This window comes from Antechinus flavipes, chromosome 1, assembly GCF_016432865.1.
Source record: "Antechinus flavipes isolate AdamAnt ecotype Samford, QLD, Australia chromosome 1, AdamAnt_v2, whole genome shotgun sequence".
In the NCBI taxonomy this organism is placed as follows: Eukaryota; Metazoa; Chordata; class Mammalia; order Dasyuromorphia; family Dasyuridae; genus Antechinus; species Antechinus flavipes.
Window position 1 is genome coordinate 725,377,124 of NC_067398.1, and position 71,361 is coordinate 725,448,484.

The window sequence follows — 71,361 nt, forward strand, 5'->3', positions numbered from 1 at the left end:
TAACTAAAGTAATTTGTGAGGAGAGGACACAGCTGCCCAACTAAGGCTCATAGGGTATTTCCTTGATTCTAGTCTCAACAGGACATTTAATTTCTGCGTCTCCTCCTGCACTTCACATTGGATCCTGCAGACCCAATCCTGGCATCTTTTGTAGGTGGTACCCGACAGGTGTACCTCCAGCTACATATAAGGTAAGATTGTGTGGAATGCATGGTTTGCCTATTTGCTCATTTCTTGATGATTTCTGTGGCTAAGAGAGGTGGAGGCTGATTTCTCAGGTGCTGAGTGGGTAAAATGCAGACAGGACAGTAAGCATCATTGACTTACTGTTTCCCACCTTCCTGATAATCATTGACAATTTTTCTGGATTTGTTGCTTGATCACTTTGAAAATGATGTGAAGACTGTGTGAGAAGTCTTATTTCTAGGAATTTGGTCACATTGTACAGTACCCAGAAGCCTTCATCTGGATTGTTTCTGTGGCTGGCATTAATCCTCTTTCAATTTTTAAAAGGGAGATATTATAGCGGCAAATATCTAAATAAGTAGAAGTTGTTGGATTTGGGGTTCAAAGTTCTTTTGGGATATTGTTATTAAAAAGCTATTGTTGTGTTAATGTTCATAAAAGATATTGATCTATAGTTTTCTTTCTCTGCTTCACTTCTCCCCATTTTAGGTACAAAAATCATATTTTTATCGTAATCTAGTAGAGTCTCTGATTTTTGCTAACTGGTTATTTGATATTGGAATTATTCTTTCAATATTTATTGCAACTCACTTGTAAATCCATTTGATCCTAAAGTTTTTTCCTCTCCCTCATCCCTTTCAATTTTCTTTCTGAAATCAGATTATTTAAATTCTGTTGATCTGAAAAGTTTATATTTTGATAAAGTATTTAACTCTTTTCCTTAAAGTGTTTGTTTTGCTGGCATATAATTAGTCAAAATTGTTTCTGATGGCTTCTTCTATTTTCTCTCTACTTCTAGTAAATTCTCCTTTTTCAATGTGGATATGAGTAATTTGGTTTTTCTTGATTTTCATTCAAACTTGCTGTTTTTTATCTTTTAATCTTCTCATTTTAATTATCAAAATAATTTAACTATTAATATTTCTGTGATTTTCAGAATGACTCCTTTGATAATTTTTAGATTTACTGCTTTTCTATTTTTTGTTATTACATACTTAGATAATTTGCTCTTAGCTTTTTTTCCCTCTGAGGCAATTGGGGTTAAGTGATTTGCCCAGGGTCTCTTAAGTCACTTTTTGATGGAAGCTTTTAGAGCTGGGGTGATTAACCTGAGGTCTATAATTCCCTCAAGAATCTGTGGATATAGGGTGAACAGGGATGACAAAGGAAATTGGCACCTTTATTTTCCCTGATATCTATGGGAATTTTAGCATTTCTTTCACACCCATTAAAAACATAATATCCCATATCTATCTATCTATCTATCTATCTATCTATCTATCTTGTAAAGGGCTGAAACTCGTGAATTGATGCACTGGAATCAGTGCATCACCGAGCGCTTAAGGCTAATTACCAATTGGACAATATTAGCATGTTTGGGAAATGGCTCTTCCCACTATTCCCTTCTAGCTCAATCTTTTGGTGTATACAGAGAATTATAGGAGGAATTAGCGGGTGGAGTAAGATGAGCCAGAATCACTTTGGTGGTAGAGGAAGAGAAGGGAGGTCGTGGAGATCTTGCGTTCATCCCCTTCACTTCTACCCCTAAAGACCAAGAATAAAGCCCAAGGACTTTTGCTTATCCTGACTCCAGCTGATTTAAGGCATCCAGGGTGCTAATTCGGTCTTTACATTATCTATCTATATCCATTTTTATATCTATCCCCAGAACTTAGCACAGGATCTGGCACTTAGTAGGTATCTAATGTTGGTTGATTGACATACAGGTATCTGAGGCAATATTGAAATTTGTGAGCCCATGTATTTCCATGTCTCTGTCTGCCTCTTTCTCTGTCTCTTTCTGGATCTTAGCTGACTTGCTCCCCATCTGCTAAGAGAGCTAATACCATTTAATCTACCATTTGGCTTTTATGATCAAGTCACTGGCCCATGAAAAAATGGCATTTATGCCAGATCTGAGATCGTCAGCGTGACAAATGGTAGTCTTGAGAGCTTAGCCAGATTTCTGTTGCAACCAAGTAGATGGTATCCCCAGGGACCTGCACCCCAAGCTGCCTGTTATGGTGATAGTTCCTTTTTAAATCAGTCAGAGAAGGTTCCTGGGTCACCCCAACCCAAGTTCCTACCCCTGAAAACACAAGGACAGACAGATATTAGAAAAAGATACAAGGGCATCACCCCCAAGGTCCCTTGCTTCCTGCCCAGCTCTCCCCTAATTCTCCCCCAAGGGCCCAGGGAGCTTCTCCTCCCCAAGTTTGCAGAGAGTAAGCCACACGAGGAGAGGAGGCAAGGCCCTGAGGTAGATGCTCTACTTCCTGAGGCCCCAGAGCTAGAGCTGGGTTTCCACCAGTCCCTGGTCTCCCTCCCCCATCCTACCTCACTCTGGGAGGACGGAAGGTGCTCTCATATAGATATTTCTCTCAATTATAACTATCTGGCGTCTTGGCTCTTGCTGGATAAAAGCAGAGCTGTCAGGTTGTGTTGAGCTATTTGCAACCTTACATGGGAGCTCTCATTTGATCATGACGATGACCTTGGGAGATCCCCAGAAAGGGACTTTCTTTTTTTTTTATTATAATTTTAATCGGCAGAACATATGCCTGAGTAATTTTTACAACATTATCCCTTGCACTCACTTCTGTTCTGACTTTTCCCTTCCTTCCCTCCACCCCCTCCCCTAGATAGCAAGAAGTCTTATACATGTTAAATGTTATATCTTAGATATAATATATGTGTGCAGAACTGTACAGTTCTCTTGTTGCACAAAAGAAGAATTGGATTCAGAAGGTAAAAATAACCTGTGAAGAAAAACAAAAATGCAAACAGTTTATACTCATTTCCAAGTGTTCCTTTTCTGAGTGTAGATGATTCTGTCCATCATTGATCAATTGGAACTGAATTAGATCTTCTATTTGTCGAAGAAATCAGCTTCCATCAGAATACATCCTCATACAGTATTGTTGCTGAAGTGTATATTGATCTCCTGGTTCTGTTCATTTCACTCAGCATCAGTTCATGTAAGTCTCGCCAGTCCTCTCTGTATTCATCCTGCTGATCATTTCTTACAGAACAATAATATTTCATAACATTCATATACCACAATTTACCCAACCATTCTCCAATTGATGGGCATCCATTCATTTTCCAGTTTCTGGCCACTACAAACAGGGCTGCCACAAACATTTTGGCACATACAGGTCCCTTTCCCTTCTTTAGTATTTCTTTGGGATATAAGCCCAATAGAAGATCCACTGCTGGATCAAAGGGTATGCACAGTGTGATAACTTTTGGGGCATAATTCCAGATTGCTCTCCAGAATGGTTGGATTCGTTCACAATTCCACCAACAATGCATCAGTGTCCCAGTTTTCCCACATCCCCTCCAACATTCCGCATTATGTTTTTCTGTCATCTTAGCCAATCTGACAGGTGTGTCTCTGATCAATAATGATTTGGAACACTCTTTCATATGAGTGGTAATAGTTTCAATTTCATCATCTGAAAGTTGTCTGTTCATATCCTTTGACCATTTATCAATTGGAGAATGGCTTGATTTCTTATAAATTAGAATCAGTTCTCTATATATTTTGGAAATGAGGCCTTTATCAGAACCTTTAACTGTGAAGATGTTTTCCCAGTTTGTTGCTTCCCTTCTAATCTTGTCTGCATTCGTTCTGTTTGTACAAAGGCTTTTTAATTTGATATAATCAAAATTTTCTATTTTGTGATCAGTAATGGTCTCTAGTTCTTCTTTGGTCACAAATTCCTTCCTCCTCCACAAGTCTGAGAGATAAACAATCCTATGTTCTTCTAATTTATTTATAATCTCATTCTTTATGCCTAAGTCATGGACACATTTTGATCTTATCTTGGTGTATGGTGTTAAGTGTGGGTCCATGAGAAAGGGACTTTCAAGGAGGTGGGAAAGCCGGCAACAGGGCACAGCATCTCAGTGACTGTAGCTCTAGAAGGGTCTCCCACCTCCCATTCCTGATGAGGCTGCCTGAACAAAGTATATGAACCTGGGAACAGTGGGAACCTTGGGCGGCCGTGGGGCTGTTCCATGTGTCGGTTCTGGATCCATCAATTTGCGAAGAAAGGACGGAGAGCCAAGGAAGACTCCTTTGGAGGGTCTCAGAACTGGAATGTTTCCTTGTGTATTGTGTCCTGGTGCAATGGATGGGGGATGGGGTAGTGCTAACAAGGGTTGTGGGGGAAATGCTTGGTGGGCTCTGTGGATGCAATCTTCCTGTGGGTACCGTGGGGAGCCTGCTTCTGGAAGGGGAGGGAGCCAGGAAAGGGCCCTTCTCTCTGCTCCCAAACAACTAGTTCTGGTTACTCATCACACAGGGAGGAGCCTTCTCTGACCGTGATCCCAGGAGTCACTAATAAAGTGACCCAGGCAGTCTGCCACCCAGAGCCAAGTGCCCAGTGCCTCAGGGGGCATCTGGGAAGCACCTGCTGGGTGCCAGCTCTGTGAGAGTGTGAATGATGCAGACATAGGGCACCCCACTCCAAGGGAGCTTACGGCATTGCCAAAGCTCTCGAAAACAAGATCTTGGAGTGAAAACCGAACCTTCTACCAGCTGTTAAATTTGCTGAGCTCGTATCTGTTGAGGGCACCAGGATTCTAGGGATCATTTGGCTTCTTATACACAGGCTGCCAATGTAAACCCTCACAATGGCTGCCCCAGCGGGCAGGGACCCGCTGCTGCCTCTGATGTAGCCAATGGTAGCAGCAAAGGGACCTCACAGGGCTTGAGTGTAGAAAGATTCCATGTCAAAGTCTCTAAGCTGGGAAGCAGAGCCCTCAGGGAGCCTGTGCAGCTGGGAGCAGGCTGGCCTGGGAAGGTTTTTGTCTCAGTTCTCTACCAGAGTCTCTCACTGTGCTAAGCATTGCTATACCACAAGACACAGTAATAGTGAGCCTCATCCTCAGGCTGGGCCCCCTTGATGGTGAGGGCAGCTTTGTCCCCAAGGAGGGACCCTGAGAACCGGGCAGGAACACCTGGTACAAGATTGTTGGTGCTATAAATGAGCCCCCTGAGGGACTGGCCAGATTTCTGCTGGATCCAGTTGGGATAGAGCCCAGAAGTGACCGCCCCTGTGCTGGAGCTGCAGGTCAGGGTGACTGTCCCTGCTGGGATCACGGTCAGAGAAGGCTCCTGAGTCACCACAGCCTGGGCACTGCTCCCTGAAACCAACAGCACAGACACAAAAATCAGTAACAGAGAGAGGACCATCCCTGCCAAGGCAACTCATTTCCCGCCCGGCTCTCCCCTCATCCACCCCCATGAGCGCCGGGATTCTCTCTTCCCAACCTTTGCAGACACTGAGCAGCATGAGAAAGAAAGGGGTCAGGTCCATGGTGTAGCTCTGCTTCCTGAGGCTCGAAGACCTAGGGCTGGGCTCCCACCAGGGCTTCTTATCCCCCACTTCACCCCACCCTGGGAGGATGGAAGTTATGTCATGCAAATGTGTCTCCCAGCTACAGAGATTTGTACCAAGTGTCTGGGGTCCTTATTGGTAAATGAGTGTAGACAGTGTGTGGCTTGTCCGTGTGGTTCCTCCACTGGGCAGAGCCAGGAAACAGCTGTCAAAATGGCAGCCATCCCTGAGGGCACAGAGACACCTGCCAGTTCTGGGCATGGGCTGCCAGGTGTCTGAGCTGTGAGCAGTCAACATGACTCAAATATGGTGGTCCCACAGCGCCCCCAAGTGCCAGAGCCTTCCAAAGGCAATCAGGACCCACCAAGGACACAGCCAGAACGTCAATGGATTGGCCATTTGTCTGCTCTCCGGCCCCCGGCCCCTTAAGCTGTGTCCTTGGAGCTCCTGGGTCCTCTTCTATGCAAAGGAACTAAGAAAAGACACTCATCCCTCTCTGCTGGGAGTCACTACATTAATGGCTTCAGCATTGGCCACGAAAGACACAGGAGCCCGACCTATTAGACATGGAAGGTGTCCAGATGCTCCCACAGGTGAGAAGGTGGGAAAGTTGATCTGAAGAAGCTGCTTCCAGTCAGTCTGGGGAGACCACCAGCTTCTCCCCAAGGTGAGGGTTCCTTGAGGCAGCACAGAGAAGTACAGTGAGATCCCCTTTGGGGTCACTTCCCAGCTCCCTCTCCCGGTGTGGACTGGGCTTAAGTGACACATGGAAGCCTCTCCAGGTTTTGTGGTTTGCACAAAGTTCCTGCCCAAATAAATCAAGGATGCTGCTGAGTCACCTTCTGACTCCTGAGGCTGCTGCTACCAGCTCTGGTAGACTCACTTACTGCCCCAGTCATTGGTGGGACTTCTGATGAGATCCCAGTACCTCCTCAACTCACATGGTCTCCGGTCCACTCCTGTCTCAGAATCCTCGTGCATCTAAGGAGGACAAAATACTAAATAACAAGGGAGACACCCTGATCTGAGGGACGTATGGCTCCTGGGAAGGAGATTTTGTCGAGTAGACCCCCTCTGATGCAATCGCAAATCTTCCATTTGGAATTAGAAGCCCTTCATAATTAGCTCCCCCCTGTTCCACATTCTTCCTCCTTACGCCATCCCACTCCCTCCACATTGTAGATGCCTTCAGTCAGGAGGCGCTGGCCTCCATGTTCTTCCTTGAACTGAACAATCCAGGTCCCAGCTCTAGGACTTTTCACTGGCTGTCTCCCCGGCCTGAAACTCTTTCTCATGTCGTGTCTGCCTTCTGGTTTTCCATTCTCCTTCAAATCCAGTAAAAACCCCATCTCCAAAGGCCACCTTCCTGACCCCTTTGCTCCTGGGCTCTTCCTTCTGCTAATCAGCTTCACATGACTCTGTGAGGGAGTTTGTTTGTCTCTGATGATTTTTTAGGTTGCTTCCCCCGGGGAAATTGTGAGCTCTGCGTGAGCAAGGATCTCCTTTCTTTGTGTCCTCCGTATGTAGGACAATGGCTCACACAAATTAGGCACTTGGGAAGTGTTTATTAACTGAACAAGTGCTGGAAAGTTGGGCAGCTCTTCCATATTTGTGCTCCTCCTGATGCAGCTCCCCAGTGGGACATCCATCAGTCCTTCTGTCTCTGTTCAGTGGGATGATTTTTCCTTCAGAATCCCTGTGCAGGCTCTGAAGGGGAGACCTTTGAGCTCCCATTGGCCAATCCTCTGGTACCCTGCTCTTTGTCTTGAGTTACAACTTATCCCCCCAAGTTCCTCTCCATCTAATGGCTTCCCGAGTGCCACAATATGCAGTCACTTCCTTCTCCTACTTGGCTCCCACTGCATGTGCTCCTGGCGTGTAACATCTCTTCCTTCTGTAAGCCTGGAAACACCCACAGTGTTCGGAGGTGGCCAGACCTGGGGGCCACCTTAGCCTCAGATTCTTATAAATGGAAATTTTTCAGAGAGGAGGGCAGAGCATGTGGATTTGGCAACAACTGATGCAGGAGGCAAATGAAAACCCTCCGGGGTCTTGGACAAATGGCCCTAATTATAATGATAATAAATCACATAAGCTAAGATTTATGTAGTTCTTTACACAAGCTTTACCCAAGTTAATTCATTTGGCTTTGACAGCAACCCTGCGAAGAAGAGGCTGTTAGGATCCCGTGTCCCAGATGAGTCAGAGAGAGGTTAAGTGACTTATGGTCCTACAGAGTGCACTCAGGCCTTCCAGACTCATGTCCCACACTCTGGCCACTTCTCCACCTCGTTGCCTCTAAAAAAAGATTGTGAGTCTGGGAAATGGTGGGACTGAGGAAACCTTTATCACCCTGAGGTGCTGTCGGAAAGCCCTGTTTGGGACACTGCAAGAGGAAGGATTCCCTGATATTCTTCACATGTATAAGAGTAACTGAAAGCGCCCAAAGCATGTTCCAGAGAGTGGAGATGAAATGGACCTGGGCGAGTGCCCTGATCAAGGACAACAGGGAACAGGAGGTGGGTGGCAAAGCTGGGACCAAGGAGCCAAGGCTAAGAGTCTTGGATATTGGCAAGGAGGACAGAGGTCCTCGGGAACAAATGAGACACCCAGACTGGCCTGTCCTGAAGCCGCTGCCCTCTTATCTGGCCTAATCCTCCTCCCCCATCATGTGTCCCCTGCAAGCAGTTCTTGTGTTTCTTGGATGAGAACATGTTGGTAAAGGGTTCGATAACCATCAATCCTCATTTTTATGATTTTTCTTCTTCACCATTTTATAGATTTACAATTCATAGAACCTCAGGTGCCAGGAAAGCCAACTCCTTCATTTGCAGAGGAGCAAACTGAGGTACAGCGAGCCTATGACAATTAAAATGTCACACAGATCAAGCATCAGAGGCAGGTTTGGAGCCAATTTATGATCTCCACAGCCAGTGCTGTGGAGCACTCTAATTCTTTGATTATAACTCTTGTTTTACCGTATTCTAATGGCTCTTAGCACAAAATCTATAGTGAGTCTTGGGCTATTCAGGATGGTGACTTCCACCATTTAGAATAAACTTTCTCAAGGAGTTTGTGATCTTCTGTTGCAAGAAACATCCTTTGTCTCCCACACAAATGGCCCCTTTAAATTTAAGATTGTCCACAGCAGATCCTCTCTTAGACACAAGATGAAAAATAGCAAGGAAGCTATTGGGAGGGTGTGGCAGCAGGAATATTTGGAGAAAATCTTATACACTGGGTTGTGTAGGAAGAGCACAAACGGTGTGGGGGATGGAAGGCTGCAGAAAGTCTCTGTCTTTTGAGACCCAATCCTAGTCCTGACTTAGAGAATATTTACTTGGAGGAAAGAGGACCTCAGGCTCAATGGGGAAACATTCTTTATCACTCCAAAAGCTGAGGATCTGATGGAAGTCAAGCAAGCTCTGAGGTTGGGTACAAGCAGGGCAAGAAGAAGTTTTTGTCTCACTTCTACATCTGTCTCTCTCACTGTGTCTTGCATCACTATAATGCAAGGCACAGTAATAGTGAGCCTCATCCTCAGGCTGGGCCCCCTTGATGGTGAGGGCAGCTTTATCCCCAAGGAGGGACCCTGAAAACCGAGCAGGGACACCTGCTGCAAGCTGACTAGTGTGGTAAATGAGCCCCCTGGGGGACTGGCCAGATTTCTGCTGGATCCACCAGGGATAGTTCCCAGAGGTGACCGCCCCTGTGCTGGAGCTGCAGGTCAGGGTGACTGTCCCTCCTGGGATCACGGTCAGAGAAGGCTCCTGAGTCACCACAGCCTGGGCACTGCTCCCTGAAACCAACAGCACAGACACATATATCAGGAACAGAGACAATCTACCCTCCTCACCCCCACCCCCGCTCATCCCTTCTCCCCCAAGAGCCCTCAGAGTCTCTCCCCAACCTGTGCAGAGAGCAAGCAGGATGAAGAGAAGACTCAAGGCCATGGTGTCGATGCTCTGCTTCCTCGGGCCCAGAGCTAGGGCCCGGCTCCCTCTTATCCCCCACCCCACCTCTTCCTGGGAGACTGGAACATTCCTTTATGCAAATAACTCTCTAAAGTGCCCTGGCTGGCACCCTGGGCTGGGACTCCTGCTGGCTCTCGAGTTCCTATAGAGACGGGTGGAGCAGACTGTGGTCTGGCCCTGAGGTTGCCCCCTGGCCCAGCCAGGACCCAGCTGCAGGGCAGAAGCTTCAGGAGCCTCAAAGACCACTCTGCCTGTGGTTTCCTGATTTCCTGCTGTGGTCAAGCCCTGCAACAATGTAGCCACGGTAGTCCCACAGCGACCCCTGCTGGAGCTAAGCCACCAAGCAGCCTTCTGTCAGTGAGAAAACATCACCTTAATATACTGTTAATAAGTACCTGAATGTACCATCATCTGGTTCCATGACGCCATGTCTTTGGGCTGTGACCCTCGGATCTCATCTTCTGAACTCAGTCCTTCAGATGAACCGAGCCAGCCAGCTGAGCCGAGGGACCCCCTCCATCTGGCCAGTGTTTAGAAAGCATCCCTGAGGTCACAGCCATGCTAGCAATAGGCGGCCTCCATATCCCCCTTTAAGGCTGGCAAAATCTTTCACTTCTAGGATCTCATGAGATCCTCACAGTGACCCTGGAAGGTAGAGGTCATAAGTGTTGGGGCACTTTGGTGCTGCCCTAATCAGGGATGAGGGAAAGGTGTTTTGAATACCATTATTTTCATGATTTTATAGGTCCTACTATTAGTAGCTGCTGCCAGAGCTATGGAAACCGTTCCAGACATGCGCCCATCACAAGGCTACCTGTCTATTTATTTATTTCTTTGTTTGTTCATTTGTTTATTCATTCATTCATTTATTTGTTTACTTCATTCACTCATCCATCTATCTATCTATCTATTACCATTTATTAATTTTGCTGAGGCAATTCGAGTCAAGTGACTTTCCAGGGTCACAAAGCTAGGAAGTGTTACTTGTTTAGACCAGATTTGAACTTGTGTCCTCCTGACTTTAGGGTGGGTACCCTATCCACTCCACCACCAAGCTACCCCCTGTATTTTTATTTTTTAAATATCAGTGCTGATACTGGTAGATAATAATTGTCATTCTCTTTGTCTTGGCCATCTAAATTTTTCAAGGCAGTTAACAAAGGCCAATATATATTTTTGGAACTTGGGTTTTGAAAAATATCTGACATCAATGCCATATGGTTGATGGGCACTTTCCCCTCATTCTATTAAGATTCCCCACATACTGTTTTAAAATACATCCTATCTTTCCACTCAGCAAAGTTTGACCTTCCTTTCCTCTCAATCCTCTATCTAGCCCCAACTTAGAAAAAAGAAGAAATGAAACCTTTCTTGCAAACAGATTGTTTAAGCTTTTCAGTTGTTTATTCTGCCAATAGTTTCTCATTCCATGCCCATGGATTTTCTTTCAACGGCACTGGAGGGATTTGAAGTTTTGTCCTCCAGTGAATTAAGACAAACAGAGTGACTTGGTGCTACATGGCTGGTGTCTGTGATTGGATTTGAACTCAATACACTTTCTGAGTCAGGTAAAGCCTTCTATTCACTGAGCCACCCAGCTGGAACATGTAGAGACTAGCAAAACAAATATCTTAAAGTGTATAAGTATTGAAATTCACATCTATGTATAAAAAGGGATTAGCATATAATAGATGCTAAAGAAATGCTTACTCCCTTCTCTGGGTGGATTGGGTATTTTGGAATTCCCTCTCTTGATCCATAGATGTCCCTAAAAGGCACTAGAGGCCAGCCTCGGAGGGATTATCATCTGTATTAACTTGTAGATGGTATTACAGAAGAAAGCAGGTTTGGGCCAATCATCCCTTCATATAGGAAAGGATGTCTTTTGCTCCATCAGCTCCCAGTCAGGCTTTCCCCCAGTCAGATCAGCCCTCTCCATTAACTGCTGAGCTCGTTAGCTGTGCTCAGCTCCAGGCAGCTTCCCAGCTTTAGTGACTTTCATCTCTGTTTTTGCTAGTGATTAAGCAATCTTCCCACAATCTTCAAACCATTCTTTTATTCCAAGTTCCATAATAATAAGCTATAAAATCATGACAATGATGATTTTCAGACTATTTTTTCCTAAATCAAGACACTGCAGGCATCTCAGCATTGTTCAGTGTCTTTATTTCTGTGTGGCTTCCATTCTGGTACCCTCAGGCCTCTTACCTGAGAGACTATTTTCTCTCAGGTCCTACAGAACTGTCTATATTTCTGCTCAGCCTGCTGCCGTCTATGTCTCGCACATGAATCTCCTTGCTCTGCCATATGTCAGTCATTAAAACATCCATGTAGGAAACGGCCTATGTAGATATAGTTATACATATGTCTATATGCATACTTATATAAATATGTTTACATGCATATAAACATGAACATATATAATGCTATCTGAGGGTATAAGGTAGAAATTACATGCTATTTCTTTCCATGTACATACATATTTGTCCATATATGTGTGTACATTGTATATAGTATATATGTATATTTAAATAGGTAAACTTGTATTTGTACATATATTTTTTAGTATATATTGAATGCAAAGTAAATGTCAGGGAATAGGACATGAGCAGCTGAAAGGTCCAGATAAGGATTCATGTAAAATCTCACTTGAGCTCAGGCTTGAAGGTATCATAAGAGACAGAGCCAGGTGGGAGCATGTTCCAACCAGAGGGAGAGCAATGCAAAATCTGGCAAGAGCAGTGGCTTCAGAGAGAGGAAAATGGATGAATATATGGGAAAGGTAAGTTGGGACTGGGTTGTAAAAGGCTTTGAATTTTTAAGAGAGATGCCTGAATTGTATCCATGAGAGATGACCAAGGCTGGGAGAGCCATGGTCAGTAGGAGGAAAATCAGTTTAGTAGCTGAATAGGAGATGATCAGAGAAAGAAGAGACTGGAGGCAGGGAGCAAGGAAGGAGCCATGGCAGGATTCTAGAGGTTCCAGATCTGATATGGGGGGTGTCCTGGTGAGTAGAGAAAAGGGGACGCCTGAGAGAGAAGTTGTGTAGCTAGAAACCACCAGAAAAGGCAGCTGAGGAGAATCTCTTCCTCCTTTGGAGGCCATAAAGATCTGTGTCATATGGATTACTTTGAAAATCAGAGACATTGAGAAAGGCTTCACTAAGTACTTGTTATGTGCCCAGCACTGTGCTGAGCTCCTGGCGTACAAATGAAGTAAGTCAGATAGTATCTCCTCTCAAAGAGTGTCCCTTTAAAGGACCATGCTTCTAGCTCTAAAAGGGACTCTAAAGGTTATAATTTCCTCATTTTACAGAGACTTCTTGGACAAGTCACTTCTCTGTTACTGACATACATCTCACGTTTGGAGTAGAGCTTGAACCCAATTTTTCAGAGTGAAAATCAGTCTTTTTGCCTTTCTTTGTATCCTCCATGTGTAGGACAGTAACTCACATAAATTAGGCCCTTGTGAAGTGTTTATTAGCTTTTTATTAACTGACCAAGTGCTGGAAATTTGAGCAGATCCTCCATTTTTGTGCTCCTCCTCATGCAGCTCCCTACCAGGAGAACCATCAGTCCTTCTGACTTTGTTCAGTGAGATGATTCTTTTCTTCAGAATCCCTGTGCAGGCTCTGAAGGGGAGACCTGGGAGCTCCCATTGGCCAATCTTCTGTTACCCTACTCTTTGCCTTGAGTTACAACTCAACCCCCCCAAGTTTCTCTCCATTTAATGGTATCTCGAGTGACAAGATTTACAATCACTTCCTTCTCCTACTTGGCTCCCACTGCATGTGCTCCTGGTGTATAACATGTCTTCACACTGTGAACCTGGAAACACCCACAATAATCAGATGTGGCCAGACATGGGGCCATCTTAGCCTCAGATTCTTATGACTTGAGATTTTTCAGAGAGGTGGTCAAAGCATATGGATGCATGCAAGCAGGGCAAGAAGAGGTTTTTGTCTCAGTTCTACATCTGTCTCTCTCACTGTGCCATCGACCACTATAATATAAGACACAGTAATAGTGAGCCTCATCCTCAGGCTGGGCCCCCTTGATGGTGAGGGCAGCTTTGTCCCCAAGGAGGGACCCTGAGAACCGAGCAGGGACACCTGGTACAAGACTGCTGGTGCCGTAAATGAGCCCCCTGGGGGACTGGCCAGATTTCTGCTGGATCCAGCAAGGATAGTTCCCAGAGGTGACCGCCCCTGTGCTGGAGCTGCAGGTCAGAGTGACTGTCCCTCCTGGGATCACGGTCAGAGAAGGCTCCTGAGTCACCACAGCCTGGGCACTGCTCCCTGAAACCAACAGCACAGACACATATATCAGGAACAGAGACAATCTACCTTCCTCACCCCCATCCCCGCTCATCCCTTCTCCCCCAAGAGCCCTCAGAGTCTCTCCCCAACCTGTGCAGAGAGCGAGCAGGATGAAGAGAAGACTCAAGGCCATGGTGTCGATGCTCTGCTTCCTCGGGCCCAGAGCTAGGGCCCGGCTCCCTCTTATCCCCCACCCCACCCCTTCCTGGGAGGCTGGAACATTCCTTTATGCAAATAACTCTCTAAAGTACCCTGGCTGGGACCCTGGGCTGGGACTCCTGCTGGCTCTCGAGTTCCTATAGAGACGGGTGGAGCAGACTGTGGTCTGGCCCTGAGGTTGCCCCTGGCCCAGCCAGGACCCAGCTGCAGGGCAGAAGCTTCAGGAGCCTCAAAGACCACTCTGCCTGTGGTTTCCTGATTTCCTGCTGTGGTCAAGCCCTGCAACAATGTAGCCACGGTAGTCCCACAGCGACCCCTGCTGGAGCTAAGCCACCAAGCTGCCTTCTGTCAGTGAGAAAACATCACCTTAATATACTGTTAATAAGTACCTGAATGTACCATCATCTGGTTCCATGACGCCATGTCTTTGGGCTGTGACCCTCGGATCTCATCTTCTGAACTCAGTCCTTCAGATGAACCGAGCCAGCCAACTGAGCTGAGGGACCCCCTCCATCTGGCCAGTGTTTAGAAAGCATCCCTGAGGTCACAGCCATGCTAGCAATAGGCGGCCTCCATATCCCCCTTTAAGGCTGGCAAAATCTTTCACTTCTAGGATCTCATGAGATCCTCACAGTGACGCTGGAAAGTAGAGGTCATAAGTGTTGGAGCACTTTGGTGCTGCCCTAATCAGGGATGAGGGAAAGGTGTTTTGAATATCATTATTTTCATGATTTTATAGGTCCCACTATTAGTAGCTGCTGCCAGAGCTATGGAAACTGTTCCAGACATGCGCCCATCACAAGGCTGCCTGTCTATTTACTTACTTACTTATTTATTTGTTTGTTTTAGTTATTTATTTCTTTGTTCATTTATTTATTTATTCATTCATTTATTTGTTTACTTCTTCATTCATTCACTCATCCATCCATCTATCTATCTATCTATCTATCTATCTATCTATCTATGTACCATCTATTAATTTTGCTGAGGCAATTCGAGTCAAGTGACTTTCCAGGGTCACAAAGCTAGGAAGTGTTACTTGTTTAGACCAGATTTGAACTTGTGTCCTCCTGACTTTAGGGTGGGTACCCTATCCACTCCACCACCAAGCTACCCCTTGTATTTTTATTTTTTAAATATCAGTGCTGATACTGGTAGATAATAATTGTTATTCTCTTTGTCTTGGCCATCTAAATTTTTCAAGGCAGTTAACAAAGGCCAATATATACTTCTGGAACTTGGGTTTTGAAAAATATCTGACATCAATGCCATATGGTTGATGGGCACTTTGCCCTCATTCTATTAAGATTCCCCACATACTGTTTTAAAATACATCCTATCTTTCCACTCAGCAAAGTTTGACCTTCCTTTCCTCTCAATCCTCGATCTAGCCCCAACTTAGAAAAAAGAAGAAATGAAACCTTTCTTGCAAACAGATTGTTTAAGCTTTTCAGTTGTTTATTCTGCCAATAGTTTCTCATTCCATGCCCATGGATTTTCTTTCAAAGGCACTGGAGGGATTTGTAGTTTTGTCCTCCAGTGAATTAAGACAAACAGAGTGACTTGGTGCTACATGGCTGGTGTCTGTGATTGGATTTGAACTCAATACACTTTCTGAGTCCAGGTAAAGCGTTCTATTCACTGAGCCACCCAGCTGGAACATGTAGAGACTAGCAAAACAAATATCTTAAAGTTTATGAGTATTGAAATTCACATCTATGTATAAAAAGGGATTAGCATATAATAGATGCTAAAGAAATGCTTACTCCCTTCTCTGGGTGGATTGGGTATTTTGGAATTCCCTCTCTTGATCCATAGATGTCCCTAAAAGGCACTAGAGGCCAGCCTCGGAGGGATTATCATCTGTATTAACTTGTAGATGGTATTACAGAAGAAAGCAGGTTTGGGCCAATCATCCCTTCATATAGGAAAGGATGTCTTTTGCTCCATCAGCTCCCAGTCAGGCTTTCCCCCAGTCAGATCAGCTCTCTCCATTAACTGCTGAGCTCGTTAGCTGTGCTCAGCTCCAGGCAGCTTCCCAGCTTTAGTGACTTTCGTCTCTGTTTTTGCTAGTGATTAAGCAATCTTCCCGCAATCTTCAAACCATTCTTTTATTCCAAGTTCCATAATAATAAGCTATAAAATCATGACAATGATGATTTTCAGACTATTTTTTCCTAAATCAAGACACTGCAGGCATCTCAGCATTGTTCAGTGTCTTTATTTCTGTATGACTTCCATTCTGGTACCCTCAGGCCTCTTACCTGAGAGACTATTTTCTCTCAGGTCCTACAGAACTGTCTATATTTCTGCTCAGGCTGCTGCCGTCTATGTCTCGCACATGAATCTCCTTGCTCTGCCATATGTCAGTCATTTAAACATCCATGTAGGAAACGGCCTATGTAGATATAGTTATACATATGTCTATATGCATACTTATATAAATATGTTTACATGCATATAAACATGAACATATATAATGCTATCTGAGGGTATAAGGTAGAAATTAGATGCTATTTCTTTCCATGTACATACATATTTGTCCATATATGTGTGTACATTGTATATAGTATATATGTATATTTAAATAGGTAAACTTGTATTTGTACATATATTTTTTAGTATATATTGAATGCAAAGTAAATGTCAGGGAATAGGACATGAGCAGCTGAAAGGTCCAGATAAGGATTCATGTAAAATCTCACTTGAGCTCAGGCTTGAAGGTATCATAAGAGGCAGAGCCAGGTGGGAGCATGTTCCAACCAGAGGGAGAGCAATGCAAAATCTGGCAAGAGCAATGGCTTCAGAGAGGGGAAAATGGATGAATATATGGGAAAGGTAAGTTGGGACTGGGTTGTAAAAGGCTTTGAATTTTTAAGAGAGATGCTTGAATTGTATCCATGAGAGATGACCAAGGCTGGGAGAGCCATGGTCAGTAGGAGGAAAATCAGTTTAGTAGCTGAATAGGAGATGATCAGAGAAAGAAGAGACTGGAGGCAGGGAGCAAGGAAGGAGCCATGGCAGGATTCTAGAGGTTCCAGATCTGATATGGGGGGTGTCCTGGTGAGTAGAGAAAAGGGGACGCCTGAGAGAGAAGTTGTGTAGCTAGAAACCACCAGAAAAGGCAGCTGAGGAGAATCTCTTCCTCCTTTGGAGGCCATTAAGATCTGTGTCATATGGATTACTTTGAAAATCAGAGACATTGAGAAAGGCTTCACTAAGTACTTGTTATGTGCCCAGCACTGTGCTGAGCTCCTGGCGTACAAATGAAGTAAGTCAGATAGTATCTCCTCTCAAAGAGTGTCCCTTTAAAGGACCATGCTTCTAGCTCTAAAAGGGACTCTAAAGGTTATAATTTCCTCATTTTACAGAGACTTCTTGGACAAGTCACTTCTCTGTTACTGACATACATCTCACGTTTGGAGTAGAGCTTGAACCCAATTTTTCAGAGTGAAAATCAGTCTTTTTGCCTTTCTTTGTATCCTCCATGTGTAGGACAGTAACTCACATAAATTAGGCCCTTGTGAAGTGTTTATTAGCTTTTTATTAACTGACCAAGTGCTGGAAAGTTGAGCAGATCCTCCATTTTTGTGCTCCTCCTCATGCAGCTCCCTACCAGGAGAACCATCAGTCCTTCTGACTTTGTTCAGTGAGATGATTTTTTTCTTCAGAATCCCTGTGCAGGCTCTGAAGGGGAGACCTGGGAGCTCCCATTGGCCAATCTTCTGTTACCCTGCTCTTTGCCTTGAGTTACAACTCAACCCCCCCCCCCCACCACCAAGTTTTTCTCCATTTAATGATATCTCAAGTGACAAGATTTACAATCACTTCCTTCTCCTACTTGGCTCCCACTGCATGTGCTCCTGGTGTATAACATGTCTTCACACTGTGAACCTGGAAACACCCACAATAATCAGATGTGGCCAGACATGGGGCCATCTTAGCCTCAGATTCTTATGACTTGAGGTTTTTCAGAGAGGTGGTCAAAGCATATGGATGCATACAAATAGGGCAAGAAGAGGTTTTTGTCTCAGTTCTACATCTGTCTCTCTCACTGTGCCATCGACCACTATAATGCAAGACACAGTAATAGTGAGCCTCATCCTCAGGCTGGGCCCCCTTGATGGTGAGGGCAGCTTTGTCCCCAAGGAGGGACCCTGAAAACCGAGCAGGGACACCTGGTAAAAGATTGTTGGTGCCGTAAATGAGCCCCCTGGGGGACTGGCCAGATTTCTGCTGGATCCAGCAAGGATAGTTCCCAGAGGTGACCGCCCCTGTGCTGGAGCTGCAGGTCAGAGTGACTGTCCCTCCTGGGATCACGGTCAGAGAAGGCTCCTGAGTCACCACAGCCTGGGCACTGCTCCCTGAAACCAACAGCACAGACACATATATCAGGAACAGAGACAATCTACCTTCCTCACCCCCATCCCCGCTCATCCCTTCTCCCCCAAGAGCCCTCAGAGTCTCTCCCCAACCTGTGCAGAGAGCAAGCAGGATGAAGAGAAGACTCAAGGCCATGGTATCGATGCTCTGCTTCCTAGGACCCCACAGCTAGGGCCCGGCTCCCTCTTATCCCCCACCCCACCCCTTCCTGGGAGGCTGGAACATTCCTTTATGCAAATAACTCTCTAAAGTGCCCTCGCTGGGGCCCTGGGCTGGGACTCCTGCTGGCTCTCGAGTTCCTATAGAGACGGGTGGAGCAGACTGTGGTCTGGCCCTGAGGTTGCCCCCTGGCCCAGCCAGGACCCAGCTGCAGGGCAGAAGCTTCAGGAGCCTCAAAGCCCACTCTGCCTGTGGTTTCCTGATTTCCTGCTGTGGTCAAGCCCTGCAACAATGTAGCCACGGTAGTCCCACAGCGACCCCTGCTGGAGCTAAGCCACCAAGCTGCCTTCTGTCAGTGAGAAAACATCACCTTAATATACTGTTAATAAGTACCTGAATGTACCATCATCTGGTTCCATGACGCCATGTCTTTGGGCTGTGACCCTCGGATCTCATCTTCTGAACTCAGTCCTTCAGATGAACCGAGCCAGCCAGCTGAGCCGAGGGACCCCCTCCATCTGGCCAGTGTTTAGAAAGCATCCCTGAGGTCACAGCCATGCTAGCAATAGGCGGCCTCCATATCCCCCTTTAAGGCTGGCAAAATCTTTCACTTCTAGGATCTCATGAGATCCTCACAGTGACGCTGGAAAGTAGAGGTCATAAGTGTTGGAGCACTTTGGTGCTGCCCTAATCAGGGATGAGGGAAAGGTGTTTTGAATATCATTATTTTCATGATTTTATAGGTCCCACTATTAGTAGCTGCTGCCAGAGCTATGGAAACTGTTCCAGACATGCGCCCATCACAAGGCTGCCTGTCTATTTACTTATTTATTTGTTTGTTTTAGTTATTTATTTCTTTGTTCATTTATTTATTTATTCATTCATTTATTTGTTTACTTCTTCATTCATTCACTCATCCATCCATCTATCTATCTATCTATCTATCTATGTACCATCTATTAATTTTGCTGAGGCAATTCGAGTCAAGTGACTTTCCAGGGTCACAAAGCTAGGAAGTGTTACTTGTTTAGGCCAGATTTGAACTTGTGTCCTCCTGACTTTAGGGTTGGTACCCTCTCCACTCCACCACCAAGCTACCCCCTGTATTTTTATTTTTTAAATATCAGTGCTGATACTGGTAGATAATAATTGTTATTCTCTTTGTCTTGGCCATCTAAATTTTTCAAGGCAGTTAACAAAGGCCAATATATATTTTTGGAACTTGGGTTTTGAAAAATATCTGACATCAATGCCATATGGTTGATGGGCACTTTGCCCTCATTCTATTAAGATTCCCCACATACTGTTTTAAAATACATCCTATCTTTCCACTCAGCAAAGTTTGACCTTCCTTTCCTCTCAATCCTCTATCTAGCCCCAACTTAGAAAAAAGAAGAAATGAAACCTTTCTTGCAAACGGATTGTTTAAGCTTTTCAGTTGTTTATTCTGCCAATAGTTTCTCATTCCATGCCCATGGATTTTCTTTCAAAGGCACTGGAGGGATTTGTAGTTTTGTCCTCCAGTGAATTAAGACAAACAGAGTGACTTGGTGCTACATGGCTGGTGTCTGTGATTGGATTTGAACTCAATACACTTTCTGAGTCAGGTAAAGCGTTCTATTCACTGAGCCACCCAGCTGGAACATGTAGAGACTAGCAAAACAAATATCTTAAAGTGTATAAGTATTGAAATTCACATCTATGTATAAAAAGGGATTAGCATATAATAGATGCTAAAGAAATGCTTACTCCCTTCTCTGGGTGGATTGGGTATTTTGGAATTCCCTCTCTTGATCCATAGATGTCCCTAAAAGGCACTAGAGGCCAGCCTCGGAGGGATTATCATCTGTATTACTTGTAGATGGTATTACAGAAGAAAGCAGGTTTGGGCCAATCATCCCTTCATATAGGAAAGGATGTCTTTTCCTCCATCAGCTCCCAGTCAGGCTTTCCCCCAGTCAGATCAGCTCTCTCCATTAACTGCTGAGCTCGTTAGCTGTGCTCAGCTCCAGGCAGCTTCCCAGCTTTAGTGACTTTCGTCTCTGTTTTTGCTAGTGACTAAGCAATCTTCCCACAATCTTCAAACCATTCTTTTATTCCAAGTTCCATAATAATAAGCTATAAAATCATGACAATGATGATTTTCAGACTATTTTTTCCTAAATCAAGACACTGCAGGCATCTCAGCATTGTTCAGTGTCTTTATTTCTGTGTGGCTTCCATTCTGGTACCCTCAGGCCTCTTACCTGAGAGACTATTTTCTCTCAGGTCCTACAGAACTGTCTATATTTCTGCTCAGGCTGCTGCCCTCTATGTCTCGCACATGAATCTCCTTGCTCTGCCATATGTCAGTCATTAAAACATCCATGTAGGAAACGGCCTATGTAGATATAGTTACACATATGTCTATATGCATACTTATATAAATATGTTTACATGCATATAAACATGAACATATATAATGCTATCTGAGGGTATAAGGTAGAAATTACATGCTATTTCTTTCCATGTACATACATATTTGTCCATATATGTGTGTACATTGTATATAGTATATATGTATATTTAAATAGGTAAACTTGTATTTATACATATATTTTTTAGTATATATTGAATGCAAAGTAAATGTCAGGGAATAGGACATGAGCAGCTGAAAGGAGCAGATAAGGATTCATGTAAAATCTCACTTGAGCTCAGGCTTGAAGGTATCATAAGAGGCAGAGCCAGGTGGGAACATGTTCCAACCAGAGGGAGAGCAATGTAAAATCTGGCAAGGGCAATGGCTTCAGAGAGGGGAAAATGGATGAATATATGGGAAAGGTAAGTTGGGACTAGGTTGTAAAAGGCTTTGAATTTTTAAGAGAGATGCTTGAATTGTATCCATGAGAGATGACCAAGGCTTGGAGAGCCATGGTCAGTAGGAGGAAAATCAGTTTAGTAGCTGAGTAGGAGATGATCAGAGAAAGAAGAGACTGGAGGCAGGGAGCAAGGAAGGAGCCATGGCAGGATTCTAGAGGTTCCAGATCTGATATGGGGGGTGTCCTGGTGAGTAGAGAAAAGGGGACGCCTGAGAGAGAAGTTGTATAGCTAGAAACCACCAGAAAAGGCAGCTGAGGAGAATCTCTTCCTCCTTTGGAGACCATAAAGATCTGTGTCATGTGGATTACTTTGAAAATCAGAGACATTGAGAAAGGCTTCACTAAGTACTTGTTATGTGCCCAGCACTGTGCTGAGCTCCTGGCGTACAAATGAAGTCAGATAGTATCTCCTCTCAAAGAGCGTCCCTTTAAAGGACCATGCTTCTAGCTCTAAAAGGGACTCTAAAGGTTATAATCCCCTCATTTTACAGAGACTTCTTGGACAAGTCACTTCTCTGTTACTGACATACATCTCACGTTTGGAGTAGAGCTTGAACCCAATTTTTCAGAGTGAAAATCAGTCTTTTTGCCTTTCTTTGTATCCTCCATGTGTAGGACAGTAACTCACATAAATTAGGCCCTTGTGAAGTGTTTATTAGCTTTTTATTAACTGACCAAGTGCTGGAAAGTTGGGTAGATCCTCCATTTTTGTGCTCCTCCTCATGTTGCTTCCTACCAGGAGAACCATCAGTCCTTCTGACTTTGTTCAGTGAGATGATTTTTTTCTTCAGAATCCTTGTGCAGGCTCTGAAGGGGAGAACTGGGAGCTCCCATTGGCCAATCTTCTGTTACCCTGCTCTTTGCCTTGAGTTACAACTCAACCCCCCCCCCAAGTTTCTCTCCATTTAATGATATCTCAAGTGACAAGATTTACAATCACTTCCTTCTGCTACTTGGCTCCCACTGCATGTGCTCCTGGTGTATAACATGTCTTCACACTGTGAACCTGGAAACACCCACAATAATCAGATGTGGCCAGACATGGGGCCATCTTAGCCTCAGATTCTTATGACTTGAGGTTTTTCAGAGAGGTGGTCAAAGCATATGGATGCATGCAAGCAGGGCAAGAAGAGGTTTTTGTCTCAGTTCTACATCTGTCTCTCTCACTGTGCCATCGACCACTATAATACAAGGCACAGTAATAGTGAGCCTCATCCTCAGGCTGGGCCCCCTTGATGGTGAGGGCAGCTTTGTCCCCAAGGAGGGACCCGGAGAACCGAGCAGGGACACCTGGTACAAGACTGCTGGTGTGGTAAATGAGCCCCCTGGGGGATTGACCAGATTTCTGCTGGATCCACGCAGGATAGTGCCCAGAGGTGACCGCCCCTGTGCTGGAGCTGCAGGTCAGAGTGACTGTCCCTCCTGGGATCACGGTCAAAGAAGGCTCCTGAGTCACCACAGCCTGGGCACTGCTCCCTGAAACCAACAGCACAGACACATATATCAGGAACAGAGACAATCTACCTTCCTCACCCCCATCCCCGCTCATCCCTTCTCCCCCAAGAGCCCTCAGAGTCTCTCCCCAACCTGTGCAGAGAGCAAGCAGGATGAAGAGAAGACTCAAGGCCATGGTGTCGATGCTCTGCTTCCTAGGGCCCAGAGCTCGGGCCGGGCTCCCTCTTATCCTCCACCCCACCCCTTCCTGGGAGGCTGGAACATTCCTTTATGCAAATAACTCTCTAAAGTGCCCTCGCTGGGGCCCTGGGCTGGGACTCCTGCTGGCTCTCGACTTCCTATAGAGACGGGTGGAGCAGATTGTGGTCTGGCCCTGAGGTTGCCCCCTGGCCCAGCCAGGACCCAGCTGCAGGGCAGAAGCTTCAGGAGCCTCAAAGCCCACTCTGCCTGTGGTTTCCTGATTTCCTGCTGTGGTCAAGCCCTGCAACAATGTAGCCACGTAGTCCCACAGCGACCCCTGCTGGAGCTAAGCCACCGAGCCGCCTTCTGTCAGTGAGAAAACATCACCTTAATATACTGTTAATAAGTACCTGAATGTACCATCATCTGGTTCCATGACGCCATGTCTTTGGGCTGTGACCCTCGGATCTCATCTTCTGAACTCAGTCCTTCAGATGAACCGAGCCAGCCAGCTGAGCCGAGGGACCCCCTCCATCTGGCCAGTGTTTAGAAAGCATCCCTGAGGTCACAGTCATGGTAGCAATAGGCGGCCTCCATATCCCCCTTTAAGGCTGGCAAAATCTTTCACTTCTAGGATCTCATGAGATCCTCACAGTGACCCTGGAAGGTAGAGGTCATAAGTGTTGGGGAACTTTGGTGCTGCCCTAATCAGGGATGAAGGAAAGGAAGTCTTGTAGGTCCCACCATTAGCATCTGCTTCCAGAGCTATGGAAACAGTCCCAACAATGCTCCCATCACAAGGCTGCCTATATATTTATTTTTAAATATTAATTCTGCTAGTGCTAGACAATAATTGTTACTCTCTTTGTACGGCCATCTAAACTTTTCTTTCTTTTTTTTTTTTTTTTTTGCTTGTTCTTCATTCTCTTTTTTTTTTAATTTTTATTTAATAATTACTTTATATTGACACTCGTTTCTGTTCTGATTTTTTTCCCTCCCTCCCTCCACCCCCTCCCCTAGATGGCAAGCAGTCCTTTATATGTTGGATATGTCGCAGTATATCCTAGATACAATATATGTTTGCAGAACCGAACAGTTCTCTTGTTGCATAGGGAGAATTGGATTCAGAAGGTATAAATAACCCGGGAAGAAAAACAAAAATGCAGATAGTTTACATTCGTTTCCCAGTATTCTTTCTTTGGGTGTAGCTGCTTTTGTCCGTCATTTATCAATTGAAACTCAGGTCTCTTTGTCAAAGAAATCCACTTCCATCAGAATACATCCTCATTCAGTATCATTGTTGAGGTATATAATGATCTCCTGGTTCTGCTAATTTCACTCAGCATCAGTTCATGTAAGTCTCGCCAGTCCTCTCTGTATTCATCCTGCTGGTCATTTCTTACAGAACAATAATATTCCATAACATTCATATGCCACAATTTACCCAGCCATTCTCCAATTGATGGGCATCCATTCATTTTCCAGTTTCTAGCCACTACAAACAGGGCTGCTACAAACATTTTGGCACATACAGGTCCCTTTCCCTTCTTTAGTATTTCTTTGGGATATAAGCCCAATAGAAACACTGCTGGGTCAAAGGGTATGCACAATTTGATAATTTTTTGGGCATAATTCCAGATTGCTCTCCAGAATGGTTGGATTCGTTCACAACTCCACCAACAATGCATTAGTGTCCCAGTTTTCCCGCATCCCCTCCAACATTCATCATTATTTTTTCCTGTCATCTTAGCCAATCTGACAGGTGTGTAGTGGTATCTCAGAGTTGTCTTAATTTGCATTTCTCTGATCAATAATGATTTGGAACACTCTTTCATATGGGTGGTAATTTCAAGGTAAGAATATATGTTTTTGGAATTCAGTTTTTGAAAAATAAATGACATCAATTCCATATGGCTGATGGGAACTTTCCCCTGGTTCTCCTAAGATTCCCTACATATTATTTGAAAATACATCCTATTTTTCCCAAGCAACAAAATTTGTCCTTCCTTTCTTCTCATTCCTCTACCCACCCCCCAACTTAGAATAAAAGAAGAAATGAAACCTTTCTTGCAAATGGATTGTTTATGCTTTTCAGTTGTTCATTCTTGCCAATAGTTTCTCACTCCATGGAACACACTGTCCATATATTTTCTTGGCAAAGTCCCTGGAATGCTTGTAGTTTTTTTCTTCAGTGTATTAAGGCAAAAAAAGTGACTTGCCCAATGCTACATGGCTGATGTCTGTGACTAGATTTGAACTCAGCATTTTCTGAGTCCAGGCACAGCATTTTATCCACTGAGGAACCCAGCTGTAATATGTAGAGTCAAGCAAATCAAATGTTTTTTTTTGGCCCCATCCAAAGTGTATAAAAATTGAAATATAGGTCTGTGTCAAAAGGGCTTAGCAGCTACATAAATGCTTATTCCCTTCTCTGGGTCTATTGGGTATTAAGGAATTTTCTCTCATAGTTGTCACTAAAAGGCAACATAGGCTACCCTCTGTGGGATTATCATCTGTATTAACCTGTAGATGGTATTACAGAAAAAAGCAGCTTTTGGCCAATCATCCCTTCATACAGCAAAGGATGTCCTTTTCCTCCCATCAGCTCCCAGCATTAATGCTTTCCCCCAGTCAGATCAGCCCTCTCCATTAAATGCTGAGCTTGTTGTCTGTGCTCAATCCCAGCAGCTTCCCAGCTTTAGTGACTTTCGTCTCTGTTTTTGCTAGTGACTAAGCAATCTTCCCACAATCATTAAACAGTTCTTTTATTCTAAGTTCCATAATAATAAGCTATAAAACCATGAAAATAATGATTTTCAAACTATCTTTTGTGAATCGAGACACTGCAAGCATCTCAGACATTGTTCAGTGTTTTTGTTTCTGTATGGCTTCCATTTTGGTATCCTCAGGCCTTTTACCTGAGAGACTATTTCCTTTCAGGTCCTACAGAACTGTCTATATTTATGCTCAAGCGGCTGTCCTCTACGTCTCCCACATGAATCTCCTTGTTCTGCCATATTTCAGTAATTAAAACATCCTTGTAGAAAAAAATACTTTATAGATATAGTTTTACATATGTATATATATATGTATACTTCTATAAATGTGTTTATATATATGTAAACACAGACACATATATAATGCTATCTCTGGATATGAGGTAGAAATTATGTATAATTTCTATCCACTTATGTACATATTTGTCCATATATATGTGTACATTGTATATAGTTTATATGTATATTTAAATATGTATATTTATGTGTATATATATATATATGTATGTTAGGATTCTTACAAGGTGCTAAGTCAGTTATCTAATTTAGCATCGTATTTAACAGTTCTCTAGTTCACTAATGTACTTAGTACTTATCAGAGTTCTACAAGATTCACACCTTTGAGAGAGCATATATAATCTAGGAGCCTCAACCAGGATTCAGTCCAGGACATTCAGAAGTCGGGAAGGACAAGCCCACTCTCAGAGGCAGAAACAGATTCATTCCATTTTCCACCTTTGTGCTGTCTGGAGGCTGAAGTACAAACCTTTGGATTTGGAGACATTTGGATGGAGCTAGAGGCTGAAGCTGGCAGAGGCAAAGGACTAGAGGCAAGATCCGGAAGGCTTCCAGAAACCTAGCCAAGCCCCAAGTAAAGGAGATAAGATTTTGACAGAGACAATAAAGGATTTTGACTTTAATACCTGGCTGCATTCAGGGTGATTACACTGAACTGAAACTAAGGCTGCCTCCAAAAGCCCCCCAAGAAATCTGCTCCCAGAGAACATTACACTTTAGAGAAGAACATTACATATATATATATTTATAGTATATATTAAAATCAAAGTAAATACCAGGGAATAGGAGGACAGGAAACTGAAAGAACCAGGTAAGGATTCACCTAAAATCTCACTTGAGCTCAGCCTTGAAGGTTTCATAAGAGGCAGAACTAGGTGGGAGCATGTTCCAACCAGGGGGAGAGCAATGCAAAATCTGGCAAGAGCAATGACTTCAGAGAGGGGAAAATGGATGAACATATGGGAAAGGTAAGTTGGGACTGGGTTGTAAAAAGCTTCAATTTTTAAAGAGGAACTTAAATTAGATCCATTAGAGAGGATAAAGGCTTGGAGAACCCTGGTCACAGTGGCCCTTCAGGAAAATCAGTTTGGTAGCTGGGAGTGGGATGAGCAGAGAAAGAAGAGACCAGAGGAGAGAAGGTTCCTGGGTTACTCCAACCCGAGTTCCTACCCCTGAAAACACAAGGACAGACAGATATCAGAAATGGACCCAAGGGCATCACTCCAAGGTCCCTTGCTTCCTGCCCAGCTCTCCCCTAATTCTCCCCCAAGGGCTCAGGTTTGCAGAGAGTAAGCCATACGAGGAGAGGAGGCAAGTCCCTGAAGTGGATCCTCTGCTTCCTGAGGCTCCAGAGCTGGAGCTAGGTTTCCACCAGTCCCTGGTCTCCCTCCCCCATCCCACCTCACTCTGGGAGGACAGAAGGCGCTCTCATACAGATATTTTTCTCAGTTGTAATTGTCTGGGGTCTTGGCCCTTGCTGGGGAAAGGCAAAGCTGTCAGGGTGTGTGGGGTTATTTGCAACCTGACATGGGAGCTCTCATTTAACCATCACGATGACCTCGGGAGATCCCCAGAAAGGGACTTTCAAGCTGCCCCATCAGGAGGTGGGAAAGCCAGCGACAGGGCAAAGCATCTCAGTGTCTGTAGCTCTAGAAGGATCTCCCACCTCCCACTCCTGATGAGGCTGCCTGAACAAAGTATATGAATCTGGGAATAGCAGGAACCCTGGGCGGCCATGGGGCTGTCCCAGGTGGCAATTCTAGAGCCATCAATTTGGGAAGAAAGGACGGAGATACAAAGAATACTCCTTTGGATGGTCTCAGAACTGGAATGTTTCCTTGTGTATTGTGTTATAGGGAAATGGGGGGGGATGGAGTAGTGCTAATAGGGCTTGTGCGGGAAATGCTTGGTGGGCTCTGTGGATGCAATCTCCCTGTGGGTATGGTGAGGAGCCTGCTTCTGGAATGGGAGGGAGCCAAGAGGAAAGGGCCCTGCTCTCTGCTCCCAAACAACTAGTTCTGGTCACTCACCACCCAGGGAGGAGATGGGTTGTTAGTTACTAACAAGATCACCAGTCTGGCACCCAGAGCCAAGTGCCCGGTTCCTTGGGAGGCATCTGGGAAGCATCCGCTGGGTGCCAGCTCTGTGAGAGTGTGAGTGATGCAGGCACAGGGTGTCCCACTCAGAGGGAGCTTACAGCATCACCAAAGCCAGAGAGAACTTTGAAATGCTGCCCTTTCTATGTAAAAGTCTCTTTCATAGACTACTGTTTAGAATGCCTTTTCTTTGTTCCCCAGAACCCTCCAAAACTAGGCATCTCCAACTTCCCTTCATCTTTTGTGTCTCAACATGAGGATTGTAGAGAGGATTAACAATGAGTATCCAGTTTTCTCATTTTGTTCTGAGTCTTTTTTCACAAGCAATGTGGAAAGACGTTCACCATGATTGTGCATGTATAATATTCCAGATATCTTGCTGTCTTGGGGAAGGGACAGGGAAAGGAAGGAGAGAGAAAAAATCAGGAGCTCAAAACATCACAAAGATGAATATTGAAAATGATTTACAAGTAATTGGAAAAAATAAAATACTATTAAATGGGAAAAGTCATTGCTCTACCCCCCACCCCAAATGGATACCCAAGATTCATAAAGTTCTGCACACAGATATAAGATTTCCTTTCCTCAGTTAAAGATTTTTGCTGTAAAATGAAGTTCAAGGCATCATGAATATCCATAGTTGCCCAAGAATAGCTTCTGTGTCTTTGGACCAAATAAAAGCATAACCTTTCTTCCATATTACTACCCTTCCCCAATGGTACTTCCTTCCCCTTTCCAATATGTGTTAATGAGCCTCATGCACTTGGACTGATTTCTACCCCATTCGAAGACACCAGGGTCATCCACTGCATCCTGGCTCATTGCCAGTCATCCTGACTTGTCTCCTTGCTGGAATTTGATGGCTCTGGAAGAGGGGGCGAGGCTGATGCCCTTGTGAACTCTGCCTCACATCAAGAATTGAGCCATGATGTCATTGATCTTCTTCAAAAATAAAGGAAAAACAACTTGGAGGGAAAACCGAAACTTCCTTTGTTAAATTTGCTGAGCTCGTATGTGTTGAGGGCATCAGGATTCTTGGACTCATTTGGCTTGTTACAAACAAGGCTGCCAACATAAGCCCACAACATGGCTGCCCCAGAGCAGCCCGGACCCATTGCTAGCACTGATCTAACCAATAATGGCAGGAACGAGGATCTTATGGGAAGTGAGTGTAGAAACATCTCAAGTCAAGCCTGGAATCTGGGAACCAGAGCCCTCGGGGAGCCTGTGCAGCTGGGAGCAGGCTGGCCTGACATTTTTGTCTCAGTTCTCTATTGGAGTCTCTCACTGTGCTAAGCATTGCCATACCACAGGATACAGTAATAGTGAGCCTCATCCTCAGCCTGGGCCCCCTTGATGGCGAGGGCAGCTTTGCCCCCAAAGATAGACCCTGAGAACCGGGCAGGAACACCTGGTACAAGATTACTAATGTATGAAATGATCCCCCTGGGAGATTGGCCAGATTTTTGTTGGACCCAGTTGGGATAGTGCCCAGCAGTGACCGCCCCTGTGCTGAAGCTGCAGGTCAGGGTGACCGTCCCTCCTAGGATCACTGTCAGAGAAGGCTCCTGAGTCACCACAGTCTGAGCACTGCTCCCTGAAACCAACAGCACAGACACATATATCAGAAACAGAGAGAGGACCATCCCTGCCAAGGCAACTCATTTCCCTCCCAGCTCTCCCCTCATCCACCCCCTAGAGCACCGGAATTCTCTCTTCCCAACCTTTGCAGACACTGAGCAGCATGAGAAGGAAAGGGGTCAAGTCCATGGCGTAGACGCTCTGCTTCCTGAGGGCCCAAGAGCTAGGGCTGGGCTCCCACCAGGGCTTCTTATCCCCCACTTCACCCCACCTGGGAGGATGGAAGTTATGTCATGCAAATATGTCTCCCAGCTACAGAGATTTGTACCCAGTGTCAGGGACCTTGTAGGTACAAATTTGACATATGTAGACAGTGGGTGGTTTTCTGTGTGTTTCCTCAACTGGGCAGAGCCAGGAAACAGGTACGGGGGAGGCCGCATCCCTGACGGCACAGAGACACCTGCCAGTTTTGGACATGGCTGCGTGGTGTCTGAGCTGTGAGCAGTCAACATGACTCAAACATGGTGGTCCCACAGGGGCCCCTGCTGGAGCCAAGTGCCAAAGCCTCCCAATGACAATTAGGACCCACCAGGGACAGAGCCAGAAGGTGATTGGGTTGGCCTTTCATCTGCTCTCAGGCCCCCAGCCCCTTACGCTGTGTCCTTGGAGCTCCTGGGTCCTCTCCTATGCACAGTAACTAAGCATAGTGCACTCAGCCCTCTCTGTTGGGAGTCACTAACTTCATGGCTCCAGCATTAACTATGAATGGCATAGGAGCCCAGCCTCTTCGACATGGGCAAAGGATAATGGGGTGACTATAGGAGGCTGGTTCTTCAGGAGCTTTCCAGAAACGTGACTTTTTCTATTAGGTAAATAGAATGTGAACATAGAATGACGTGATTTTCCTTTTTCAAAATTCTTTAAGTGTGATGTCAAAACAGTGTATGTTAGAGCTATCTCTGAGGGCAATGGGAAAAGTGGTCAGTCTTTACAGAGAGCAGTATTAATGGATCCTGTTTCAAACTTCTTCTCTCTCTTTCTAGATGAGGGGGCTTCTCGGCTACTCTGGGGCTATAGAAGTTATGTTCTTTAAGCTGCTAGCAGCCTCAAGGCTAAGATCTTCAAATCTGCCCATGTCCTCTTCATTGGCTTCACAACAAGGCGGAGTATCACTGTTCCAGTGGTTAAAGGTTTCCTTTAAGCCTGAGATATTCAAAGAAAGTCAGGTCTTCTTTCTGTAGGCTTATAGGACTTTTAGAACTCTAGATGGAAGTGAAGGACTCAAGCAAGCCTCTAAAGGACATGTCCTATTTCAATCTGCAGATGGCACCATAGAGCAAAGAAGCCTTCCCCAGCTTTTCACCCAGCATAAGATACTTTTTTTCCAATCAGTTCCCAGCATCAAAGCTTTCCCCAATCAGATCAGCTCCACTCAGCAGCTAAAGAGTCCTCCTCTCATCTGTGCTAAGCTCCAGCTCCCCAGGCGAATTGACCTTTTTCACTTCCCTTCTTTTTCTCTTCTAATCTCATTCTTATGTACCTGATGAAAATGGAGAGAACAACCGTTAACCAAATACTGAGGGAGATGTTGTGGCAATCATATTTTGGGAGTACTTAACTCCCTGAGCAACTCAGGAAGATCATAAAAGGTGTCAGGACTGCAAGGTCGTAGAAACCTTCTGCAGGTGGAACACTTTGTACACCCTAGGAGCCATACCTCCTAGTCCTGGCCTAGTGAATACTGCAGCTTCAGAAACAAGGGTGCATAGGCAAACATGCCATGTCTTTTATTTGATCTGAGAATCTCATCGATCTTGAGTAACTTTTGCAGTGGAATATGGTCTGGCCCATAAATTTGTGTCTCAATTATGCAACTGAGTCTCTCATTGTGCAGCTAATGCAAGGTCCAAAAATAGTTGGCCCCATTTTCAGTCTGAGAGTCTGTTAATAGTGATGTCCACTTTTCTGCCAGGAAGAGACCCTGAGAAATGGGAAGGGATACCTCATAGCATAGATAAGTTCTCTGGGAACTTGATCATATAGCTACTAATACCAGTAGGGCTACTGACAAAAGATGATTACTCCCATCCTGGAGCTACATGTTGGGATGACTGTTTCTCCTGGGATCACAGTCAGAGATGTTCCTGAGTTAACACCATGTTGAAGTAGATTTTTTCACTTTTTTAAAAAAATGTTATTTAAGACTAAATACAAAATAAGAAAAAAGCAAATAAAAAAGAGAGGAAGGTAGAATAAGGAATAAGTCAACACAGCCTGAGAAAGGGCTGCTGAAACCAATAGGAAAGACATCCATTCATCAAAAATCTACACAGGATCTTTCTTGCAGGCTCACTTACTTCCTGTCTAGATCCCTCCCCATAAAGTATCTCAAGAGACCAGGGAATCTTCCCCCCCTAACTTGGCAGAGTGACATTCATGAGAAGAAGAAGTTCACAAACATCCATGAGTCCATAATTTCGTCTTCCCTCTGGATAAGATTGTGTGATTTCTCAGCTGAAATCAAGCCCTACCATGAATCAACCATACTAGTCCCCTCAGCAGCCCTGGAGGAATTAGCCCCAAAGCAACCTAAAGTCAATGAGGAAACACTGAGGTTAGCTCTTCAGCCAAAACCTCTTCCCTACCATAAATTTATCCCTTATCTCTCATACTAGTGTAATAGAGAACTCACAAATGAATCCAGTCCCCATGACCACGTGCAGGTACATGCCTGATGTAACCTTCATGTGGACTTTGGAGCACGTGTAGACATTCTACACTGGTCACAATCCACAAATCAGCTCAGGAAGAGGTGGAATTTTAATTGATGGCTGAACCATAATGAGGGTATATTTGAAGGACCCTAATCAACCAGACCAAGCCTCCTGGCCTCTGTTCCTTGCATCTGCATTTTTTTCTCTTTTTAAGTGAAAGAGCATTATAGGTATGACCTTGAGAATCTCACAAGGTCTGGATGATAAAGTTTCACGAGTGGGGAAGTCCAAATAGAAGTATGTTGGCCAGCAAGGAATGAGTTAAGCAGAATATCCATGACGGACAAGATATTATTTCAAGGGATGTGTGTTGTTATCCTGAGCCTACCTTGTCCAAATGGTAGCTAGAATAGGGGAGGTCTCATTTTCTCTCTTTTGTTGAAGTAGATTTTTTCCCCTTTTAAAAAAAGTTATTTAAAACTAAATACAAAATAAGAAAAAAGCAAATAAAAAAGAGAGGAAGATAGAATAAGGAAAAACAAGACAAAACATTGCTATGTTCCTGCAGAATATCAAGGAGGATTCAAAATATCTAATAATAAACTTCCAGTTCAAGAAAGCATATATAATAATAGAAGAAATTATATATTCATGACTGTCCATCTTTTTTTTGCTTCCTTGCAGATTTTTTTTTCTCTGCTGTGCACTTTTTACTTTATTCTTTTTTCCCCTTTTATCCCCTCTACTTTCCCTAAGCAGGCTACAGTTAAGCAAGGATGTATTTCAATATACATATATATACATACATATGTATATACAACATGCATATCTGCACATATCCACACTCACATCACACATCTCTCTCTTTCTCTCTCTCTCTCTCTCTCTCTCTCTCCTCTCTCTCTCTCTATATATATATATATATATATATATATATATATATATATATATACACACATGTACACATACATATACACATATATATGGGCAAGGCAGGAGCAACTGTGACAAGGACAATGACCTTAGAAAGAATACAGGGGCAGATTTGGAAGTCATTAATTATTTCTTCAATGATCCATTCTAGAGTTTTCCCCAGAATCAGTGTTGCAAGATTATACATGTGTGACCTCTGTCAAATTGTTTCCTGTCTCAGGGAAGGGTAAAGGGGGAAAGTAGGGAGAAAATTTGGGACTCTTGAGTTTTTCTTTTTTTTTTTTTTAAAGAATGTTAAAATTGTTTTACATGAATTTGGGGGGGGGGGGAATAAAATAATTTTTAAAATCTGTACGCCAGCCACCCTTTCCTGACAAGGAAGATGTGCTCAAATTCTCATCTGGTTCTAGACCACTTATCCACTGGTTTTCTAGTCCTTAAGATCCTGGTAACCAACACTTGAAAGAGAAGCATTACTCTGGATGGATTAAGCTGGGAGTCCCTGGAATGTGTCGGACTGGATAGTTTCAGAAATCCTCCATAGGTGTGAGAAGATCTGCCCTCTCACCACCAGTTCACATTTTCAAGGGCCCACTCTGAGGCCTGGGCTGGGTCAGCCAAAAGAACAAGTGAATATAGAACATCCACCCCCCACCTTGAAATGACCTGAGCTTCCAAGAGACCTTTGAGTAGCCTGCCTATCTGGGACCAGGCTTGTGAAGCTTTTTGTCTCAGTTCCTCATCTGAGTATGTTACTGTGAGCCTGAGTTCCACCATTGTACCACAAGGCACAGTAATAGTGAGCCTCATCCTCAGCCTGGGCCCCCTTGATGGTGAGGGCAGCTTTGTCCCCAAGGAGGGACCCTGAGAACCGAGCAGGGACACCTGGTACAAGATTGTTGGTATCATAAATGAGCCCCCTGGGGGACTGGCCAGATTTCTGCTGGATCCATGCTGGATAGTGCCCAGAGGTGACCGTCCCTGTGCTGGAGCTGCAGGTCAGGGTGACTGTCCCTCCTGGGATCACGGTCAGAGAAGGCTCCTGAGTCACCACAGCCTGGGCACTGCTCCCTGAAACCACAGCACAGACACATATATCAGAAACAGAGACAAGGTTCCCAACTATGAAGCTCACCCCTTCTTCTCCCTCCAAAGACCAGAGAATCTGGCCCCAACCTGTGCAAAGGACGAGCAGGATGAAGAGAGGGATCAAGGCCATGGTGTCGATGCTCTGCTTCCTAGGGCCCAGAGCTCGGGCCCAGCTCCCTCTTATCCCCCAACCCCACCCCCTCCTGGGAGGCTGGAACATTCCTTTATGCAAATAAGTCAAAAGTGCCCTTGCTGGGGCCCTGAGTGGGGACTCCTGCTGGCTCTAGTTCATACTGAGACGCTGGGACAGCCCTGGCTCTGAGGTTACCCCCCCCCCAGGACCCAGCTGCAGGAAAGCCCTCAAAGCCCACTCTGCCTGTGGTTTCTCTGCTGTGATCATGCCCTGCAACAATGTAGCCACGGTAGTCCCACAGCGACCCCTGCTGGAGCCAAGCCACCTGAGCCATCTCTTGTTACTCAGAGAATACTAAGACTGGAGTATTTTTAGCAGCCAGCTGAACGGGCCAGTCATTTGTTTCATGGCTCCTTCTCTTTGGCCTGTGGCCTTGGGATCCCAGCCTCCTGACACAGTTCTTGAGACCAGCCCAGCCAGCCAGCTGATCAGAGCCCAGGGCCATCCATCCGGTGTCAGCTACAAACCATCCCTGCCCAATATTTCTTCATCTCAAAATTGTTTGGTTTTTAAATGCTGGGGAAAATGAGGCAAGATAGAGATTAGAGAGATTTTTTTGAAAGGGAGACATTTACTGGGACCAAATGGATCCATGGTTTGGTCCCAGGGCTGAATGAGACTATCGTCTCCAAGAATCCAGCATCCAGCAGCCCATGCCAGTTCTCATTGACATATTTATACACAGTAGCTAAACAAAGGCAGGGAATGGAGTCCAAACTCTGGTGAGCTGGAATCTCCAGGCAGGAACCAGCAACTCGGCTGTGACAGGTTGGGAGGTAGGACCATAAATTCTAACAAGCTGAAGGTTAAGAAAATATCTGGCAAGAGACAAAATGTCTGGATTCCCCCTTTCTGAGTTTACACAGTGACAATTTATAACCTTAGAGCAAATAGTCCTGAGTTATACCAGTCTTAATGCACTGGAGGGGGACTTGCAACTAAAGGGATTGAGGCAGAACAATTAAGAAAACCAAGGAAGGATAACTTAGGGAAACCAAGGCAGAACAATTAGGGAAACTGAGGCAGAACCAATTAGGGAAACTGAGTCAGGACAATAAAAGAGAACTATGGCACAACAGTTTTAGCATCTTGTCACAGCATAAATTCTTCTCCTGGTTCTGTTCACATCACTCTGCATCATTTCATACAAGTTCTCCTTCCAAGGTTTCTCTGAAACTGCCCCTTTCCTACTTCTTACAGAACAATTGTACTCTATCACATTAATACGTTCATCAATTGTTATCCATTCTTCCAGTCAATGGGAACTCCCTCAGGCTCTGACTCCTAACCATCCCTAAAACAGCTATAAATAATTTTGTAAATTCTTATTTAGAATTTATTTTTCTTAGGACTCATGCCACCCTTAATCTATCTTCATCCTCCCCTCTCTCCTTTGTCTCCTATTTCCCTTTAGAAGGAAATGGATTTCACTGGGACAGAGAAGGGGCCAAGGTCATGGGGTAAGGGCTGAGTTTGGAGACCCAACCTAGTTATTCACAGCTGCTTTTGTGTATTCTTCTTCTGGGCAGTCATCCTCTGTCCTTTTTTTTTTTTTATGCTGTTTCTTGAATACCCCGACCTTTTAATTTTTTTTTTAACCTTCTGGATGCTGGACACTTATTCTCTGTAATCTGGAATCTCTGGGTTTTGACTAAGATGTGACTGAGAGTTTTCATTTGGGGATTTCTGTGGTGTTCTCTTCTTTTATATAATATAATCGTTCTCTCTGGAAGCAGGTTTCTTGGGGAGGTTTTCTGGAGGCAGCCTTAGTTTCGGTTCAGAGTAATAATCACTTCAAATACAGCCAGCTGATAAAATCCAAACATTTATTTCTTATCTCTTTCCAAGCCCGGTTAGCTTTCTTGGAGGCCTCTCTCTCTCCTTGGTTCTAAGAGCTCTTGCAGCTTTGTCCTTTGCTTCTGCCTCTGCTTTCTTCAGCCTCCAGCCAGCACAAAGGTGGAAGATGGAATGAATCTGACTCCACCTCCGAGAGTGGGCTTGTGGGCTTCTGTGTCTCCCAGAGTCTCTGCCAGCTTCAGCTTCTCTTCTTCCAAATATCTCCAGCCAGCACCAAGGTGAAAGTTGAAATGAATCTGTCTTGCCTCCGAGAGAGGGCTTCTGGCTCTCAATCTCCCAGAGTGCTCTGTGTCTATCCCAAAGTGCCTTTTGGCCCTGAGAGCTTCTTGCTTCTATGAGCTCTCTAAAGGTGTGAACACAAGTATTCTTTCTATCACTTCCACTTAGTACCTTGTTTCAAGTTCTGACCCATAACATCTCCTTGTAAGATCAGATCAATCATACTGAACCATGCTAAATTAGATCATTATTGTGTCTATCAACTCTAATGAGTTTACACTTTGTAAGGATTCCAACAGGTTTCTTTCTGAAAGTAAATGGTGGATCCTTTCTATTTTCCCTATACCCTCTTGTTCTCAAAGATCCAGACAGATGTTTGATCTGTAATATTTAATAATATTTAATATTTAAGCTCTTATTTAATCTTGGTTTGCAGGTAGCACAAGAATGTTTAATTTCCCCCCCTCAATATTTTCTGCATCCATTATTTTTATTAAGAGATATAAATATTCATTAATTTTTTCAGTCCTTTAATTTTGCTTCATTATTGCTTAATGTCTCATGGCATCATTGCTTTTACTGTGTTGGTTCCATTTTTCACTGAGTTTGTTGCTTAGCAAATGTTTTGTTTCTGTTGATTCTCATTGAAATTCTCTTTTCTGTAGTACAGTATGAGAAGTATGAGAAGTTAGAGTTCCACAGATCTTATTAGAACAAGATAAGGGAAGGAAGAGGTGAAATATCTTGTTAGGATGTCTCTGAATGAGTAAACTGTGAAAACTATCTCACAAGATGAAGCCAGTGTTCTAAGAATTGAGGGAAGGTCAAATGTTATCTGTGCCCCAGGCTCAAGTCTCTTGCTCCAGCAAAGGATGGGATCACATAGGTCTTTTCTTTGTGAGATTAAATTAGGGCCATCTTGGCATTGATACTCCCATATAAGGTAATTTAGTAATCCTAAATGGTTCGGTGAGAAGTTTTTCCTCATTTATGATTTAGAAGATGACATCATTTCTCCTGACTAATCAGGGCACAGGTCCAGTCTATGGGGAATGTTGGCCCAGATCGCTATAAAAACCTGATCTGTTAACTGTGCCCAACTTTCCTTGTCTGACTGCTTGTTGGGAGAGAGACGCCCTTTCTCAGGAGATTGTAATAAAATTCCTTTCTGCTTTTACCTTGAAAAATTTCCCTGATTTATTTGATTTAGTTGAGCCGGTGGTCTTTGCCCCACACATCTCCCATCACCTGTGAGTTGAGGAACTTTTTAAACTACTAAGTTTCTAACCAAGGGGACTTAGGGATAAACTGATCCAAACCAGCTACAGTCAGTGACAAGGCTAAAAGCTTTTTCAGGGGATTATAATCCAAGCTAATGACTATTTGGATGGCAAATCTGACCAATTATAATTTTGATTACAATGCAACCTAATAACTATTCAATAGGAAATGTAACAAATTGTAAACAACCTAATGACTATTCAGATAGGAAATGTAACAAATTGTAACCAATCTAATAAGCATTCAGATAATAAATGTAACAAATTATACCCAATCTAATAACATTCAAATAGTAAATGTGACCAATTGTATCCAACCTAATAACATTCATATAGTAAATGTGACCAGTTGTAACCAACTCTGACCATAATTCTGACCAATGTAAACCTTAAAGGAAGGAGGAAAGAACCAAGCTACCAGTATAAGGTTTGCTCCCTGGGAAATATTTGGTGTTTCTTATTTATGAGTGTACCTGCTTCTCATGAATCACTGAATCTTCTCTGACTTTAAAGAGCATTGATTGTAATATTACTCCTGGACCCAGAAAACTGAAACCCACAAGGACAGCAAGGAATAATCAAGAGCAGAGGCTATCTTACCCCAAAGGATGTAAGCTTCTTGGGGGTGGGGACTGACTTTTATAATCAAGAGTGTGGCCTGAGATCTGAAAACAATCTTTTGTTCTTTGCCCTTAGCCCTCCTTTGTTTCCTTCTCCCACTTCTAAAATGGAAGCTCCTTTGGAGCAGGGACAGGCTATGTAATGAGGACTGGAGATTCATGTCATGGAAGACCCAATGGATGGGGAATTAAGAGAGGGACTCGGGCTTCAGGATAGGAAATAAAATGCCACCCTTGGAGTTTGAAAAGGGGCATCTACTCACCTAGGCACCTGTTCTTGCAAGAATGTAAAATAAATCTTTCCTGCATTCATCAATGACTTAGTGGAGGTCTTGATAAGATATTTTGTTTCTTAAATCATTTATCTCAATTTGTAAGTGAAATTATAGAAGAAAACAGTCTTTTGCCAGCAAGCTCTTCATACAGGATGTGTTTTTTTTCCCCTCAGCTTCCAGCATTAAAGTTTTCCTCCATTCAGATCCATTCAGATCAGTAAAAAAAAAAAAAAAAAGTTTTCCTCTACTCAGCCTGTTATCATCTGGGCTAAGCCCAGGCTGCTTCTCTGGTGTAGGAAATTTTGAAACTTTCATCCAGCTTCTCAGCAACTCAGCCTCTGAAACCAGCCTTCTCCCATCAGCTTCTATCCTCAGTTTTGCTTGTCTGTTTATCAGGTTTCTCATAGTGCTTCTCCAACTTGGACTTTTCAATGACTTCTGACTGAAATTAATGCTTCTCTGTCTATAGTGCCCCACATATATCTTGGACTGAGAAGCCCCAAATCCTTATTTCTGTCAGTGACTGTGCAATCTTCCCACAAATCATCAAACACTTCTTTCATTCTATTTCCCCACTCATTCTAGTTTCCCACTGATATGTTATTGATGAGGTGTAGAGTGGTCTAGATTTCTGGTGGTCTAGTGGTTAGTGGCTATAAGAGAATTATTAAGAATCCCCATTGAATCGGCCACGGGTTCTAGAAGTGAAAGAATTCACTCACTCCAGTGAATATTAGTTGCAAAATACAAGTTTAGTGTTGGATAGGAATCAGTTTGCCAGGAGACTGAATTCTATAGTGGCAGATCTATGGGAAATGGAGTTTTGCACTGAGAATGCGGATCTCAGTGGGCAGAAAGTTCTGGCAGCTGAATGACCATCGAGGTCCATCTGCAAAGACTTTAGTTGATGGAAGCTTATTATATTGGCTATCTTAGTGGGGGTTGGGAAGCCCAAGCTGGGTGGCCTAAGCAAGTCAGAATGAGGGCTGGGACAACTGGGGCAGATCAGAACCAGTGGGAGCTAGGAGAGCCTAAGTTGGCTCAGACCTAGTGGGGGCTAGGACAAGTCTGGATCTCCTATTGGAATTCAAAGGGATGCTTTTTGACCAGAATTCCTGAATCAAAGGCTCTGGCTTCCTGGACTGGGGAGGATATGCCTCAGACAGGAGGGGCTGGGAATCTGAAAGGAATCACAGATCAACAGGAAATACAGTTTCTTAAAGGGACCATAACCTGCTTTATTATGAAGCCATGAAAAAAGTGATACTCAAACTAGCTTCTGAGAATCAAGACAGAGCAGCTATTTTGAACGACATCCAGTGCTTTTGTTTCAGAGTGACTTTTACTCTGGTACCTTCAAGGTTTTTATGTAAGAGCTTCTTTTCTCTCAGATTCTCAGAACTGTTTATATCTCTCCCAGGGTAATGTTGCCAAGTATTATTGGAAAAGCCTTCCAAGTCTAAGATGGAAGCCTGGAGATGAGGGGTTGGTTCACTTTAATGAGCAGTATAGCCAAGTTGCACCCAATGGATCATAAATAAAATTGAGCCTATAGGATCCATTCCACATGACTTCAGGTCTTAGAAGTGAAAGGGGGCTCAGTGCTGCTGCAGTCTGGGAAATTGGGCAAGTTCATCTGCAGAAGTCATTGGCAATGGGTCAGAAGCAGAAATTGGGCTCACTTCCACAAGACTCTTTCAAAAACTCTAGAGGTGATATTATAGAAAGATGGCAATTGAATGTGGGCAGATCAAGTGACAGATTTCTGAAGATGAGGAGACCTGGGTATATTTATGGACATCAAGAAAGCAGGTAGCAAATGGGGAGAGACTAGGAACAAGTGAGAGAGTGGGGATACTAGAGGGCACCACATGCTGGAGAACTTGGAATATGGGATCGCATTTGCTTTGAGAGAACTTGGCCTTGACAAGAAGAAGATTCTCATGGGACATAGGGCTGACAGTGGAGGTAATAAGAAAAATGCATTGGGAGAGAGAAGTTGAGTAAGTGGGAATCAGAGTAAACTCCCAACAAATCCATTTTTTCAAGAAACTTTGAGTCAAATGCTAGCTGAGAGGATGCAGGCATGAGAAACCATGAGAAGCCTGAGGGAAAAAAATTTGGAATAACTCAGGTACAGTGTGAGATTTGGAATCTTGTAGGGAAGAGAAGGGTAATTGGTTGGTTGTTCTGAAGGTCCACTTCATATCAGAGAGAGGACACCATTTTATAATAGATCCAGCCAACAGGTTCATGATTTTATCCAGCTCCAATCAGTAGCATGTTTCCGGAGTGAATGGGGAGAATAATCCAAGACGGGATTGACAAATTGTATTTACAAATCAGACAAAGGATCAAGTTCCACAAGGATCACAGACAGTATAGAGTTGAATTGGTTCACAAAGGAGTTGAAATTGGGAAAGGAGAGGGAGTCACTAGTGGGATGGTGGCCTTGGAGAGAATAAAGCTGCACAATTGGTCCTCAATAACCACATCTTCAAATCCATTCTAGAATTTTCCAGAAAATCATGCTTACTAGACTCTACTTTTTTGACGCCATTATTCTCATTTAAAGGAATGCCCTTCTCTGGGAATGAGGCCATGCTTGAAGGCTCATCCTGCTTTAACTGCTAGAGCATTGTTCCCAAGTTCTCAAAATTGTCACGGGAAAGAACTCCATTGATGAGGATGATATGGGAATGGAAACTTCAAATTGTAGCCGGAAGGTTTCAGAAATTATAAGTGTAACAGGTACTGACCCCACCATCTTAGGGCCAATCTCTGGAGACCTCACTCTCAAGACTAATCTGAGAAATATATAACAGGTCAGGTCAATGGACATGGAAACGAATGGAGAGCCATCCTTAGCCTACCTAGGCAAGAAACTGGGTATCTTAGAGATCGGGGGAATCTCTACATGTGGCATTTGCGTGAGCCAGAGAAAGTTTTTGTCCCAGTTCCTCATGTGAGCTTATCACTGTGAAACTGTGTAGCACTGCTATACCACAGCACACAGTAGTACTGAGCCTCATCCTCAGGCTGGGCCCCCTTGATGGTGAGAGCAGTTTTGTCCCCAAGGAGGGACCCTGAGAACCGAGCAGGGACACCTGGTACAAGACTGCTGATGTCGTAAACGAGCCCCCTTAGGGACTGGCCAGATTTCTGCTGGACCCACGCTGGATAGTGCCCAGAGGTGACCGTCCCTGTGCTGGAGCTGCAGGTCAGGGTGACTGTCCCTCCTGGGATCACCGTCAGAGAAGGCTCCTGAGTCACCACAGGCTGAGCCCTGCTCCCTGAAACCAACAGCACAGACACATATATCAGAAATAGAAACATGCCCAGCCCATCCCTTTTTCTGCCCAAGAGCCCAGACAGTCTGGTCCCAACCTGTGCAGAGAGCTAGCAGCATGAAGAGAGGAATCAAGGCCATGGTGTCGATGCTCTGCTTCCTAGGGCCCAGAGCTCGGGCCGGGCTCCCTCTTATCCCCCAAGCCCACCCCCTCCTGGGAGGCTGGAACATTCCTTTATGCAAATAACTCTCTAAAGTGCCCTCGCTGGGGCCCTGGGCTGGGACTCCTGCTGGCTCTAGACTTCCTATAGAGACGGGTGGAGCAGACTGTGGTCTGGCCCTGAGGTTGCCCCCTGGCCCAGCCAGGACCCAGCTGCAGGGCAGAAGCTTCAGGAGCCTCAAAGCCCACTCTGCCTGTGGTTTCCTGATTTCCTGCTGTGATCAAGCCCTGCAACAATGTAGCCACGGTAGTCCCACAGCGACCCCTGCTGGACCCAAGCCGTCAAGACATTTCTTGTCAAAAACAAAACAAAACAAAAAAACAACAACCAGCAGCAAAACACTAAGGATACATAACTACAGGTATAAAACCCTTTGCTTCTCCCGCAATGGTGATGGAAAGAGAAGTAGTGTAAATGGTCACATTTCCGTGCTCAGAATTACCTCCAGCAAGGCCAGCTATCTTTCAAGACAAAGAATCATAAACATTCTTCTTTGGGGACCTTCTGATTGCTCTTCTCCATTATTCAGGTTCAGTGCAGCCCACCTTTAATTGGGAGTGAAAGAATCGTGGAATTTGAACGACCCACAGTACCCCATCTTGTGACTCAATTCTGAATCTAGGCCAATTTCTGTCTTGTGAGAAAGCTTTATTTAAATGTGGGAAGTGTGAGAAAACCATATTGCTTTGTTTGAAACTGTTCCTTCAGGCTGGGAAGCTGGACTACTTCTACCTGTTCCTTAGAAATCGTCCACCCGGTTCTGGTAAATTCACCTCCTTCATTCACTACAGGAGCTGGCCTCCAACAATAAAATGTTCCCCTAAATGAATGTAAACTGTTTGCATTTTTGTTTTTCTTCCCAGGTTATTTTTACCTTTGGAAACCAACTCTCCCTGTGCAACAAGAGAACTGTTCGGTTCTACACACATATATTATATGTAGGATATACTCTAACATATTTAACATGTATAAGACTTCCTGCCATCTAGGGGAGGGGATGGAGAGAGGGAAGGGAAAAGTTGGAACAGAAGTGAGTGCAGGGGATAATGCTGTAAAAAATTACCCAGGCATATGTCCTGTCAATAAAAAGTTATAATAATAAAAAAATAAAAAATAATAAAATGTTCCCTATCCATCCCCAGCTACTATCTTGATTTAAGCCAAAGGGTATCCTATGAAGTGATGTCAGTCAATCAATGAACACTTATCAAGCACTATCACACTGTGATTCACCCTTTGTTTCCCTGGAAGAAGGGCAAAAAGTACTCTCCTTTCAAGTACTCATGGTCTAATAGCAGAATCAGTAAGCAAATCACTACATTTAAGGAAAGAATATAAGGAATAAAGTAGAGATAAGCAGTAGAATTAGGGTACTAGCATTTAGGGTGATCAGGAAAGGCTTCTCCTCGAATGTAGTATTTGATTTCTGACTTGAGGAAAATCAGGAAAGCCAGGAAACAGATGGAGAGAAAGACTTCTATGCAGGAGACATAGCCACTAATAATGCCTAGAGTCCCAAAATGGAGTGTCTAATGTGAGCAACAGCAAGTGGAAGAAGGACAGTTTTGCTGAAGAACAGAATATAAGGGAGGAATGATGTGCAAGCAGAGTGAAGATGAAGAAGGAAAAGAGGTTATAGAGAGCTCTGAATGTCCATTAGAGGATTTTATTTTTAATTTTTGAGATGATAAAGAACCACTGGAGTTCACTGAATAGGGAGAAAGTTGCCATTGTCAGATCTGTACTTTAGGAAGATCGTTTTGACATTACGTGAAGGATAAAACCTTGACAGTCTCTAACAAAAGCAAAATATGGAAATAGATCAATCGAGAACTACAATTCCTTAAGAGAAAGGTTCATGCCAGGGAACCAAGCTCACCCTAATGAGCTTGATGGTCTATATTTAGTGCCACCCAAGCTCAAGACCAGTTCCTCTGAATTCAAGGGATCAGAGCTCCAGAGAGCATATGGGCACCTTCATTACATGCTGAGGGTGCTATGAGTCACACAAGAGCATCAGGGATCTTTCATTCCCCAGTAGCATGACCTCACTGGCATTCCCAACTATCTACTTCCTCGGACTTAGACTTGAGTAATCTAGGATCTAGGAATCAAGCCTTGGTAAAGTTGAGGTTGAGAGTGGGGAAGAGTATCATAATTTCAAGGCTCTGAGTCCCTCGGTGTAGGATTCCTTACCTGTCTCTGTGGCATTTCTAGCACATGGTTATGTCTCCAGAGTGGTGACTCCTGCTGATTCCACCAGAATTTTAGCGCTAAACCTGAGAGGGATCACAAGCTTCCCTTTGCACAATGTCCAGTCAAACTGCCCTTAGGGATTTTACTAAGGTGATACAGGGAGAGGGGATTTGACTACTGCCCACACCATACTTTCAAGGAACCGAGCCACAGGTAAAGGGTGGGTGAAAGATGCACCCCAAAGGTTTATAAGTAGCCTGGGTGGGTAAGCAGACAATTTTTAGGACACCTTTTCTGGCCTTCTCCTCGGACTCGGAGGACAGCGATCCTAAAAAGTCTGCTCAGCCACTGCTGGGGCTGTGGTATCTCACTGCTACTTCCAGTGAGAAGACAATGCTATGGCCTGGACCACCTGCATGCATGCTTGTGACTACAACTCCCGGTGTATCTACACCTGCTGCTTCATCACTCAGCCACCATCACAGGCCTTTAAGGTAGGTAGAAAAGGTAAAGTGGTATGGGTGATGTCTTTTGATTTGTGTGCAAATTGGATTTAAGCAAAGCAGAGCTGTGCAAAGTCCTCAGCCTCATTGTCTCCTCTGAGTCATCAAAGTCTTAAGTCAGCATGACAGCTGATGGCCTGGGATGCAGCCGATGACCTTGGCATCCTGAATGTCTGACCAAGCTCTCAGTGCTCCACAGTGCCTGCTCCAGCTGCCATTATGGGCACCGCAACAAATTGCTATCACCTGTGCTTTCTGTGGGGAAGTTGCCACATGATTGGGTAGCCATCCCCTTAAATCCCTGAAGAGATAGAGGCCTATGGGTCATCCTTAACCTGGTTTAACCTTTTGCTGAGACGATTTTTCCAGGGCGTAGTTACTGGTAAAGTAAAGTGTTGGGTGAGAGGTGGGTACTAAAGGCGAATGATTTGCCCTGAATTGGACTTGGCAAACCCTCCTACCCAATTGCTAGACCTCCATAAGCACCCCATAAATGCCTGTCCCAGAGTAGTGCTGCCACATATCACCAGAAAAGATTTCCAAGTCTAAGATCAAAGCCTGGAGAGGAGGGGTTGGCTCAAATCCCACTTGCACCCAGCAGAGAAATTCCTCAAGACTACTATGAGTCCTGAAGGGACTCCCACACTTGCTCCCACAATAGGGACATAACTGATTTTCTCACAGCAAATACTTTGTAAGTTCTTCCAAGAGATAAAAACACCAAACTGGAAAGGATGTCATTAGATCATGATTACAGTCAACATGGATCTCAGATTTCAGGGGTTGCTCTTCACATTTCTTTGGCCACTAAGTTCCATAAGACTAGAAGTCCACACATCCTTTCATCCCCCCAAACTAGTAGATACTCCCTAGCAAGTATTTTCTCATCAGGGTACCATAAGGTAAGTCTGAGGCTCTTTGAAATCTCCTGCTCTATTACTGTACATTATTATCTTATTTCTGTTTTCTTCTTCTATAAGCCTGCTCTCAGCTATGCTTAAGGCATTCTCCAAAGAAAGCTCAGAGGAAATAGCAACTCTTCCCCTGCAGCCTAGGAGAGCCTTTCTCCATTACTAATATCTTGTCCCCATATAATCAATAACCAATGGTGCTCTCCTTTTAAGGCATGCTTATAAATATGAAAACTAATTTTTCTCTTCTAGCTGTCTAACAAAATACAATTTGTTGCCATCCTCTGTGTATTGACCAGCCAATCTTTTCAGGGCAATTAATAAGAAGCAGGATGATCTTTAGTATCTGGTTCCTCAATTATGCATTACATCAATTCCACAGGAACAGAGGCTTCCTTAATTACTTAATGTTTCTGTGACTTATTCTTTAACGCAAATATTATTTTTTTAAAGATTATATTATTTCAGTTCTATTTTTGAGAATACATCCTACTTTTAATTTCCTCTTATCAGTTTTACTTTTTGTTAAATTGTGGGAAGGTGTTTAATGTTTCTGCTTCTGTGAATTTGTATCTGCATTCTTTATAAATTAGTACACCATCAGATTTTCCAAATTTGTCATTCACAGGTGATAAATACAGATACTTCTGTGATTTCTTTCCCATAAATAACAGAAATCTTTTGTTGCCTTTTTTTTTTAGGGATTTTGGTTGCATCTGAGTCTTTGTGATTCCTTGTGGGTTTTCTTGACAAAGATATTTTATTGGTTTTTCTCCTTCTCCAATTTATTTTACAGATGAGGAAATTGAGGCAAACAGAATTAATTGATTGACTTGTCCAGGATCATAAACCCAGTAAGTGTCTCAGGCCAGATTGGAAATCAGGCTTTCCTGACTCCCCACTTGGAGTTCTATCAAATTCACCACTTACATGATTTAAGAGAAACCTACATCATGAATGATTTCTCCTAAACCCCCTAAAATTCCATGTAGATCCTTAACATATTGTTTATCTTTCTGCTAGATTTATTTAGCTCTGAAATGGGTTAATTACAGTCTTCAACTATTATTGTTTATTGCCTGATCATCTCTAATACAATTAGCTTTGCTTTTAGGTAGTAAGATACTATGACACTTGGCATATATATATGTTCAGTCTTGATATTGTTTCCTTATATAAGCTGAATTTACAAATAATGCTTTAATTTTTCATCTTTATTCACTGCATTTTGATTGTTGCCTTTAAAAAATTATGTTGCCTTTTTATTCAATTGAGGCATAATACATTTTACTTGAACCCCTCATTGTAACTCTATGTAAATCTTTATTTCTTTTTCATTGCAAAAATACATATTGTTGGGTTTTGCCTTCTACTCCATCCAGCCCCACTCCTTTATTACATGGGCTCTTCATCCATTTATCCCCAAATGTCCCATTTATACCTTCTCACTTTCCAGATGTGGGCAAGGATTAGGACAAGGAGCATCTGGGCCCCTAAAGGATGCTTATCCCATAAGCACTGGAAGAAAAAAAAGTGCAAAGGAAATGCTGAGTTTGGGGAATTATCTTCTGGCTTTTCACCAATTATGGAGATTTGGGACAACTCCAAGTTTTTTGTACCTGCCTCATTCCAAAATGACTGCTTCCCTAAAACTAGTTGCTACAAAATTCCCTTGTAATGAGGTGCCCCTGCTTTATCCAGCAAAAGGCAAGAAACTCCATCCTCCCAGAGAAGGGAGAAGGAGCCAACCTTGTGTCCAATCCACTTATGGGCCATCTTTGCCACAACTTTGTTCCCCTGAGCTAGTTGGTCACTGGGACTCAAATCTCATCCCCTCTTCTTCTCACTCTCTTGGGGTGGAATGTATACTCCCCTGCTCCCTGGGCTAACTGCGGGCTGACACTGAAGATAAGCAAGGAATCAGGCAAATGTTGAAGTCAGTTTTGTCACAGAAGACAGAAGAGATAGCTCGATGCCTCCAGAACTTGTTCGGATCCAATTGGAGTTTACAAAGGATGGGGAGATGGACTGGGGAATGAGAAAGAAACCAAATAGCCAAGGAGACATGGAAGAAAAGTGAGAGAGTGAGGATGGCAGAGGGTACAAGCTGCTGGGAAATATTGAATGGAACAAAATCACCTGTGCCTTTAAAGGTTTCTTTCTCATTAAGGACAAAGGCAACCTCATTATAGGAGAAAGCAGAGACAGGGACAAAAGACATCTGGGAGATGTAAGTATAGGAGAGAATAAGAGGGAGCTCTTGTCAAATGTTTCAGTGCTTTCAGTGAAGGTTGAGACAAAGTAGTCACCTGAGAGATTAGGGGAATAGGGAGATATGGGAGGTTTGAGGAGAAAGGAAAGAGGAACAGCCACTATGGTGAGTGATATTTTGAATGGTCTGGGGAGGATCAGAGTTGAATTTGCCCCAGTGAGGATCCATTTGCCATCAGAGAATATCATTTTAGAATCAACCAGGTCAGCTCAGTTTCATGATATTCTGTAGATACATTTGTTGACAACATATGAATAGGAGCAGAAGCAGAGAATGGTGGGAATCCTCCACATCTGGCCTTTGGTCATTGTGACCATTGGTGGAGACAAAGGGCAAGGGAATCAAGGTAGAGGAATAATTTGGAAAATACCCAGGAGTTAAGATAGGAAAGAGAAGAGCATCCACAACAGAGATAATGACCTTACAAAGAAGACAGGGCAGGCTGGGAGGTCATCAGCCATTCTTTAGTGATCCATTCAGGAGATTTCCTCAGAATCAGTTTTGTCAGATTGCACATGTATAACCTATATCAAATTGCTTTCTGTCTCAGGGAAGGGTGGAGATGGGAAAGGAGGGAGAAAACTTGGGATTTGTGGTTTTAAGAAATCAACATTAAAATTATTTTGTGTAGGGGAAGGAATAAAATATTATTTTTTAAAAATCTGCATTCCAGATACTCTTTCCTGGGAAGGAAGACGTGTTTGAATTCTCCTCCAGATCTAGATCACTCATCCATTGGTTTCCTAGCTTTCAAGGTCCTGGCAACATCCCTGGAAAGAGCAGCATGGCTCTGGCTGGCTTCCAAAGGGAGTGCCTGGAATGTCTTGGACTGGATGGTTTCAGAAACCCTCTGTAGGTACAAGGTCTGCCCTCTCACCACCAGGTCTGCATCCATAGAGGGCGCACTCTCAGGCCGGACCTGGGAAATACACCCCATCAGGTAAGAGGACAGCTAAGTGAATGCAGGACCATCCTTAGACTGGCCCTGAAACTGGGCTTCCCAGACACCTTTGAGTAGCCTCCTATCTGGGGCCAGGCATCTGCAGAAGGTTTTTGTCTCAGTTCCCCATCTGAGTCTGTCACTGTGAGGCTGACTTGAACCGCTGTACCACAAGTTACAGTAATAGTGAGCCTCATCCTCAGGCTGGGCCCCCTTGATGGTGAGAGCAGCTTTGTCCCCAAGGAGGGACCCTGAGAACCGGGCAGGGACACCTGATACAAGATTGTTGGTATCATAAATGAGCCCCCTGGGGGACTGGCCAGATTTCTGCTGGATCCATGCTGGATAGTGCCCAGAGGTGACCGCCCCTGTGCTGGAGCTGCAGGTCAGGGTGACCGTCCCTCCTGGGATCACGGTCAGAGAAGGCTCCTGAGTCACCACAGGCTGAGCTCTGCTCCCTGAAACCAACAGCACAGACACATATATCAGAAACAGGGACCAGGTTCCCAACTATGAAGCTCACCCCTTCTTTTCCCCCTAAAGCCCAGAGAATCTGGCCCCAACCTGTGCAAAGGACGAGCAGGATGAAGAGAGGGATCAAGGCCATGGTGTCGATGCTCTGCTTCCTAGGGCCCAGAGCTCGGGCCCAGCTCCCTCTTATCCCCCAACCCCACCCCCTCCTGGGAGACTGGAACATTCCTTTATGCAAATAACTCAAAAGTGCCCTCGCTGGGGCCCTGAGTGGGGACTCCTGCTGGCTCTAGTTAATGCTGGGACGGCTGGGACAGCCCTGGCTCTGAGGTTACCCCCCCCCCAGGACCCAGCTGCAGGAAAGCCCTCAAAGCCCACTCTGCCTGTGGTTTCTCTGCTGTGATCATGCCCTGCAACAATGTAGCCATGATAGTCCCACAGCGACCCCTGCTGGAGCCAAGCCCCCTGAGCCATCTCTTGTTACTCAGAGAATACTAAGACTGGAGTATTTTTAGCAGCCAGCTGAACGGGCCAGTCATTTGTTTCATGGCTCCTTCTCTTTGGCCTGTGGCCTTGGGATCCCAGCCTCCTGACACAGTTCTTGAGACCAGCCCAGCCAGCCAGCTGATCAGAGCCCAGGGCCATCCATCCGGTGTCAGCTACAAACCATTCCTGACCAATATTTCTTCATCTCAAAATTGTTTGGTTTTTAAATGCTGGAGAAAATGAGGCAAGATAGAGATTAGAGAGATTTTTTTGAAAGGGAGACATTTACTGGGACCAAATGGATCCATGGTTTGGTCCCAGGGCTGAATGAGACTATCGTCTCCAAGAATCCAGCATCCAGCAGCCCATGCCAGTTCTCATTGACATATTTATACACAGTAGCTAAACAAAGGCAGGGAATGGAGTCCAAACTCTGGTGAGCTGGAATCTCCAGGCAGGAACCAGCAACTCGGCTGTGACAGGTTGGGAGGTAGGACCATAAATTCTAACAAGCTGAAGGTTAAGAAAATGTCTGGCAAGAGACAAAATGTCTGGATTCCCCCTTTCTGAGTTTACACAGTGACAATTTATAACCTTAGAGCAAATAGTCCTGAGTTATACCAGTCTTAATGCACTGGAGGGGGATTTGCAACTAAAGGGATTGAGGCAGAACAATTAAGAAAACCAAGGAAGGATAACTTAGGGAAACCAGGGCAGAACAATTAAGGAAACTGAGGCAGAACCAATTAGGAAAACTGAGTCAGGACAATAAAAGAGAACTGTGGCACAACAGTTTTAGCATCTTGTCACAGCATAAATTCTTCTCCTGGTTCTGTTCACATCACTCTGCATCATTTCATACAAGTTTTCCTTCCAAGGTTTCTCTGAAACTGCCCCTTTCCTACTTCTTACAGAACAATTGTACTCTATCACATTAATACGTTCATCAATCCATTCTTCCAGTCCATCAATCCACTCTCCTCAGGCTCTGACTCCTGACCATCCCTAAAACAGCTATAAATAATTTTGTAAATTCTTATTTAGAATTTATTTTTCTTAGGACTCATGCCACCCTTAATCTATCCTCATCCTCCCCTCTCTCCTTTGTCTCCTATTTCCCTTTAGAAGGAAATGGATTTCACTGGGACAGAGAAGGGGCCAAGGTCATGGGGTAAGAGCTGAGTTTGGAGACCCAACCTAGTTATTCACAGCTGCTTTTGTGTATTCTTCTTCTGGGCAGTCATCCTCTGTCCCTTTTTTTTTTATGCTGTTTCTTGAATACCCCGACCTTTTAATTTTTTTTTTAACCTTCTGGATGCTGGACACTTATTCTCTGTAATCTGGAATCTCTGGGTTTTGACTAAGATGTGACTGAGAGTTTTCATTTGGGGGTTTCTGTGGTGTTCTCTTCTTTTATATAATATAATCGTTCTCTCTGGGAGCAGGTTTCTTGGGGAGGTTTTCTGGAGGCAGCCTTAGTTTCGGTTCAGAGTAATAATCACTTCAAATACAGCCAGCTGATAAAATCCAAACATTTATTTCTTATCTCTTTCCAAGCCCGGTTAGCTTTCTTAGAGGCCTCTCTCTCTCCTTGGTTCTAAGAGCTCTTGCAGCTTTGTCCTTTGCTTCTGCCTCTGCTTTCTTCAGCCTCCAGCCAGCACAAAGGTGGAAGATGGAATGAATCTGACTCTACCTCTGAGAGTGGGCTTGTGGGCTTCTGTGTCTCCCAGAGTCTCTGCCAGCTTCAGCTTCTCTTCTTCCAAATATCTCCAGCCAGCACCAAGGTGAAAGTTGAAATGAATCTGTCTTGCCTCCGAGAGAGGGCTTCTGGCTCTCAATCTCCCAGAATGCTCTGTGTCTATCCCAAAGTGCCTTTTGGCCCTGAGAGCTTCTTGCTTCTATGAGCTCTCTAAAGGTGTGAACACAAGTATTCTTTCTATCACTTCCACTTAGTACCTTGTTTCAAGTTCTGACCCATAACATCTCCTTGTAAGATCAGATCAATCATACTGAACCATGCTAAATTAGATCATTATTGTGTCTATCAACTCTAATGAGTTTACACTTTGTAAGGATTCCAACAGGTTTCTTTCTGAAAGTAAATGGTGGATCCTTTCTATTTTCCCTATACCCTCTTGTTCTCAAAGATCCAGACAGATGTTTGATCTGTAATATTTAATAATATTTAATATTTAAGCTCTTATTTAATCTTGGTTTGCAGGTAGCACAAGAATGTTTAATTTCCCCCCCTCAATATTTTCTGCATCCATTATTTTTATTAAGAGATATAAATATTCATTAATTTTTTCAGTCCTTTAATTTTGCTTCATTATTGCTTAATGTCTCATGGCATCATTGCTTTTACTGTGTTGGTTCCATTTTTCACTGAGTTTGTTGCTTAGCAAATGTTTTGTTTCTGTTGATTCTCATTGAAATTCTCTTTTCTGTAGTACAGTATGAGAAGTATGAGAAGTTAGAGTTCCACAGATCTTATTAGAACAAGATAAGGGAAGGAAGAGGTGAAATATCTTGTTAGGATGTCTCTGAATGAGTAAACTGTGAAAACTATCTCACAAGATGAAGCCAGTGTTCTAAGAATTGAGGGAAGGTCAAATGTTATCTGTGCCCCAGGCTCAAGTCTCTTGCTCCAGCAAAGGATGGGATCACATAGGTCTTTTCTTTGTGAGATTAAATTAGGGCCATCTTGGCATTGATACTCCCATATAAGGTAATTTAGTAATCCTAAATGGTTCGGTGAGAAGTTTTTCCTCATTTATGATTTAGAAGATGACATCATTTCTCCTGACTAATCAGGGCACAGGTCCAGTCTATGGGGAATGTTGGCCCAGATCGCTATAAAAACCTGGTCTATTAACTGTGCCCAACTTTCCCTGTCTGACTGCTTGTTGGGAGAGAGACGCCCTTTCTCAGGAGATTGTAATAAAATTCCTTTCTGCTTTTACCTTGAAAAATTTCCCTGATTTATTTGATTTAGTTGAGCCAGTGGTCTTTGCCCCACACATCTCCCATCACCTGTGAGTTGAGGAACTTTTTAAACTACTAAGTTTCTAACCAAGGGGACTTAGGGATAAACTGATCCAAACCAGCTACAGTCAGTGACAAGGCTAAAAGCTTTTTCAGGGGATTATAATCCAAGATAATGACTATTTGGATGGCAAATCTGACCAATTATAATTTTGATTACAATGCAACCTAATAACTATTCAATAGGAAATGTAACAAATTGTAAACAACCTAATGACTATTCAGATAGGAAATGTAACAAATTGTAACCAATCTAATAAGCATTCAGATAATAAATGTAACAAATTATACCCAATCTAATAACATTCAAATAGTAAATGTGACCAATTGTATCCAACCTAATAACATTCATATAGTAAATGTGACCAGTTGTAACCAACTCTGACCATAATTCTGACCAATGTAAACCTTAAAGGAAGGGAGGAAAGAACCAAGCTACCAGTATAAGGTTTGCTCCCTGGGAAATATTTGGTGTTTCTTATTTATGAGTGTACCTGCTTCTCATGAATCACTGAATCTTCTCTGACTTTAAAGAGCATTGATTGTAATATTACTCCTGGACCCAGAAAACTGAAACCCACAAGGACAGCAAGGAATAATCAAGAGCAGAGACTATCTTACCCCAAAGGATGTAAGCTTCTTGGGGGTGGGGACTGACTTTTATAATCAAGAGTGTGGCCTGAGATCTGAAAACAATCTTTTGTTCTTTGCCCTTAGCCCTCCTTTGTTTCCTTCTCCCACTTCTAAAATGGAAGCTCCTTTGGAGCAGGGACAGGCTATGTAATGAGGACTGGAGATTCATGTCATGGAAGACCCAATGGATGGGGAATTAAGAGAGGGACTCGGGCTTCAGGATAGGAAATAAAATGCCACCCTTGGAGTTTGAAAAGGGGCATCTACTCACCTAGGCACCTGTTCTTGCAAGAATGTAAAATAAATCTTTCCTGCATTCATCAATGACTTAGTGGAGGTCTTGATAAGATATTTTGTTTCTTAAATCATTTATCTCAATTTGTAAGTGAAATTATAGAAGAAAACAGTCTTTTGCCAGCAAGCTCTTCATACAGGATGTGTTTTTTTTCCCCTCAGCTTCCAGCATTAAAGTTTTCCTCCATTCAGATCCATTCAGATCAGTAAAAAAAAAAAAAAAAAAAGTTTTCCTCTACTCAGCCTGTTATCATCTGAGCTAAGCCCAGGCTGCTTCTCTGGTGTAGGAAATTTTGAAACTTTCATCCAGCTTCTCAGCAACTCAGCCTCTGAAACCAGCCTTCTCCCATCAGCTTCTATCCTCAGTTTTGCTTGTCTGTTTATCAGGTTTCTCATAGTGCTTCTCCAACTTGGACTTTTCAATGACTTCTGACTGAAATTAGTGCTTCTCTGTCTATAGTGCCCCACATATATCTTGGACTGAGAAGCCCCAAATCCTTATTTCTGTCAGTGACTGTGCAATCTTCCCACAAATCATCAAACACTTCTTTCATTCTATTTCCCCACTCATTCCAGTTTCCCACTGATATGTTATTGATGAGGTGTAGAGTGGTCTAGATTTCTGGTGGTCTAGTGGTTAGTGGCTATAAGAGAATTATTAAGAATCCCCATTGAATCGGCCACGGGTTCTAGAAGTGAAAGAATTCACTCACTCCAGTGAATATTAGTTGCAAAATACAAGTTTAGTGTTGGATAGGAATCAGTTTGCCAGGAGACTGAATTCTATAGTGGCAGATCTATGGGAAATGGAGTTTTGCACTGAGAATGCGGATCTCAGTGGGCAGAAAGTTCTGGCAGCTGAATGAGCCATCGAGGTCCATCTGCAAAGACTTTAGTTGATGGAAGCTTATTATATTGGCTATCTTAGTGCGGGGTTGGGAAGCCCAAGCTAGGTGGCCTAAGCAAGTCAGAATGAGGGCTGGGACAACTGGGGCAGATCAGAACCAGTGGGAGCTAGGAGAGCCTAAGTTGGCTCAGACCTAGTGGGGGCTAGGACAAGTCTGGATCTCCTATTGGAATTCAAAGGGATGCTTTTTGACCAGAATTCCTGAATCAAAGGCTCTGGCTTCCTGGACTGGGGAGGATATGCCTCAGACAGGAGGGGCTGGGAATCTGAAAGGAATCACAGATCAATAGGAAATACAGTTTCTTAAAGGGACCATAACCTGCTTTATTATGAAGCCATGAAAAAAGTGATACTCAAACTAGCTTCTGAGAATCAAGACAGAGCAGCTATTTTGAACGACATCCAGTGCTTTTGTTTCAGAGTGACTTTTACTCTGGTACCTTCAAGGTTTTTATGTAAGAGCTTCTTTTCTCTCAGATTCTCAGAACTGTTTATATCTCTCCCAGGGTAATGTTGCCAAGTATTATTGGAAAAGCCTTCCAAGTCTAAGATGGAAGCCTGGAGATGAGGGGTTGGTTCACTTTAATGAGCAGTATAGCCAAGTTGCACCCAATGGATCATAAATAAAATTGAGCCTATAGGATCCATTCCACATGACTTCAGGTCTTAGAAGTGAAAGGGGGCTCAGTGCTGCTGCAGTCTGGGAAATTGGGCAAGTTCATCTGCAGAAGTCATTGGCAATGGGTCAGAAGCAGAAATTGGGCTCACTTCCACAAGACTCTTTCAAGAAAACTCTAGAGGTGATATTATAGAAAGATGGCAATTGAATGTGGGCAGATCAAGTGACAGATTTCTGAAGATGAGGAGACCTGGGTATATTTATGGACATCAAGGAAGCAGGTAGCAAATGGGGAGAGACTAGGAACAAGTGAGAGAGTGGGGATACTAGAGGGCACCACATGCTGGAGAACTTGGAATATGGGATCGCATTTGCTTTGAGAGAACTTGGCCTTGACAAGGAGAAGATTCTCATGGGACATAGGGCTGACAGTGGAGGTAATAAGAAAAATGCATTGGGAGAGAGAAGTTGAGTAAGTGGGAATCAGAGTAAACTCCCAACAAATCCATTTTTTCAAGAAACTTTGAGTCAAATGCTAGCTGAGAGGATGCAGGCATGAGAAACCATGAGAAGCCTGAGGGAAAAAAATTTGGAATAACTCAGGTACAGTGTGAGATTTGGAATCTTGTAGGGAAGAGAAGGGTAATTGGTTGGTTGTTCTGAAGGTCCACTTCATATCAGAGAGAGGACACCATTTTATAATAGATCCAGCCAACAGGTTCATGATTTTATCCAGCTCCAATCAGTAGCATGTTTCCGGAGTGAATGGGGAGAATAATCCAAGACGGGATTGACAAATTGTGTTTACAAATCAGACAAAGGATCAAGTTCCACAAGGATCACAGACAGTATAGAGTTGAATTGGTTCACAAAGGAGTTGAAATTGGGAAAGGAGAGGGAGTCACTAGTGGGATGGTGGCCTTGGAGAGAATAAAGCTGCACAATTGGTCCTCAATAACCACATCTTCAAATCCATTCTAGAATTTTACAGAAAATCATGCTGACTAGATTCTACTTTTTTGATGCCATTATTCTCATTTAAAGGAATGCCCTTCTCTGGGAATGAGGCCATGCTTGAAGGCTCATCCTGCTTTAACTGCTAGTGCATTGTTCCCAAGTTCTCAAAATTGTCATGGGAAAGAACTCCATTGATGAGGATGATATGGGAATGGAAACTTCAAATTGTAGCCGGAAGGTTTCAGAAATTATAAGTGTAACAGGTACTGACCCCACCATCTTAGGGCCAATCTCTGGAGACCTCACTCTCAAGACTAATCTGAGAAATATATAACAGGTCAGGTCAATGGACATGGAAACGAATGGAGAGCCATCCTTAGCCTACCTAGGCAAGAAACTGGGTATCTTAGAGATCGGGGGAATCTCTACATGTGACATTTGCGTGAGCCAGAGAAAGTTTTTGTCCCAGTTCCTCATGTGAGCTTATCACTGTGAAACTGTGTAGCACTGCTATACCACAGCACACAGTAGTAGTGAGCCTCATCCTCAGGCTGGGCCCCCTTGATGGTGAGGGCAGCTTTGTCCCCAAGGAGGGACCCTGAGAACCGAGCAGGGACACCTGGTACAAGACTGCTGGTGTGGTAAATGAGCCCCATGGGGGATTGACCAGATTTCTGCTGGATCCACGCTGGATAGTGCCCAGAGGTGACCGCCCCTGTGCTGGAGCTGCAGGTCAGGGTGACTGTTCCTCCTGGGATCACCGTCAGAGAAGGCTCCTGAGTCACCACAGGCTGAGCCCTGCTCCCTGAAACCAACAGCACAGACACATATATCAGAAATAGAAACATGCCCAGCTCATCCCTTTTTCTGCCCAAGAGCCCAGACAGTCTGGTCCCAACCTGTGCAGAGAGCGAGCAGGATGAAGAGAGAAATCAAGGCCATGGTGTCGATGCTCTGCTTCCTAGGGCCCAGAGCTCGGGCCCGGCTCCCTCTTATCCCCCAACCCCACCCCCTCCTGGGAGGCTAGAACATTCCTTTATGCAAATAACTCTCTAAAGTGCCCTCGCTGGGGCCCTGGGCTGGGACTCCTGCTGGCTCTCGAGTTCCTATAGAGACGGGTGGAGCAGACTGTGGTCTGGCCCTGAGGTTGCCCCTGGCCCAGCCAGGACCCAGCTGCAGGGCAGAAGCTTCAGGAGCCTCAAAGCCCACTCTGCCTGTGGTTTCCTGATTTCCTGCTGTGATCAAGCCCTGCAACAATGTAGCCACGGTAGTCCCACAGCGACCCCTGCTGGACCCAAGCCGTCAAGACATTTCTTGTCAAAAACAAAACAAAACAAAACAAAAAAACAACCAGCAGCAAAACACTAAGGATACATAACTACAGGTATAAAACCCTTTGCTTCTCCCGCAATGGTGATGGAAAGAGAAGTAGTGTAAATGGTCACATTTCCGTGCTCAGAATTACCTCCAGCAAGGCCAGCTATCTTTCAAGACAAAGAATCATAAACATTCTTCTTTGGGGACCTTCTGATTGCTCTTCTCCATTATTCAGGTTCAGTGCAGCCCACCTTTAATTGGGAGTGAAAGAATCGTGGAATTTGAACGACCCACAGTACCCCATCTTGTGACTCAATTCTGAATCTAGGCCAATTTCTGTCTTGTGAGAAAGCTTTATTTAAATGTGGGAAGTGTGAGAAAACCATATTGCTTTGTTTGAAACTGTTCCTTCAGGCTGGGAAGCTGGACTACTTCTACCTGTTCCTTAGAAATCGTCCACCCGGTTCCGGTAAATTCACCTCCTTCATTCACTACAGGAGCTGGCCTCCAACAATAAAATGTTCCCCTAAATGAATGTAAACTGTTTGCATTTTTGTTTTTCTTCCCAGGTTATTTTTACCTTTGGAAACCAACTCTCCCTGTGCAACAAGAGAATTGTTCGATTCTACACACATATATTGTATCTAGGATATACTCTAACATATTTAACATGTATAAGACTTCTTGCCATCTAGGGGAGGGGATGGAGAGAGGGAAGGGAAAAGTCGGAACAGAAGTGAGTGCAGGGGATAATGCTGTAAAAAATTACCCAGGCATATGACCTGTCAATAAAAAGTTATATAATAAAAAAATAAAAAATAATAAAATGTTCCCTATCCATCCCCAGCTACTATCTTGATTTAAGCCAAAGGGTATCCTATGAAGTGATGTCAGTCAATCAATGAACACTTATCAAGCACTATCACACCGTGATTCACCCTTTGTTTCCCTGGAAGAAGGGCAAAAAGTACTCTCCTTTCAAGTACTCATGGTCTAATGGCAGAATCAGTAAGCAAACCACTACATTTAAGGAAAGAATATAAGGAATAAAGTAGAGATAAGCAGTAGAATTAGGGTACTAGCATTTCGGGTGATCAGGAAAGGCTTCTCCTCGAATGTAGTATTTGATTTCTGACTTGAGGAAAATCAGGAAAGCCAGGAAACAGATGGAGAGAAAGACTTCTCTGCAGGAGACATAGCCACTAATAATGCCTAGAGTCCCAAAATGGAGTGTCTAATGTGAGCAACAGCAAGTGGAAGAAGGACAGTTTTGCTGAAGAACAGAATATAAGGGAGGAATGATGTGCAAGCAGAGTGAAGATGAAGAAGGAAGAGAGGTTATAGAGAGCTCTGAATGTCCATTAGAGGATTTTATTTTTAATTTTTGAGATGATAAAGAACCACTGGAGTTCACTGAATAGGGAGAAAGTTGACATTGTCAGATCTGTACTTTAGGAAGATCGTTTTAACATTACGTGAAGGAGAAAACCTTGACAGTCTCTAACAAAAGTAAAATATGGAAATAGATCAATCGAGAACTACAATTCCTTAAGAGAAAGGTTCATGTCAGGGAACCAGGCTCACTCTAATGAATTTGATGGTCTGTATTTAGTGCCACCCAAGCTCAAGACCAGTTCCTCTGAATTCAAGGGATCAGAGCTCCAGAGAGCATATGGGCACCTTCCTTACATGCTGAGGGTGCTATGAGTCACACAAGAGCATCAGGGATCTTTCATTCCCCAGTAGCATGACCTCACTGGCATTCCCAACTATCTACTTCCTCAGGCTTAGACTTGAGTAATCTAGGATCTAGGAATCAAGCCTTGGTAAAGTTGAGGTTGAGAGTGGGGAAGAGTATCATAATTTCAAGGCTCTGAGTCCCTCGGTGTAGGATTCCTTACCTGTCTCTGTGGCATTTCTAGCACATGGTTATGTCTCCAGAGTGGTGACTCCTGCTGATTCCACCAGAATTTTAGCGCTAACCCCAAGAGGGATCACAAGCTTCCCTTTGCACAATGTCCAGTCAAACTGCCCTTAGGGATTTTACTAAGGTGATACAGGGAGAGGGGATTTGACTACTGCCCACACCATACTTTCAAGGAACCGAGCCACAGGTAAAGGGTGGGTGAAAGATGCACCCCAAAGGTTTATAAGTAGCCTGGGTGGGTAAGCAGACAATTTTTAGGACACCTTTTCTGGCCTTCTCCTCGGACTCAGAGGACATCGATCCTAAAAAGTCTGCTCAGCCACTGCTGGGGCTGTGGTATCTCACTGCTACTTCCAGTGAGAAGACAATGCTATGGCCTGGACCACCTGCATGCATGCTTGTGACTACAACTCCCAGTGTGCTGCTTCATCACTCAGCCACCATCACAGGCCTTTAAGGTAGGTAGAAAGGGTAAAGTGGTATGGGTGATGTCTTGATTTGTGTGGAAATTGGATTTAAGCGAAGCAGAGCTGTGCAAAGTCCTCAGCCTCATTGTCTCCTCTGAGTCATCAAAGTCTTAAGTCAGCATGACAGCTGATGGCCTGGGATGCAGCCGATGACCTTGGCATCCTGAATGTCTGACCAAGCTCTCAGTGCTCCACAGTGCCTGCTCCAGCTGCCATTATGGGCACCGCAACAAATTGCTATCACCTGTGCTTTCTGTGGGGAAGTTGCCACATGATTGGGTAGCCATCCCCTTAAATCCCTGAAGAGATAGAGGCCTATGGGTCATCCTTAACCTGGTTTAACCTTTTGCTGAGACGATTTTTCCAGGGCATAGTTACTGGTAAAGTAAAGTGTTGGGTGAGAGGTGGGTACTAAAGGCGAATGATTTGCCCTGAATTGGACTTGGCAAACCCTCCTACCCAATTGCTAGACCTCCATAAGCACCCCATAAATGCCTGTCCCAGAGTAGTGCTGCCACATATCACCAGAAAAGACTTCCAAGTCTAAGATCGAAGCCTGGAGAGGAGGGGTTGGCTCAAATCCCACTTGCACCCAGCAGAGAAATTCCTCAAGACTACTATGAGTCCTGAAGGGACTCCCACACTTGCTCCCACAATAGGGACATAACTGATTTTCTCACAGCAAATACTTTGTAAGTTCTTCCAAGAGATAAAAACACCAAACTGGAAAGGATGTCATTAGATCATGATTACAGTCAACATGGATCTCAGATTTCAGGGGTTGCTCTTCACATTTCTTTGGCCACTAAGTTCCATAAGACTAAAAGTCCACACATCCTTTCATCCCCCCAAACTAGTAGATACTCCCTAGCAAGTATTTTCTCATCAGGGTACCATAAGGTAAGTCTGAGGCTCTTTGAAATCTCCTGCTCTATTACTGTACATTATTATCTTATTTCTGTTTTCTTCTTCTATAAGCCTGCTCTCAGCTATGCTTAAGGCATTCTCCAAAGAAAGCTCAGAGGAAATAGCAACTCTTCCCCTGCAGCCTATGAAAGTCTTTCTCCATTACTAATATCTTGTCCCCATATAATCAATAACCAATGGTGCTCTCCTTTTAAGGCATGCTTATAAATATGAAAACTAATTTTTCTCTTCTAGCTGTCTAACAAAATACAATTTGTTGCCATCCTCTGTGTATTGACCAGCCAATCTTTTCAGGGCAATTAATAAGAAGCAGGATGATCTTTAGTATCTGGTTCCTCAATTATGCATTACATCAATTCCACAGGAACAGAGGCTTCCTTAATTACTTAATGTTTCTGTGACTTATTCTTTAACGCAAATATTATTTTTTTAAAGATTATATTATTTCAGTTCTATTTTTGAGAATACATCCTACTTTTAATTTCCTCTTATCAGTTTTACTTTTTGTTAAATTGTGGGAAGGTGTTTAATGTTTCTGCTTCTGTGAATTTGTATCTGAATTCTTTATAAATTAGTACACCATCAGATTTTCCAAATTTGTCATTCACAGGTGATAAATACAGATACTTCTGTGATTTCTTTCCCATAAATAACAGAAATCTTTTGTTGCCTTTTTTTTTTTTTTTAGGGATTTTGGTTGTGTCTGAGTCTTTGTGATTCCTTGTGGGTTTTCTTGACAAAGATATTTTATTGGTTTTTCTCCTTCTCCAATTTATTTTACAGATGAGGAAATTGAGGCAAACAGAATTAATTGATTGACTTGTCCAGGATCATAAACCCAGTAAGTGTCTCAGGCCAGATTGGAAATCAGGCTTTCCTGACTCCCCACTTGGAGTTCTATCAAATTCACCACTTACATGATTTAAGAGAAACCTACATCATGAATGATTTCTCCTAAACCCCCTAAAATTCCATGTAGATCCTTAACATATTGTTTATCTTTCTGCTAGATTTATTTAGCTCTGAAATGGGTTAATTACAGTCTTCAACTATTATTGTTTATTGCCTGATCATCTCTAATACAATTAGCTTTGCTTTTAGGTAGTAAGATACTATGACACTTGGCATATATATATGTTCAGTCTTGATAGTTTCCTTATATAAGCTGAATTTACAAATAATGCTTTAATTTTTCATCTTTATTCACTGCATTTTGATTGTTGCCTTTAAAAAATTATGTTGCCTTTTTATTCAATTGAGGCATAATACATTTTACTTGAACCCCTCATTGTAACTCTATGTAAATCTTTATTTCTTTTTCATTGCAAAAGTACATATTGTTGGGTTTTGCCTTCTACTCCATCCAGCCCCACTCCTTTATTACATGGGCTCTTCATCCATTTATCCCCAAATGTCCCATTTATACCTTCTTACTTTCCAGATGTGGGCAAGGATTAGGACAAGGAGCATCTGGGCCCCTAAAGGATGCTTATCCCATAAGCACTGGAAGAAGGAAAAGTGCAAAGGAAATGCTGAGTTTGGGGAATTATCTTCTGGCTTTTCACCAATTATGGAGATTTGGGACAACTCCAAGTTCTTTGTACCTGCCTCATTCCAAAATGACTGCTTCCCTAAAACTAGTTGCTCCAAAATTACCTTGTAATGAGGTGCCCCTGCTTTATCCAGCAAAAGGCAAGAAACTCCATCCTCCCAGAGAAGGGAGAAGGAGCCAACCTTGTGTCCAATCCACTTATGGGCCATCTTTGCCACAACTTTGTTCCCCTGAGCTAGTTGGTCACTGGGACTCAAATCTCATCCCCTCTTCTTCTCACTCTCTTGAGGTGGAATGTATACTCCCCTGCTCCCTGGGCTAACTGCGGGCTGACACTGAAGATAAGCAAGGAATCAGGCAAATGTTGAAGTCAGTTTTGTCACAGAAGACAGAAGAGATAGCTCGATGCCTCCAGAACTTGTTCGGATCCAATTGGAGTTTACAAAGGATGGGGAGATGGACTGGGGAATGAGAAAGAAACCAAATAGCCAAGGAGACATGGAAGAAAAGTGAGAGAGTGAGGATGGCAGAGGGTACAAGCTGCTGGGAAATATTGAATGGAACAAAATCACCTGTGCCTTTAAAGGTTTCTTTCTCATTAAGGACAAAGGCAACCTCATTATAGGAGAAAGCAGAGACAGGGACAAAAGACATCTGGGAGATGTAAGTATAGGAGAGAATAAGAGGGAGCTCTTGGAAAATTGTAATGGGCTGAGGCTTGAGTTGATGCACTGAGGTCCAAAGCACATAAGGCTAAATAGTAATTGGACCATACTCTATTAATATGTAAGCTTGGAGAAAGAATGGTCCCCACCCACTCTTTGTGCAAGTCCTGATGTGTTGTATAGGAAATGACGATTTTGGTGGGTGGAGGCAGGGGAGTGGAAAAGGAAGGGGAAGGAGAGACTTTTGGGACGGCTTTTCTGTTTGTTTTCTCTTCTTCTTTTTGCTTTTTGCTGAGGCAGTTGGGGTTAAGTGACTTGCCCATGGTCACACAACCAGGAATTGTTAAGTGTCTGATGTAATGACCGCGTATTTAAAGTCAGCCGGAGTCAGGAATTCAGGTTAAGGGAAAAATCTTCAATATTTATTGAAGTGAAGAGGTGAATAAAGATTGCAATAGCAAATATAGGCAAGAAAGATTGCGATAGCAAATATAGGCAGTTGCGACAGGAAGCCAGCTGAGAGAGCGACGCGAGCCGAGCCAACAGTGGAGTCAACGGTGGAGGCAACCGTCGCAATGGCCATCCCAAAAGTCTCTCCTTCCCCTTCCTTTTCCACTCCCCTGCCTCCACCCACCCAAATCGTCATTTCCTATACAACACATCAGGACTTGCACAAAGAGTGGGTGGGGACCATTCTTTCTCCAAGCTTACATATTAATAGAGTATGGTCCAATTACTATTTAGCCTCATGTGCTTGGGACCTCAGTGCATCAACTCAAGCCTCAGCCCATTACAGAAAATGGTTCAGTGCTTTCAGTGAAGGTTGAGACAAATTAGTCACCTGAGAGATTAGGGGAATAGGGAGACATGGGAGGTTTGAGGAGAAAGGAAAGAGGAACAGCCACTATGGTGAGTGATATTTTGAATGGTCTGGGGAGGATCAGAGTTGAATTTGCCCCAGTGAGGATCCATTTGCCATCAGAGAATATCATTTTAGAATCAACCAGGTCAGCTCAGTTTCATGATATTCTGTAGATACATTTGTTGACAACATATGAATAGGAACAGAAGCAGAAAATGGTGGGAATCCTCCACATCTGGCCTTTGGTTATTGTGACCATTGGTGGAGACAAAGGGCAAGGGAATCAAGGTAGAGGAATAATTTGGAAAATACCCAGGAGTTAAGATAGGAAAGAGAAGAGCATCCACAACAGAGATAATGACCTTACAAAGAAGACAGGGCAGGCTGGGAGGTCATCAGCCATTTCTTTAGTGATCCATTCAGGAGATTTCCTCAGAATCAGTTTTGTCAGATTGCACATGTATAACCTATATCAAATTGCTTTCTGTCTCAGGGAAGGGTGGAGATGGGAAAGGAGGGAGAAAACTTGGGATTTGTAGTTTTAAGAAATCAACATTAAAATTATTTTGTGTAGGGGAAGGAATAAAATATTATTTTTTTAAAATCTGCATTCCAGATACTCTTTCTTGGGAAGGAAGACGTGTTTGAATTCTCCTCCAGATCTAGATCACTCATCCATTGGTTTCCTAGCTTTCAAGGTCCTGGCAACATCCCTGGAAAGAGCAGCATGGCTCTGGCTGGCTTCCAAAGGGAGTGCCTGGAATGTGTAGGACCGGTCAGTTTCAAAAAGCCTCTGTAGGTATAACAAGGTCTGCCCTCTCACCACCAGGTCTGCATCCATAGAGGGCGCACTCTCAGGCCGGACCTGGGAAATACACCCCATCAGGTAAAAGGACAACTAAGTGAATGCAGGACCATCCTTAGACTGGCCCTGAAACTGGGCTTCCCAGACACCTTTGAGTAGCCTCCTATCTGGGGCCAGGCATCTGCAGAAGGTTTTTGTCTCAGTTCCCCATTTGTCTCTCTCACTGTGCCATAGACCACCACTATAATGCAAGGCACAGTAGTAGTGAGCCTCATCCTCAGGCTGGGCCCCCTTGATGGTGAGGGCAGCTTTGTCCCCAAGGAGGGACCCTGAGAACCGGGCAGGGACACCTGATACAAGATTGTTGGTATCGTAAATGAGCCTCCTCGGGGATTGGCCAGATTTCTGCTGGAACCAATAGGGATAGTGCCCAGAGGTGACCGCCCCTGTGCTGGAGCTGCAGGTCAGGGTGACCGTTCCTCCTGGGATCACGGTCAGAGAAGGCTCCTGAGTCACCACAGACTGAGCTCTGCTCCCTGAAACCAACAGCACAGACACATATATCAGAAACAGGGACAAGATTCCCAGCTATGAAGCTCACCCCTTCTTTTCCCCCTAAAGCCCAGAGAATCTGGCCCCAACCTGTGCAAAGGACAAGCAGGATGAAGAGAGGGATCAAGGCCATGGTGTCGATGCTCTGCTTCCTAGGGCCCAGAGCTCGGGCCCGGCTCCCTCTTATCCCCCAACCCCACCCCCTCCTGGGAGGCTGGAACATTCCTTTATGCAAATAAGTCAAAAGTGCCCTTGCTGGGGCCCTGAGTGGGGACTCCTGCTGGCTCTAGTTAATACTGAGACGCTGGGACAGCCCTGACTCTGAGGTTACCCCCCCCCCAGGACCCAGCTGCAGGAAAGCCCTCAAAGCCCACTCTGCCTGTGGTTTCTCTGCTGTGATCATGCCCTGCAACAATGTAGCCATGGTAGTCCCACAGCGACCCCTGCTGGAGCCAAGCCCCCTGAGCCATCTCTTGTTACTCAGAGAATACTAAGACTGGAGTGTTTTTAGCAGCCAGCTGAACGGGCCAGTCATTTGTTTCATGGCTCCTTCTCTTTGGCCTGTGGCCTTGGGATCCCAGCCTCCTGACACAGTTCTTGAGACCAGCCCAGCCAGCCAGCTGATCAGAGCCCAGGTCCATCCATCCGGTGTCAGCTACAAACCATCCCTGCTCAATATTTCTTCATCTCAAAATTGTTTGGTTTTTAAATGCTGGAGAAACTGAGGCAAGATAGAGATTAGAGAGATTTTTCGAAAGGGAGACATTTACTGGGATCAAATGGATCCATGGTTTGGTCCCAGGGCTGAATGAGACTATCGTCTCCAAGAATCCAGCATCCAGCAGCCCATGCCAGTCCTCACTGACATATTTATACACAGTAGCTAAACAAAGGCAGGGGAGTGAAGTCCAAACTCTGGTGAGCTGGAATTTCCAGGCAGGAACCAGCAAATCGGCTGTGACAGGTTGGGAGGTAGGACCATAAATTCTAACAAGCTGGAAGTTAAGAAAATGTCTGGCAAGAGACAAAATGTCTGGATTACCCCTTTCTGAGTTTACACAGTGACAATTTATAACCTTAGAGCAAATAGTCCTGAGTTATACCAGTCTTAATGCACTGGAGGGGGATTTGCAACTAAAGGGATTGAGGCAGAACAATTAAGAAAACCAAGGAAGGATAACTTAGGGAAACCAAGGCAGAACAATTAGGGAAACTGAGGCAGAACCAATTAGGAAAACTGAGTCAGGACAATAAAAGAGAACTGTGGCATGACAGTTTTAGCATCTTGTCACAGTATAAATTCTTCTCCTGGTTTTGTTCACATCACTCTGCATCATTTCATACAAGTTCTCCTTCCAAGATTTCTCTGAAATTGCCCCTTTCCTGGTTCTCACAGAACAATTGTATTCTATCACATTTATACATTCATCAATTGTTATCTGTTCTTCCAGTCAATGAGAACTCCCTCGGGCTCTGACTCCTGACCATCCCTAAAACAGCTATAAATAATTTTGTAAATTCTTATTTAGAATTTATTTTTCTTAGGACTCATGCCACCCTTAATCTGTCCTCATCCTCCCCTCTCTCCTTTGTCTCCTATTTCCCTTTAGAAGGAAATGGATTTCACTGGGACAGAGAAGGGGCCAAGGTCATGGGGTAAGAGCTGAGTTTGGAGACCCAACCTAGTTATTCACAGCTGCTTTTGTGTATTCTTCTTCTGGGCAGTCATCTTCTTGTCCGTTCTTTTTATGCTGTTTCTTGAATACCTTTTAATTTTTTTTTTACCTTGTGGATGCTGGACACATTATTCTCTGTAATCTGGAATCTCTGGATTTTGACTAAGATGTTACTGAGAGTTTTCATTTTGGGGTCTCTTTCTGAGAGTAACTGGTGCATCTTTTCTATTTTCCCTATACCCTCTTGTTCTCAAAGATCCAGACAGATACTTGATCTGTAATATTTAATAATATTTAATATTTAAGTTCTTATTTAATCTTGGTTTTCAGGTAGCACAAGAATGTTTAATTTCTCTCAATATTTTCTACATCAGTTATTTTTATTAAGAGATATAAATATTCATTATAGTGTTCTCTTCTCTAGAATATATTGTTCTCTGTGAGCAGGTTTCTTGGGGGATTTCTGGAGGCAGCCTTATTTTCAGTTCAGAGTAATAATCACCTCAAATGCAGCCTACTGTTAAAGTCCAGATCCTTTATTATCTCCTTCAAAATAGCTCAGTTTTCTTAGAGGCCTATCTCTCTCCTTGGTTCCAAAAGCTCTTGACGCTTGTCCTTTGCCTCTGCCAACTTCAGCCTCTCTTCTCCCGAATGTCTCCAGCCAGCACAAAGGTGGAAGTTGGAATGAATTGACTCTGCCTCCCAGAGAGTAGGCTTGTGGGTTTCTGACTTGTAAATCTCCTGAAGTCAATCCTGACTTGTCAATCTCCCAGAGTCTCTGGTGGGCTTGTCCTTTAATGGACTCCTCCTTATATGCTCTCTTAAAGGTGTGAACTGTAATGTGTGAACTAAGTACATAAGCATTGTCTCTATCAATTCCAGTGACTCAGCACCTTGTTTCTGGCCCATAACAATTCATCAAATTTTTCAGTCCTTTAATTTTGTTTCAATGTTGCTTAATATCGCATGATGTCATTGTCTTTATTGTGTTCATCCCATTTTTCACTGAGTTTGTTGCTTTGTAAATGTTTTGTTTCTGTGGTGTCAATCTGTTGTTTTTTTTTGAAATTCTCTTTTCTCTAGTACAGTGTAAAAAGTATGAGAAGTTAGGTTTCCACAGATATTGTTAGAACAAGATAAGGGGAGGAAGAGATGAAATATCTTGTTCGGATGTCTCTGAATCAAGGGAACTGTGAAAGCTATCTCACAAGATGAAGTCAGTGTTCTAAGAATTGAGAGAAGGTAAAAGGTCATTTGTGCCCCAGGCTCAAGTCTCTTTATCCAGCAAAGAATGGGATCACATGGGTCTTTTCTTTGTGAGACTAAATTGGGGCCACCTTGGCATTGATATTCCCACATAAAGTAATTAGTAATCTTAAAGATGGGGTTGGGTGAGAAGTTTTTCCTCATTTATGATTTGGAAGATGACATCATTTCTCCTGACTAATGAGGGCAAAGGTCCAGCCTATGGAGAATATTTGCCCAGATCTCTATAAAAACTTGATCTGTTAACTGTGCCCAACTTTCCCTGTCTGACTGCTTGTTGGGAGAGAGACACCCTTTCTCAGGAGATTGTAATAAAATTCCTTTCTGCTTTTACCTTGAAAAATCTCCCTGATTTATTTGATTTAGTTGAGCCGGTGGTCTTTGCCTCACACATCTCCCATCACTTGTGAGTTGAGGAACTTTTTAAAATACTAAGTTTCTAACCAAGGGGACTTAAGGATAAACTGATCCAAACCAGCTACAGTCAGTGACAAGGCTAAAAGCTTTTTCAGGGGATTGTAATCCAAGCTAATGACTATTTGGATGGTAAATCTGACCAATTGTAACTTTGGTTGCAATGCAACCTAATAACTATTCAAATAGGAAATGTAACAAATTGTAAGCAATCTAATAATAACTATTCAGATAGTAAATATAACAAATTGTAACCAATCTAATAAGTATTCAGATAGTAAAGACCCATTATATCCAACCTAATAACTATTCAGATAGTAAATGTGACCAATTGTATCCAACCTAATAAATATTCAGATAGTAAATGTAACAAATTGTAACCAACCTAATAACTATTCAGATAGTAACTGTGACCAGTTGTAACCAAGCTAATGGCTTTTTGGATGGTGAATCCCACCAATTGTAAATTTGATTGCAATCAATTTAATAACTATTCAGATAGTAAATCTGACCAATTGTATCTGTGTGGAAAAGGTGAAGAACTTACAGATCAAGCACATATTGATCAGAGACTCTTAGCTAAAGACTTAAAGACCTCAGTTTAGGAAGCATGTGATTTTACATGTGATTTACATGGACTATATTCCACTGTCCAATGGAGGATACGTGGTGAGGAAACATGTGATTTTAGATAAGACCTGGACTGTATTCCATTGTCCAAAGAGGGATACTAGTGCATAAGTCTTTAGCTAAGAGTCTCTGATCAATATGTGCTTGATCTGTAAGTTCTTCACCTTTTCCACACAGATACAATTGGTCAGATTTACTATCTAAATAGTTATTAAATTGATTGCAATCAAATTTACATTTGGTGGGATTCACCATCCAAAAAGCCATTAGCTTGGTTACAACTGGTCACATTTGGACATTAACCTTAACATTAACCAGTTAACACAGTTAACAAGTTAAGGACATTAAGGAATAATCAAGGGCAGAGGCTATCTTACCCCCAAAAGATGTAAATTTCTTGGGGATGGGGACTGACTTTTATAATCAGGAGTGTGGCCTGAGATCTGAAATGAATATTTTGTCCTTTGCCCTTAGCCCTCCTCTGCTTCCTTCTCCCACTTATAGAATGAAAGTTTCTTTGGAACAGGGGCAGGCTAGAATGTAAAATAAAATTGTTTATTTTTATTTATAACCCCAGCCATAGCATAGAGCCTGGCACATAAAGACAAATTAATTTAAGTTCTAACTACCTAAGTATCTGTGTATATCTAGGACTGTCTGGCCACCTATTGAGCTAAATAACCAATGTTGATCACTCATTCTCTTTAGGCAGGAAAAGGATTTCCATCCCTACTAATCACAACAGATGTAGTTATTTGTAGAAAGTCCACAGGCTGGGCTTGTACGTTTGAGTCCATAAGTGTGAGTATCACTACCATGTTTACTATGTGTAATGATCATACTGTTATTGTGGATCTCCATGAAAATGGTAAAGTGGAGTTTTGGTCTTCTCTATTACTCAGACTAAATTGTACTTGACCAGGGAAAACTGTCTTCTACATTGACTGGTGTCCTCTGAATATAAATGCCAGAGGACTCACCCATTAGACTTCCACTGTGTTTGGACTCATTACTTTTTTGGGGGGAATAGCCACTTTACTTTTTTTAATTTTTTATTAAAACTTTTTATTTCCCAATATATATATAGATAATTTTCAACAATGATTTTGTTGAGATAGGCTAGTCTCACAACTAGTGACTTCAGCCAGTCTCACGGTTTGGATACATTCTCCTCCTCTGCTGAATTTAACCCATATCCTAGAATGCTCAGTTACATCTCAAAGGTCTTCTGCTTAATAACTTTGGGGGTATCTCATATACCTAATGGCAAAATGTAATGGGCTGAAACTGAGTTGATGCACTGAAGTCTAAGCACTTAAGACTAATTACCAATTGGACAATACTCTATTAGCATATGCTTGGAGAAAGAATGGTCCTGCCCACTACTCTGTGCTGGCTCTATCTGTTGGTGCATAGAGAGATTTGGAAGAGGGATTAGAGGGTGGAGTAGGACAAGCGAGTGTGACCCCAGGAGGTAGGAAAAAAAAAAAAAGAAGAAGAAGATTCCTGTGTCCATTCCTTTCCTCTGACTTCGACAAAGAATAAAGATCAAGGACTTTTGCTTATCCTGATTCCCACTGATTCTAAAGTATCCAGGGTGCTAACG

General features: G+C 43.6%; 1 protein-coding gene and 7 gene segments (V, D, J or C); all 8 read right to left on the minus strand.

Moving 5' to 3' along the window:
• Positions 1 to 5,035: 5,035 nt before the first annotated feature.
• LOC127545880 (immunoglobulin lambda variable 7-46-like) lies at positions 5,036 to 34,666 on the minus strand. The segment is given in 3 exon segments: positions 5,036 to 5,340; positions 9,040 to 9,333; positions 34,595 to 34,666. Coding segments are annotated over 3 exon segments (642 nt in total).
• Positions 13,141 to 14,012, minus strand: LOC127545875 (immunoglobulin lambda variable 7-46-like). The segment is given in 2 exon segments: positions 13,141 to 13,805; positions 13,917 to 14,012. Coding segments are annotated over 2 exon segments (453 nt in total).
• Positions 17,849 to 18,515, minus strand: LOC127545877 (immunoglobulin lambda variable 7-46-like). The segment is given in 2 exon segments: positions 17,849 to 18,349; positions 18,461 to 18,515. Coding segments are annotated over 2 exon segments (453 nt in total).
• LOC127545874 (immunoglobulin lambda variable 7-46-like) lies at positions 22,437 to 23,081 on the minus strand. The segment is given in 2 exon segments: positions 22,437 to 22,861; positions 22,973 to 23,081. Coding segments are annotated over 2 exon segments (453 nt in total).
• LOC127545879 (immunoglobulin lambda variable 7-43-like) lies at positions 29,483 to 29,988 on the minus strand. The segment is given in 2 exon segments: positions 29,483 to 29,787; positions 29,915 to 29,988. Coding segments are annotated over 2 exon segments (351 nt in total).
• A 7,152-nt stretch (positions 34,667 to 41,818) lies between the features above and the next one.
• On the minus strand, positions 41,819 to 42,432 carry LOC127545878 (immunoglobulin lambda variable 7-46-like). The segment is given in 2 exon segments: positions 41,819 to 42,244; positions 42,339 to 42,432. Coding segments are annotated over 2 exon segments (375 nt in total).
• A 6,863-nt stretch (positions 42,433 to 49,295) lies between these two features.
• LOC127549161 (immunoglobulin lambda-1 light chain-like) lies at positions 49,296 to 57,671 on the minus strand. The gene is made up of 3 exons (XM_051976999.1): positions 57,595 to 57,671; positions 57,207 to 57,500; positions 49,296 to 49,741 (listed from the first exon to the last, which is right to left on the minus strand). The coding sequence occupies exons 1-3, from the start codon at positions 57,635 to 57,637 to the stop codon at positions 49,296 to 49,298; spliced, it is 783 nt and encodes a 260-aa protein (XP_051832959.1). The 5' UTR covers positions 57,638 to 57,671.
• Positions 57,672 to 65,079: 7,408 nt separating this feature from the next.
• Positions 65,080 to 65,915, minus strand: LOC127549172 (immunoglobulin lambda variable 7-46-like). The segment is given in 3 exon segments: positions 65,080 to 65,243; positions 65,442 to 65,753; positions 65,860 to 65,915. Coding segments are annotated over 3 exon segments (519 nt in total).
• Positions 65,916 to 71,361: the final 5,446 nt, after the last annotated feature.

What these genes read in the sequence shown, in the direction of transcription:
- LOC127549161 (XM_051976999.1), bottom strand. Translation starts at nt 57,637, where the DNA reads ATGGCCTTGATTTCTCTCTTCATCCTGCTCGCTCTCTGCACAG. An exon ending in CCTGCTCGCTCTCTGCACAG is followed by an intron (nt 57,501 to 57,594) that starts GTTGGGACCAGA and finishes TGTTGGTTTCAG; the next exon opens with GGAGCAGGGCTCAGCCTGTG. An exon ending in CTACTGTGTGCTGTGGTATA is followed by an intron (nt 49,742 to 57,206) that starts GCAGTGCTACAC and finishes TGTTGGTTTCAG; the next exon opens with GGAGCAGAGCTCAGCCTGTG.